We start from the raw sequence: 72,089 nt of genomic DNA, 5'->3' as shown, positions 1-72,089 counted from the left end.
ACAGTCAAATAGAGCCTTAAAGCTTACGAACCCTAACAATAAATATACCCTAGTTTTTTATCCATTACAATTATGGTGGATCCCCTGCATACACAAAAATTATACCAATTAAAATGGTCAAGATTTATAAACTTTTACGCTTATCATGTACCAATGGACACATGTTAGCAAAACCGATACTTAGTATACATTTCGACCAGTGGTGGAGTTAGAGTAAGTAAGTAGTGGACGTTAAACAAAATATCAATATTTTTTTCTCATTGAGATAGTTATGCATTAAAGTAGTTCAAAAAATTAGGTTTATTACAAAATATAGTAACTTTTTACAAGAGGAAAAATAACTTTTTATGATAGTAGCATTTATAAAGTAATTTTGTTGATATTATAAATTAAGAGTTTTTAGTATCTTTTTAGTGTTTTTAATGTAAAAAAACAATACATTATAAATTTGAAATTATGATTTAATATGACATATATATATATGTGTAAAAAAAGATATATTGTTAGGCCCTTAATCAACTGTAGAGGGGGGGGGGTGAATACAGTTAATACAATTAATTCGACAAAGCTTCAAAAGAATCAACAGTTTTTATATTAACAGATAAAAACTTATTACAAACGTACTCTCTCGAAAGAATGAACAAATATCCTTGAGAGCTGTTAGGTTATGCGAAAGATATAACAATGTCGCAATACTTATAGCATGAACCTAATCTGTGCTTTATATAGAGCATAACTACATAATATATAAGGAATCCTATTCTATCGATAATAAGGAAACCTATACAATGCTATTGAGATAAAGTCCATCACCGCATTGAGTTCCTGTTTCCTTTTCCTTATCGAAGATCAACTGATGTGACCAATACTTATTACATCATCCATTGACAACATCATCCGTCGATATCATCATCCGTTGACATCATCATCATCCATTGATACATAAGTTCTGATGTAGACTTCTGATAGTTTTTGCTTGATATCATCAATTGGTCCTAACAATCTCCCCCAACTTGTTCATTATGGAAATATAGACAAGTTCCAATTGATGATGTCAAAACTATCTAAGTGCAGGAATCACGTATGCATATTTAATCTTGCTTTAGTGAATATCAGACTTTACTCTTCCTTCTGAACTGCTTCTTTAACTTGAGCAATGTCAGCGGTTAATTTTAGTTCATCAGCCCAGTCAGCTCCATAAATCTTCCTTCTTTGGTTAGCTTGGCTGATTTCTTCTTCTTCATATTTTTTTTCAGTGTCATAAGCTTGAACTACTGTATAGATTGGACCTATCAGTATTTGAGATTTAGTTTCCTTAGATACTCTTTTCTTCTTTTCAACAGCTTTGGCTTAAGACTTTGAAATCTTCTGCCTGACTGATTTCCCTTATAACTATACCTCTGGTTGGTCTGTTAGAAGGATCATCTTCATAAAATACTTGAGAAATAATAGCAATATCAGCATTTGCTATCTTCATGGAATTCTTGAAGTCTTCCTCCATTTGCCTTAAAAGTTCAAGATCAACTCCAGGATTTTCTCTTGCAAATATTCTTTTACTCACCTCAGAGTCAAATAATTAAATCTTCGGATCCTTGTAGAACAAAGTTGTCTTTCTTCCTTTAACTTTCAGAGTTTGAAGATATTGACTTGCTTCTGCACCAACTTCTATCTTCAGAATACCCTGGTCTTCATTAACAGTTGTGACTTGTAAAGATAAATATTTGTAGTCACAGTCAAATCTTCTATTCTTCTTTCATTCCTCTTACTCTCTCCACCTTGTCTAAATTGAAATCTAGTGATTGCTTTTGATGAAACACTAACTCCAATTAGCTCTTCACCTCTTCTCCTTTTAGTATCCTTATGTCTCCCCTTATTACCTCCATAAGCATTTTCATCATCAGTATTTGTCAATGTCAGTTGTTTGCATTTAGATTTAACAATTTTCTCCCCCTTTTTGGCATCATCACCAAGCAGTAGAGAAAGAATCAGCTCCATTGAATTTTGTATTTCTGTAAGTTGATCAGACATTTGAACTTGTTTAGCTTCCAATCTAGCTTGACTGGATTCAATTGTAGTTTGTCTAAAAACCATTAGTGCAATTTGTTTTTGAATTTCCTGATGAGTAGTCAGCTTTGAAGCAATCAATGATTACTTGATCTGATTGATTTGAGTAGTAGTTGTTTCTTGAGCTGCGTGTAAGGATCTGACAACTAAAGTTGATGCTTTCAGATGATTCAGCATATCAGGATTTGTAATCTTATGTTCTGTTATTTCTAGATGTGCAGCATCTTGTATTCTGGAAATAGGTAATATATCATCTTTCCAATGAGCATTCTAGAGATTATCAAAATATCATTAGATTCTTCAATAACAAATGGATTTTGCACTAATTGCCAAACTTTATCACCAGCTTCAGCATGCAGAATAGAATTAAAAATTGGTGCAGTATGTGATCCAGTAGCTTCTAAAGCTTCCACACCTTCAGCAGTTAACTCCACATCTTCAAGTATTGTAGATAAATGAATTGGAGCTTCGAGATTAACTTCCAGGACCTCAGTTCTTGTAGAATGTTGTGTTGATTCTGAAATGAATGAAACTTTATGAATGGACTGTTGTGCTACTACATCTTCAGCAACAACAGGGATTATCTCAGGTGATGGTAAAGTAGAGTAAATGGACCATTTTTTAACAAAAACAGGGATTGTCTCATGTGGTGGAATTGTAGAATGTATGGATTGCAAAAAGTATCAGTACTTAGACTTGTAGGGAGATTAACAGCCCTTGGTACATCAGAGTTTTTTAGAGATTCAACAGACTGTTGTTCAGCATCTGTTTCGTTAGTACTCTATGCACCTGCAAACATATAACACGTAAAACTTAATCTCTCTACTCTTTTAAAGTAGTCTCACTACTCCTCACACCACACATCTCATGACTTTTAATAGTCAGAGCTTCCTCACAAGGATTACTAAATCCTATCTCTCATCTACCTCTCCTTTCTCCAAGAAGGATCCTGCCTCTCATAAATTCTATTTTTCTCTCAATCTTTTCACACAGCTCACAGAATAAGGTTTAAAAAGATTGTCCTACAGAAATAAGAAGTGACTAAATAAGGGTGATCTGTGGTCATACAACTAGAGGTGGTCCTTAAATAAGGTCGACAAGTAATCATACCAACATGATATATATCATAAAAAAATAAATGCTGAAAAGACTAAATCAGTATTTAGAATAAATGCTGATAAAGTAATAACAATATTTATACCTTGTGAATCCACAATTATGCTCACAGTTAATACTGTGGTCATGAGAGTTGTTGTTCATCAATAATGAGAACCTTCATTTGAATTGGAGAGGATTTGATCAGGTTAATGTCATGTACCATGATCTCAAATCTTGTTCTTCTTGCAAAGAACTAACACTTGAATGTGTTTATTGAAAGCTATCACAGAGTCTTCAGTTAAAACTGATGAAACCTCTATGTCTCTGTTTGTATCATTAAGATCTACCTCGGCAAGTAGTCTCTAACGAACTAAATGTTATTTCTGAGTGGTGAGCACAATTCAAGAATTATGTCACTTGATTTTTGGCAACATTTGAGAAACGGATTCAAGTGTTTCAGTTGTGATAAGAAATTTAAGATATAAGATGTGTTACTCTAAGAAATGAGTGTGAACAACTTCCTTGAATAGAAAAAGAAAGTCTCAAAAGTATGTCTTGAATAGATATTTTAGATAGTCAAGTACACTCAAAGATAATAATCCTCATTGGCTAAGAATTAAATCTTTCATAAATTTCTTGTTTAACAACAATTACCTCCTGTAGTGTGCTTAATCAGTACTGAAGTGATCACATAAACTTAAACAGAGATTAGTTTATTCACATGCACTATTAAAAACATTTGAAATTAAGCATGCAGTACTGATTTGGATATAAACAATTAAAAGCAATCAAGCACACACAAGAAAGTAAACAAATAGTCATTCACTTAAAGAATCAAAGAAGGCAAAAACATTTTCATTAATCATTAAGAAGCAGAGTACAAGATTTTATAGAATTTTAAACATAAAACCCTAATACAATCTAACTACTCAGACTTCTTCTTCTTTTCTTCTTCCAACTTCTTCATCGACCTCCGATGGAAGATACGTGGCATAGAACCAGCAAGAGAAATGATATTCTCTTGCAATGCCAACCATACGAGGCGACGTTGTTCTTCCTCGAGGCGTCATTGTGCATCCTCCTCAGCTCTTCTCATCTCTTCAAAGCGGATGTCTATTCGAAAGAGATGAAATGACTAAGTGTCATCTGAGTGAAGTCGATCAAGAATCGATTGTGGGATCTCAGAAGGAGGATAATCTGGGCCGTTGAAGACTACCCTGAACTGAAAGATGTCAAAATACAATCTTCCATATTCAGGAATTGTAACTGGACGGTAAACTCCATGTGAAAGAGAACAGAAAGTGCTAATAAATTCTGAATGAAGAAGTTGAGTATGTTTGGAGTTTGTGAGTGAAAAGACAGTGAGAAATGTTGAAAGTGGAGGGTTTGAATTTATAGTAGAGAAGTTAGAAACTGAAGGTACTATTTGATTAACCATATAATAATTAACATAATACGAATACACAATTACGCTTATCTAGGTAAACAAAAAGTAATCTCTCTCTTCAGATTCCTATTCCCAATGTAAGTACTCGAGTATTACTAGATACTTGCATCAGTAGCTAACCCATTTAAGCAATTAAAAGATATTCCACTAACTCACTGATTCATTAAAAATACTGTGTAACAAATTATTTCAAATAAATTCAAAATAATCAATGAAGTATAACAGTCAATCATGGTTTGACCATTTTCAGTATTTTAATTACGACTATTAGGATTTATTAATTACTGACAGAATCTAATAGTCAAAGCAAGTTTAACTAATAACAGAGCATGTACGCATAATCAGTAGTTTAACATGCAGTTTTCGCATAAGATCATTTAGCATAATTGCATGTTATTATGGTATCAACATTTAGCATAATAATCAGTATCTAACAAGTACTGACACATAATAAGATACCATGCTTCAAAAATATCACAGTCTTAATTATCAGAGTTTGAGAATTGTCCTGATATCATATCATTCCCAATTCATTCACCAATCTTGTGAAAGTAGCTTCACATAGAGGCTTGGTCAATATATCTGCTACTTGTTGATCTGTTGGAACAAAGACCAATTCCACTGTACCTGCTTCCACATGTTCCCTTATGAAATGGTACCTTATGCTGATGTGTTTAGTCATTGAATGTTGCACTGGATTTCCTATCATTGCAATAACACTTTGATTATCACAATATACAGGAATAGAAGAATATATTAACCCATAAACCAGTGGTTGATTCTTCATTCATAGAACTGAGCACAACAGCTTCCTGCAGCAATGTATTCTGTTTCTGCAGTTGATGTGGAAATTCACTTTTGTTTCTTTCTATACCAAGAAACCAATTTGCCACCAAGGAGTTGGCAGCTTCCATAAGTGTTTTTCCTGTGTATTTTACATCTTGCAAAATCAGCATATGAATATTCAATTAGCTTAAAATCTGAATCTCTAGGATACCATAATCCCAGATTCATGTCAATTCTGTCACGCCTACACAAAACATTGAGATACTTAAAAATTCTCTTCATAACTAATAGATGAGGTTCTCTAGGATAAGCTTGGAACCTTGCACAGAGACAGGTAGCATACATGATATCAGGTCTACTAGCAGTCAGATAAAGGAGTGAGCCAATCATACCTCTGTAGTTAGTTATATCTACTGAAGAACCAGTATTTAAATCTAACTTAGTTGTTGTAACAACCCAAATCCGGGGTCATGATTTGGTGTCACCAAATAATTTTTACATAAAATAAAAGAATATTCAATTAACCCCTTGAATCCGGATCGTTTACAGGTTATGGTATGAAACAAGAATCTAACCTTCTACAATTTATAACAACTACAGTACAAGTATAAATACCTTTATCCTAATGCTCTTGTCTTAATTTTTTCTAACATCTTTGTCCTCTCGCAGCGGAGATCTCTCTAACTTCTGCTGTCTAACGAAAGCTATTCACTTTTATCCTTATCTGCTCCTGAAAGAAATAAGAATTTACAAAGCAAGAGTGAGCCAAAAATGCCCAACAAGTATATAATTTGAGTTTCAAGCATTAATATCAAAGGGGAAATTTCCGGACAAAATCTTTAAACAATTTTAAATAATTCTATTTATTTGAGGGAGTTGAGCGAATAAACGTTGGTTGTTACCAACCTTTGATTGTAAATCCAAAAGTGACAAGCGATTTCCAGATTCATCTCCTAAATCAGGGTTTTTGTCGGGTTTTGGAATCATAAAACCTTTCGAGAGAGAATGTCGTTAATGGCGATCAACAATAAATTAGACTGGACACTAGTTCACACTCATACCCTGCTGATCAGCCAGGATACAATGCAGATCTATATCTCACTATATAGATCCAGTCGGGTACCCAGGCTCTACGGCCCATCTCAAGGATCCGGTTATATCCCGGTCCTTAGGATTAAGAACACTTAATCCCACACATCACTATCCAGCCCGTGGAGTATTTTGATGTCAAATCATTCTGATTTCAAAATATCCCAATTCAGGGTTCGTAAATAACCCGAAAGAATGGGTATTTGCTCAAGAGAACAATCGATAATATAGGAACAATATTGAAAAGAACTAGCATAATAAGAGTAATTGCAGTGAAATATAAAACAGTTAACTATTCTGAACTTAGAATAGGAATGAAGAGATAATTGTAGTATTTTACGAGAAAAATAAGGAATACTTTCCTTAATAAGCTTTAATCGCTATTACTGGTTGACTTTGGTTTGACTTGAACGTTCGGCTTTATCGTCAAACTACTATCCCATTTTGGTTACGATCCCAACACTCAGGCCCTTCGATTGAAACTTCGTTGATCTCGATGACTAATCACTAGATCATTCCTAGTCCGATATCGATAGTCGGGTTTTCCGTACAGGGTTGAAATACCCTAATTGAGATAATCGCTTAAGCTTAACATCAAATCGCTATCACTGCTACCCATACGATTTCAGAACCCGACTCGTATTTATATGTATTATTTAAGTACACATAGCAATTATGGTCCATATTTTTGAAACTCGGTTCAGTGTTCGTTTTCGGAAAAAACGTATACTTGTTGGTTTGAAACTAATAAGGTGATTATAAAATATTTTGTTACAACATATAATTGAATTCGTATAATATAATTATATACTTTCGTTCGACGTCTCCGATAATTATAGGTTACGTTCCCGTATTTTCGGAAATAATTTCCCGAAAATCGGGCAGCATCTCCTTTGTTTATCGGCCTACCCGTCGAAGCAAATCGACGTCAACAATTAATCCAACAACAATCCCAATATTCAAGAATCCCAATCACCGACAAGAATTCAATTATTAATTATTATTATTCGAATTTTTATGTTTTTATTTTTAGGACTCAGATTATATCATCACGGTCCACCGTCGGCTCGCCGAAACTCATCGCCGACGAAGATAAAATTCGCGGGTTCCCGTTTATAACGGACGTCCGACACGAATTTCACCGATTAATTATGATAACCCGCACGAATTTATTTTATCACGAAAAGTTAATCAATAATTTTCTGCAAGATTAAAAGTTTAATCAGTAAAACAACATAAACATTCGAACAAAATACAACGCAACACACGCGCTGCAGCAATGCATCAGCAAACAGAACCAGAATAAAAACATGGCCGGGAAACGACCAACCCAGGCGGCAACAATCCGGAAGAACAACCGAACACACATATACACGCGTGTACACACGCACACACACTAACGCACCCACACACATACGCACACACTCGAACACGCACACACACACAAGCATGTATATATACATATGTATATATATATACACAGTAGTAAACAAAACAGGGCCAAAAATTCACTGAAACAGGCCGGCCGGAAAAACTCACCGGAATCGGAGCAATCGGGAAGGGGTAGAAAATAAACCGAGAAACATATAAAGAGAAATAGAAGAGAAAGGAGTATTTGAGAGGGATGAGAGATGAACGAGAGAGGGAGAGTGATCGGGAGAGACGAGAGAGAGATTTGAGGAGAGAATTAGAGAGAGAGAGAGAGAGAGAAATCGAGAGAGATTTGAGAGAGATGAGAAACCGGTCAAGAAAAGAGGAACAGGGGTGTAGTGTATGTGTTGTTCTGTATATATATATATATATATATATTCTTTTCGTTGTTATCCAGATTCGAATCGCAATTAATGATCTCATCAGTAAATAATCTACGAGTAATAATAACCCGGGAATTTTATCCGAACACATTTAAAAATTCTTGAGATAATTAAAACTAATTATCATTAAAATTTTATAATTTTAAAAATTATTTTCGAAACGCGCATTCGACCCTTATTTTACAATTTTAACGAATACATTTGCAATTAAATAAAAGCTAGAATTTTTTTGAAATAATTTTAAAATTCTTGAAATATTCCAAACTTAATAAAATAAATTTTTCATAATTTTTGAAGCATTCTGGAATTAAATACTAATTTTACAATTAAATGAAATCAGAAAATTGTCTAAAGATAAATAATCAATAAAATATTGATTTCTAAATTTTATAAACTCCTAAAAATAATAAATAAAATTATAAAGCAACAAAAATAATTTTAGAAACAATTTTAGCATTTATGAGAGTAAATATTCAATAAAAATCATTTTAAAAATAAAATAATGTCATACAGTTCAATAATTAATTATACAATTAATCTTCGCACTCCACCAATCAAACATAATTAATAATGCAGCAACACAAAGCTGACAAAGCCTATGCAAATTTTATTTATTTAATAATTCAATTATTACATTTACATATTGGGTTTGAAAATAGATTACTTAGCCACTAAGTAACTATAAAGACGATACGATTTTAATATCAGATTTGGATAATTATCAAAACAGAGCTTCCTATAAAATACTTTATACTAAAATAAGGTAATAAAACCTCGCCTTTCGAGAATACGGGTTTTATCGACCTATAAAATGATTAGCGTATCAAAAATTTTACGCCGGGATTCGTACGGGTCAATCCGTACCCTGGATAGAAAAAGTCAAAATATGAAAAGTGTTCAGAATTATCAGATTCGGTTAGGAAGGAAATTTCGGAAGAGTTTCGGGTTGTAAAAACGCAAGAACGGTTGAAGTGGGACGATTTCCTATTCTGAAAAGTAATTTTATAATCACGTAAAATAATCATTATTGATTCTATAAATCCTTATAAAATCACATAACATTCCAAAAATTACCAGAAAAATACCAAAACTATCTATATTTTATCCTGGATAATTAAAGATTAAAATATCTAAATTTTATCAGAAATAAACATCCAAATATTAATATCAATCATCAAATAATTCACCATAATTCACATAAATATCACATAATAATTATTTATTGATAAAAATAATTACATAATATTTCCCGGGCGTTACAGTTGTAGTGGCCATGGGAGTTGATGCAGTTGAGAAATCTTGCATTCCAAATCTTTTGAGTAGATTCCTGGTGTATTTGGATTGATTTATGAAGATTCCTTCATCAGTCTGTTTAACTTGTAACCCCAGAAAGTAACTCGGTTCTTCCATCATACTCATTTGATACCTGGACTGCATTAGCTTTGCAAATCTGTGACAGAGTTTATCATTAGTAAATCCAAAAATGATATCATCAACATATATATGTACTAATAATAAGTCCTTACCATGGTATTTATAAAAGGGAGTTTTGTCAATTATACCTCTTGTGAAACCACTCTCTAGCAGAAATAGAGCAATTATTTCATACCAGGCTCTTGGAGCATGTTTCAGTCCATATAGTGCTTTATCCAGTAAGTAGACATGATCTGGATACTTTGGATCAATGAACCCTGGAGTCTGTTCAACATAAACTTCCTATTCGAGTTCTCCATTTAAGAATGCACTCTTCACATCCATTTGAAACACCTTAAACTTCTTGTGAGCAGCATAGGAAAGAAAGATTCTAATTGCCTCAAGCCTTGCAACTGGAGCAAATGTCTCATCATAATCAATGCCTTCTTGTTGTGAGTAACCCTTTGCAACCAGTCTTGCTTTATTCCTTGTAATAATGCCCTCACTATCAGTTTTTTCTGAACACCCATTTTGTGCCAACTACAGATCTATTCTTTGGTTTTGGCACAAAAGTCCAAACTTTGTTCCTTTCAAATTCATTGAGCTCCTCTTGCATTGCTGTGATCCAGTCAGTATCTTGCAGAGCTTCTTCAGCCTTCTTAGGTTCAATTTGAGATAGAAAAGAATGGTAGAGACATTCATTCTAAGTGGCTTTTCTTGTTCTTACACCACTGTCAGGGTTTCCAATGATTAAGTCAGATGTGTCTGACTTAGACCATTTTCTTGCAAATGGAAGTTGACTCCTAGAAGGCGAACATCCCCTTGATCCATGAACTCTATGTTATTTCTTTGATTAGTACAACTATTATTTCCTGATGCTCCCCCTGAATCAGTGTTCCCATTGTTATCAGTATTTGACTCATCAGAGCTTGAGGAAGATGAGTTTGATGATCTTTCTACTGATGTTCCTTGAGTTGAATTACTTAAAGTAGTCTCTGGATTTGAGTCATGTTGCTCCCCCTCAACATATGCTTTAGTGTTAGAAGTATTTTCACTATTCTGTAGAACCTCAAAGCTTCGAGTGATATCAGGATTTACTGTATCGGAGTCAGGATTTAAAAGTTCAGCATAAGGTACTTCATTTTCAAATCTCAATTTGTCATGGTCATCTGCATCTTCTAGACTTGTTATCTTCTTGTCATCAAAAAATACATGTATGGATTCCATGACTGTTCTTGTTCTTAGATTGTAAACTCTGAATGCTTTTGTGGATAATGGATATCCCACAAAAATTCCTTCATCGGCTTTTAGATCAAACTTTGTTAGATGCTCCGGATGAGTTTTGAGAACAAAACACTAACAACCAAAAATATGAAAGTATTTCAAATTCGGCTTCTTTCCCTTCACCATCTCAAATGGTGCTTTTTCATGCTTGTTGATCAATGTTGCATTTTGTGTATGGCAAACAGTTTGCACAGCCTCAGCCCAGAAGTAGGTTGGCAATCTTGCTTCTTCTAGCATGGTTCGTGCAACTTCTATCAGAGTTCTATCCTTTCTTTGAACAACTCCAGTTTGTTGTGGAGTTTCTGGAGCAGAAAACATCCCCTTGAGTTTGCAGAACTCATCCATAGAGCCATTCTTTATTTCAGTTCCATTATCACTTCTGATGATCTTCACTTTGTATATTGATCCTTTTTCCAGCTCCCTTACATGATCAAGAAGAATGGATGAAGATTCATCCTTGGTGTGCAGAAAATACACCCATGTGTATCTTGTATATTCATCAAAAATTACGAGTGCATACCTCTTCTTGGCAATTGACATAACATTCACTGAACCAAAGAGATCAATATGAAGTAGATGATATGGTTCAAGAATTGAGGATTCAGTTTTACTCTTTAAAGAAATTTTCCTTTGCTTGGCTTTCTGGCATGAGTCACATAAGCCATCAGGGGTAAAAACTACATTGGGCAATCCTCTCACAAGATCTTTCCTCATAAGTTCATTGATATTTTTGAAGTTGAGGTGAGAAAGTCTTTTATGCCAGTTCCAGCTGTCTTCCACAGACGCTCTACTCAGTAGACAAACTTCTGATTCATCAGTACTTATGGAGACCCTAGCTTCATATAAACTACCATGTCTTACACCAGTAAATGCAATTTTGCCGTCAGACTTACTGACAATTTCACAATGCTCTTCATAGAAGTTGACGTGGTAATCTCTGTCACAGATTTGACTCACACTGATCAGACTATGCTTGAGTCCTGCAACCAGAGCTACATTTTCAATGATGACATTTCCAATTTTGGTTTTGCCAAATCCCAAGATTTTTCCTAAGTTGCCATCTCCATAAGAAACGCTTGGGCCAACCTTCTCCTCAAATTCTGATAGCAGGGATTTATAACCAATCATATGTCCTTAGCATCCACTGTCCAATACTAGAGCATTCCTCCTATCACCCTGTAATCAGTAATTTCAATCAGTAAGTGTTTTTAAGGACCCAGACTTGCTTGGATCCTTTGGCCTTTTTAAGTTTGTTAACATATGCAGCAAAAGAATTTTTATCAGATTTTATATTAACATCCTTACTATCAGTATTTATACATGCAGAAACAAATTTTGCTTTAATTAAAGAGGGTTTCAGTTTATAATAATCATAATACAAACGGTGCTACTCTTTACATGTGTAAATAGAATGACAAACATTACCACAATGAAAACAAGGACTCTGTGGTTTATATCTAACTGTTCTATTCCTAAACTCTGATTTGGAAGGAACAACATTTATCTTTTTATTCTTCTTGTAAGAATTAGTAAGATGATTATTGCTACAACAGTTTAAACAGGTCTCTCTAGATGCATTAGGAGGGGTTACATAATTTCCATTCTTATTAACACCTACCTTTTCATTCCTATTTTTCCTAGACCTTTTCCTCTTATTTTCATGTGAAGATCCTTCAGCTTTTGCCTAAGCTATTTTTGAGTCATTGAACCAATATTTACTAATTTTGTGTGAACTTGTTCACTCTTATCAGTATTTAAGTTTGATCTAGGTGCTGAGGTTGTACCTTCCTCATGGATTGACTTAACAATATTAGCACTTAGATTAAACTTAATGGTCTTTATCTGAACCTTGTTCAGTTTGACCTTGCTATTGTTCGGGCGAAAACACGCGCTAAAATAACACGCAAGTATACGCGTTCGCAAGTAGTATAAGATATAAATCAGATTCGTACCCACATAGACTCTTTTTAGTTAACTTAAGATTATGCACCTATGCAACAATTGTATGGCTATCGCTCAATGCTAAGACAATAAAAAGTTGAGATGTTTATAACTAAGATTAAACTAACATGCAATTAACTAAGAATAAAACTGATTGAATTAACTATATAAGATAAACATGGAATTCTAACTTCATTAAATACTTCATTCAAAGTCGTTGTTCTTAACCTTAGCATGCAATGGTGATGACAACTAATCAGATAACACAGAACTAGTAAATGCCAACTTTTGTTGCACAAATACCCTACTACTAGACATCCACAAAAGAGATAGAAGCTAAGTAGACACCAATTATGTTGATACCCATGTAGCGAGCGTTAGGTTAGCAGATCCTAGACTATAAAAGCATTAGGTCACTAGGCACAAAGTCCCCTAGAACTTAATAACTTGAGTATTAAAGAGCCCGCTCGTGATCAATTATGCATAACACAATTTTTTTTTCTCATGTTATGAAAAACGAGCATTGATATCCAATGTTTTTCTCCAATTTTAAAAATCCATGTTATTTTGTCACTAAGAGAATAACATAAATCCTAGACATAAACTAGTGATTAAACCTCAACAAACAAACAAGTCATGATCATGATCTAGCACTCAAGCAACCTATATGACTTAGTGAAAATTTTCTTGTTTCTAGCATGCAAATCAATTCGTTAGGACTTAACATTCCTCTATACGACATCACTATACTCGAATCATCATCACAAATTAATCAGAAAAGCAACCTAAGGGGTCATGATATAATGTCAATACAACTATATGTAACATACTAACATGATAACAAATATGCAAAACAAAAACAAAAACAAATAACTACATGACAAATATGCAAACTATATGAACTAAACTATCATGAATATACCTATATATGGACTCACAAACAAATATTCCTTAACTATCACCCCCAAACTTAAAAATTTCACTTTCCTCAGTGAAGGTAATAGAAAGGAATCAAGGCATACCTACTCGGAAGAAGAAGGATCATCACCCTCCGCGGGTGGAGTGTCAGGAGGTGGGTACACAGAATCCTCTCCAAAAACTGGCCACTATATGTCAACCCCCGTGGCTCGAAAAGTTGTACCCAATGCCTGAGTAAGATCCCGCGCAACCCTGCTCTGCGACTCATACATCGCGTCCATCCGCCTCGTCAAAAGCCTATATTGTGTCGAGCCTAAACAAGCACTATCATCTGTCTTCTGCGGCTGCTGCTGCTGCGAAGAACTAGCCTCACCAATCTGATTTCTCCACGCTGCTCTACGTGCCTGAGTCGAACCACCAGCATACATCTGATCGGCTGGATGGCCACCCGGCAAATGATCATAGGTGTACCCAAGTCCTTTCTCGTCAGCCTTCCCACCATACCACTCTTGCATGCTTAAGATTGTAGAACTGTCGATGAGGGTGCTCGGTAACTAAAACTGCTCGTGTGTGGGCCAATGAACACCCACCGCAACATAAAGCTTGATCACAATCGAGGCATAAGAGATAAACCCCGCAGTGCCTTCACGCAAAAACTGTAAAATACCCTGATAAATAACAGAACTGAGATCCACATAATCTCCCTGCAAAGTCCCCCATAATAACTTCGCACGATCCACAGTCATATCATGCACATGAGAAGAAGGCATGATATTTGCACAAATAAAAGTATTCCAAGCACGAGCAAACATGTTCATGCATGATTGTGGTTGAGGTAGCTTAGCCACAATCAAATCCAAATGAAAGTCCTCCCCCGTCTTATTAACCCACTCCTCCAGAGTTGGCTTCCTCACAGGTTGGTTGATAACCCGACGAATAGCCTCCGGGTTGTAGTCCACTGTCAACCCACGCACCACCGAATACCCATTATTATCAGCTTTTGTGTTTGCATAGATCTCGTGAACGATACTCACAGGCACAACCTCGGGTGCCTCACAAAACGAAACCCATCCCATCTCCAAGATCATCTCGAGAAGCTAACCATCCTTACCCGAAGGTAGAAAACCCATCTCTTTCGCTATTTGCTTAGACAACAATCTTGTGTACTCCTCTTCAGCCGCCGGAGTAACAAACCATGGCCTCGTACCCCCAACACTCGAAGTATCGGTAGAGGTGGGGTTACTGTTGCTGCTTCCTTGAGTGCGGGCTCTCTTTGGTGCCATTGGAATAAATTAAGTGAGATAAGAGAGGGGTGTAGAGAGATTTAGGGTTTGAGAGAATAAAAGAAAGGTGGAGATGGATGTATATAGGTGTATGCATATATAGAGAATTAGAATTAGGGTTATACTAGAAGTGGGATATGATTTTGGGTTTAGTGGGGATAATGGGGGTGTTTTTATGACTAAAAATCGGGTACAAAGAGATTGTATAACTGCTGTGTGTAACTCTTTTTTTTTTTTAGATTTTCGGTTTGTATAATTTTTTTTTCACTGGGCACCAGCGCGGCCGCCCCGCATAGGAGCGCGGCCGCGCTTACTTTTTGCTGTTTCAGCGCGCCGTGCTCTTGGAAAAATTGCCCTATTTTTCTGATTTTCTTCCTTCTTTCTTCTTTTCTCAACTACTAATGTACAACAAACATGGGTTGCCTCCCAAGAAGCGGTTGGTTTATAGCGCTAGTTTACCGTAGAATTCCGAGATCAAGTTAATAATAAAACGACACTTACCACCTCACGATTTGCCGTATCTCCATAGTAATGCTTCAAACGCTGTCCATTCACCTTGAATGCCTATCCTGGATCGTTCTCAAAAATTTCCAGCGCTCCATGTGTAAACACGGTTTTGACAACAAACGACCCTAACCATCCCGACTTCAATTTTCCAGGAAAAAGACGCAGACGAGAGTTGAACAAAAGAACTTGTTGCCCCGACACAAATGATTTGAGCACTAGACCCCTATCGTGCTATCTCTTGACTTTCTCCTTTTATATTTTGTTGTTCTCATACGCTTGAAGTCGAAACTCATCGAGTTCATTCAATTGAAGCATCCTTTTCTTACCAGCTGCAGTTAGATCAAGGTTCAGTTTCTTTAAAGCCTAATATGCCTTGTGCTCTAGCTCCGCAGGAAAATGACATGCTTTACCATAAACCAATTGAAACGGTGACATGCCTAGTGGAGTCTTGAATGCTGTTCGATATGCCCAAACAGCTTCATCTAGCTTCAAAGACCAATCCTTTCTCGATGGACATACAACTTTCTCCAGAATTTGCTTGATCTCTCTGTTAGACACCTCAGCTTGACCATTAGTCTGAGGATGGTAGGCTGTAGCAATGCGATGATTCACATTATATCTCTGCATCATAGCAGTGAATTTATGATTGCAGAAATGCGATCCCTCGTCACTGATTATGACTCTTGGAGTTTCGAATCTTGTAAATATCTACTTGTGAAGAAAATTGAGCACAACTTTTGCATCATTTGTCGGCAAAGCTTCCACCCATTTTGAGACATAATTTACTGCCAACAAGATATACTGATTATTGCACGACGAGACAAACGGCCCCATGAAGTCAATTCCCCAAACATCAAAGACCTCAACCTCGAGAAGCACATTAAGAGGCATCTTATCCTTCTTTGACATATTACCCACACGCTGGCAGCGATAACACTTCAAAATGAACTGATGCGCATCCTTAAATAATGTAGGCCAAAAGAATCCTGCTTGAAGGATACGAGCTGCTGTCTTTTCTCCACCATAGTGGCCTCCATAAATAGTTGAATGACAGTCTCGCATGATACCCTCCGTCTCACTGTACGGAATAAATCTCCCGATGATTTGGTCAGCTCCTTACCGAAACAAAAACGGTTCATCCCACATGTGCCACTTTACTTCGTGAAGAAACTTCTTCCTTTGAGCATAAGTTAAGTCCGGGGGCATAAAGTTGCTCACAAGGTAGTTCACACTGTCTGCGAACCACAATTCTTCTACTTGCACCCCAAACAACTGCTCATCAAGAAAAGACTCATTTATCAATGTCTTGTCATATGAAATTGTACCTGGATCTTCTAAACGGGAGAGATGATCAGCTACCTGATTCTCAGTACCTTTTCTATCCTTGATCTCTAGTTCAAACTCTTGTAGTAAAAGAACCCATCTAATCAATCTAGCCTTCGAGTCATTCTTCGAGACGAGATAGCGAATAGCAGCGTGATCAGTGAAGACTGTCACCTTCGTCCCAAACAAATAAGATCTAAACTTCTCAAAACCATAGACAATGACCAATAGCTCTTTCTCAATCGTGGTGTAGTTCAGTTGAGCACCATTGAGGGTCTTACTAGCATAATAGACCACATAAAATACATTGTTTTTCCTTTGCCCAAGAACCTCTCCAACTGCGTAGTCACTCGCATCGCTCATCATTTCAAAAGGCTCATTCCAATCAGGTGCAATTATGACAGGTGCCTTGATCAAGCTCTTCTTTAAGCTCTCAAAAGCAGCTAGACACTCATCATCAAACTTGAAAGGGACATCTTTCTCTAATTGATTGCACAATAGTTTAGAGATTTTAGAGAAATCCTTAATGAACCGTCGATAGAAACCCGCATGACCAAGAAAACTGCGGATTCCCTTAACAGAAATTGGTGGAGGAAGGTTTTCAATGACCCTTGCCTTGGCATTGTCCATCTCAAGACCTTTACTAGAGACCTTGTGCCCAAGAATGATGCCCTGTTGCACCATAGAGTGACATTTCTCCCAGTTGAGAACCAGATTGGTCTCAACACACCTTTTAAGAACTGCGCCAAGATTTTGCAAGCACTCGTCGAAAGAATCCCCGAACACAGAAAAATCATCCATGAACACCTCCATATGACCAATCATTTTAGAGAAGATGGCCCTCATGCATCTCTGAAATGTGGCAGGTGCACCACATAACCCAAAAGAAACTCTTCTGAAGGCAAAAATACCAAACGGACAAGTGAAGATAGTCTTTTCTTGATCTTCTGGAGCAATGCAGATCTGATTATAGCCCGAATAGTCATCCAGAAGACAATAGTATTCGTGCCCAACCAACCTGTCGAGCATCTGCTCAATGAAAGGAAGTGGAAAGTGATCCTTCCTTGTGGCTTTATTCAGCTTTTGATAATCCATCCACACTCTCCACCCCGTGACTGTTCGAGTCGGGATGAGCTCATTCTTTTCATTAGCAACCACTGTGATGCCTCCTTTCTTCGGCACACACTGAACTGGGCTCACCCAAGAACTGTCAAAAATAGAATAAATGATGCCTACGTCTAGCCACTTAAGAATTTCCTTCTTCACGACCTCCTTCATGATAGGATTTAACCTCCTCTGTTGCTCAACAGTCGGCTTACTTCCTTCCTCTAACAGAATTGTATGCATGCAATAAGAAGGGCCGATTCCCTTAATATCTGCTATAGTCCATCCAATTGCCGACTTGAACTCTCTCAGAATTCTCAAGAGCTTTTCCTCATCACTACTTGAAAGGTCAGATGCAATAATAACAGGAAAAGTAGATGCATCACCTAAAAACGTATACCTCAAGTGTTCAGACAAAGGTTATAGCTCGAGTGTAGGAGTTTCCTCAATAGATGGCTTGAGACGCCCCTTAGCATTTTTGAGTTCTGATAATCCAAGAGATTCAAAAGGCATATCCAGCCTTCGCTTCCAAGGAGAAGCATTCAAATACTGTAACTGCTCATCACCTTCATCATCTTCACTATCTGAATCCCCAATCAAGGCTTTCTCTATGGCATCAGACCTTAGAATTTGATCAACATCTGAAGTAACCATGGAATCGACCAATTCCACTTTTAAGCACTCATCTTAATCAGTAGGGAATTTCATGGAATTGATAACACTAAAGGTCACATCATGATCCTGTACTCGCATAGTGAGCTCACCCTTCTGTACATCAATCAAGGTTTGGCCAGTAGCCAAGAATGGTCTTCCCAAGATTATGGGAATCTTTTTATCCTCCTCGAAATCAAGAATTACAAAGTCAGCAGGAAATATGAGTTTGTCCACCTTGACCAAGACATCCTTCACAATGCCTTGTGGATATGTAATAGAACGATCGGCCAACTTCAAGGACATATATGTAGGTTTTGGATCAGGTAAACCCAACTTCTTGAAGATAGACAAAGGCATCATATTGATGCTAGCTCCAAAATCACATAAATACTTGTCGAACGACAAGTTTCCGATGGTGCAAGGAATAGTGAAGCTTCCAGGATCTTTAAGCTTCGGAGGCAACTTCTATTGCAGCACAACACTTTCCGAGAGAGAATACCTTTCATAAACTTCGCATAGCTAGGCATCTGTTCAAGAGCTTCGGCGAAAGGTATGTTGATGTGAAGTTTCTTGAAAACTTCCAAGAACTTAGCAAATTGCTTATCCAACTTCTGCTTCTGCAACCTTTTAGGAAAAGGAGGTGGAGGATAGACCTGTTTTTCCCCTGCATTACCCTCAGGAGGAGTATTGATAACAGTTTTCTTCCTTGGTTCCACATCGGCATCCTTCAACACCTCTTCTTCAGCCACAATTTCATTTTCCAAAACTTGAGATTTTTCAGGGCTTGCAACCTTGCCAGACCTCAATGTAATTGCCTTAACCTGCTCTTTTGCTTCCCTCTTGCCTGGAACTTCTGTGTCACTAGAAAGTGTACCAGGTTATCGATTCAACAAAGCATTGGCAATCTGGCCAATTTGATTCTCCAGAGTCTTGATAGAAATTGCTTGGCTCTTACACATGAGCCTCAACTCCTCCAATTCAGATTTTTCATTAGATTGACTTGTACTTCTATGCGGTAGTTGTTGAAGTTGGAGTTGTTGTCTTGGTGCATATTGTGGTTGTTGAAAATAGGAGGGTTGAATTGCTTTGCTCCATACTGATGATAAGCTTGTTGCACCGTATTCTGATTATTTCTCCAGCTGAATTTAGGATGATTGTGGTTGTTAGGATGATAAGTGGCTGGAACTGGTTGCTGCGACGTCCGAAAGTTGCTTACAAACTGAGTTGATTCACCAGAAATAGCATACTACTCAGTTTTATGCGCACCGGCACAAAGCTCACAAACACTTGTGATCTGATTAACTCCATAATTAGCCAAAGAATCCACCTTCATCGTTAAAGCCTTAAGCTAAGCAGCTATAGCAGTAGCTATATCCACCTTCAGAATTCCTGCTACCTTTCTTTGAGGGAGTCTCTGAGTTGGGTTCTGGTATTCATTAGCAGCCATCAGTTCAATCAACTTATATGCTTCATCGTAGCTCTTATCCCATAAGTCTCCACTTGATACTGCATCGAGCATGGGTCTTGACTGTGCTCCTAAACCATTATAAAAGTAATTGATGATCATCCAATCAGGCATTCCATGATGAGGACACTTCCTAAGATTTTCCTTTTAGCACTCCCAAGCCTCACACAAAGATTCTCCCGATTATTGCGCAAATTGAGTGAATGCATTTATGATTTCAGCTGTCTTCGCCATAGGGAAGAATTTAGTTAGAAACTTCTGAGCAAGATCCTCCCAGGTGGTGATAGAACCTGCTGGTAGAGAATGTAACCAACACTTAGCTTTATCCCTCTGAGAGAATGGGAAAAGCCTCATCTTTATAGCATCTTCAAAAACATTGTTGAACTTGGAAGTGTCGCAGATCTCGAAGAAATCTCTAATGTGCATGTTGGGATCTTCCGTTGGAGAACCCCCAAATTGGACTGAATTCTGCACCATCTGAATCGTGCTAGACTTGATTTGAAGGTGTTAGCCGCAATGTCTGGTCTGATAATGCTAGACTGAATGTCATTGATCTTTGGTTGAGAGTAATCCATCAAAGCCTTCAGATTCGCTGCTTGATCTCTCATTGTAATGATCGCTTCTTCTTCAACTTTCTCAACTTTTTAACTACTTCAACTTCTTCCAGTGCTTCTTTACGAGATTGAGAACGTGTTCGCATACACGCCCTCTAGAGTACCTGAAACACCAACAAAGTAGACAATTAAGTAAAATATCTGAGTTAGTGAACTTTAACGACCACAGATGTCAAGAACATAAACTAAATTAAACACTGAGTCCCCGGCAGCGGCGCCAAAAACTTGTTAGGGCGAAAACACGCGCTAAAATTACACGCAAGTATACGCGTTTGCAAGTAGTATAAGATATAAATCAGATTCGTTCCCACAGAGACTCTTTTTAGTTAACCTAAGATTATGCACCTATGCAATAATGGTATGGCTATCGCTCAATGCTAAGACAATAATAAGTTGAGATGTTTATAACTAAGATTAAACAGAGCCGTGCTTGAGGGTGTGCGAAGTGATCGACGGAACAGGGCCCAAAAAATTGAGGGCCACATTTTTTAAATATCATATATAATATATATACCTTGGTTGGAAAAAAAAATAAGTATAAGTGTGCAAATGGATAAAAGTTGAAAAAATGTTAAATAATTATACATTATTATCTTGAGCAAAATAAAAAAAATTATAAATCCAAAAATTTAAATAAGTCACAAAAATTATATAAAAAAATTAATTATAAGTAAAATATGTAAAAAATGTATTTATTTTTATAAATATTTTAGACTACAAGTTTTAATGATTACTCGGTTTTATGAAGACAACTTACACTCTATCATTTTTTCATATTTAATTTTTATGCGATTAATTTATTCTAAATTACAATTATATTAAATATTTACATATTTAAAGGAAAAAGTTAATTTTATAAATAAATAAAATTAAAAAATTAATATTTACACACAATTTTAAATTCGTTAATATATAAAAATTAGGTTTTTATGTGATTATTTTTTGTTTATAAGTAGTTTATTATATTTTATTAATTATGTACTTGTGATAATTTTCAGAATTTTTAAATTTATTTTAATTTTATTATAAATTACAAATTTTAGTTAATTTTTATTATTTTTAAATACTTTGTTATTTTTAATTATAAGGGCATTTTTTTAAAATTTTGCACAGGGCATTTCAAATCCTAGGACCGACTCTGAGATTAAACTAACATGCAATTAAGTAAGAATAAAAGTGATTGAATTAACTATATGAGACAAACATGAGATTTTAACTTTATTAAATACTTCATTCAAAGTCATTGTTCTTAACCTTAGCATGCAATGGTGATAACAACTAATCAAATAACACAGAACTAGTAAACGCCAACTTTCGTTGCACGAATACCCTACTACTAGACATCCACAAAAGAGATAGAAGCTAAGTAGACACCAATTATGTTGAGACCCTATATGTCTATAGAATTTGACAACATAAAGGTTTAATGAACAAGTTATCTATTGTGATTACATAGGGCAAGTAAGATTGTTAAAATTACCTACGAATCATGCATAATAAATACATGAACCTATGATAACATGACAAGTTCTAAATCTTTATATTCACTGTCGCTTTAATAGAGATTAAAAAACTATCTTATATGTTCACGACACACATAAGACGAATACGCACAACCAATACTAGGATATCATACAATCACCACACACTTAGGTATCAAAACAATTAACTATAGAATTCCATAAGTAATTCCGTTAGAATCCCATGACAACGATTAGTTCATAACCGAACTCTTCGTCACCATGGGTTCCAATGAAAGCATGGTAAATAACTAAGATAAACCAGGTCTGAAATAACTGAATAATATAAATAAAGTATGTTAACAAGAGTATTAGGTTCAAACAACAAAGAAAACAAGCATCCAAGATTACAAATTAAGCAAAGAATAACAAGTGAAAACAAGATCTTCTTCTCCTTCGTTGTATTGTGCTATTAGGTCTTCTTGCTGCTATCTCCTTCTTCTCGTCGTTATTTAAAACGTCTTCTAAAGGCTTATATATATAAGCCCAATAGATCAGGGGTCCAGAAAAAATTAATCTTATAATACAATCAAGATTCCTGAAATTCGATATAGTGCGGCCGCCCTCAAATCCAGCGCGGCCGTCCTGAGTTTCTGACAAATGGGCGCGACCGCTCCCAAGACTAGTGCGGCTGCCCTGACCTTCTGGAAATTCTAATTTTTCTTGTTTCCTTGACTTCAATTATTGGTTTCTTTCGTGTTAACTCCCGAGGCTCCTTCCTAACACCCTTTTAGCATAGAAACAATGTAAAATATATATCTTCCAAATATACCCTGAAATGCAAAATACTACAAAAACACATCAAAAACACATCAAAAACACAAATAACTTGAGTATAAATCACTAATTCGAGCCTTTACGAAGCGTTCTAAGTAGATATAAATTCCACTTATCAGCTATCAGTTTTTATTGGTTCAGTTTTCTCAATTTCTTTTCCACTTTTCTTATCAGAATTAGATCTAGTAGAATATCCTGATCCCCAACAGTCATTCTCTAAAATTTCCTGAGTTGTCTTTCCTGAGTTAGTCCAAAGTCTAATAACTTCTCTTTCTTTAACTAACTCCTTCTCTAGATAAGCATGCTTTTCTAACAATTTTTCTTTAACATAAATAACATTATCTTTTTCTTTTTAAATTTCCAGCATGGAAAGCAACTCAATTTCTAGGTGATCATTCCTTTTTTTTAACACAGAATTTTCACTCTTAATTCTATTATTCTCTAAGGTTTGATCCCTATAACTAACATGCATAGTCTTAAGAAATAATCATAATTCATAGATATCATTAGTATCAAAAGAAAGAATAGTCTGAGGTACCTTTAATTCAGCATTGTCAGCCTCAACATCAGCTTTTGCCATGAGAGCATAATTGGCTCCATTATCTGAATCTAATGAATCATCTCAGTTTCTCTTCTTTGAGATCAAAGCTTGTTTCTTCTCAGCTCTGGGTTTTCTGTAGTCAGCTGCAAAGTGTACAATTTCATTACCAGAAGATTTGAAATATCTCTCTTTTGACTTGTCAAGTTTTCCAGATCTCGATTCATTCCAATCGGTATTTCTTCTGTTGTTCATTTTATCAGAGTTTGAGGAACTGGAAACTTTTCTGAAAAATCTTCTCCCTTTCTTGAAGTTCTTGTAGACCATCTTCTTGAAACTTTTAACCAGTAGGGCAACCATTCGATCCATGTCTTCATTGTTGTTATGATCACTATCAGTATCTGATTCAATATCAGTATTTGAGTCATCATCAGAATTTGATGATTCAGTATATGATTTTGCAATCATGGCTTTCCCTTTAGAGTAGTTGTTTCTCCTAACTTTCTCCTTTGGGTTCTCTTCAACCTTGAGTGCAACTGGTCTAGATTTAGATCATTTCCTCTTACTTCTTTGCTCCATCTCTAGTTCATGAGTTTTCAGAATTTTATAGATCTCATCTAGAGGTGTGTCATCAAGTTCATAGTTATCCCTTATTGATGTGACTTTATAGTCCCACTTTTCAGGGAGAGCAAGTAGGAACTTCAAGTTTGAATCCTCCAAATCATATTCTTTGTCGACAAGGGATAAGTCATTCAACAACTTCTAAAATCTGTCATAGATCTCAGTGAAGGACTCATTGTCTCTTGAGTCAAAGTGCTCATATTCTTGAGTAAGTAGTGTACTCCTATTCTTCTTGATTGCGATTGTATCTTGATACTTTACTTCTAAAGCATCCCATATCTCTTTTGTTGTCTTACATCCAATAACTCTATTGGACATAACACTATCAAGACTAGTATGCAGGATGTGTCTGACCTTAGCATCCTTCATGATAGATGAGAGATCTTCAGGAGTATATTCCTTCCTGTCTTTGTCTATCATCTTTTCTGGTTCTCCTGCAAGAGAAACAACTACCTTCATTGGTTTATGAGGACCATCATAGAACCTGTTTAGATATTCAGGATCCGTGGCTTCCAAGCACATGGCCATCATGACTTTCCATATTGGATATTCATGTATCTTCAGGATAGACACCTTGATTGCTTCATACCTACTCATGTTGCTGCTTATCTGTGATGTGGCTGGGGTTGGTGGATTCGGATTCTGTGTTTCTTCTTCTTTGTCTCCCATTGTAGATTGATTTTCAGATCTCAAACTGTTTGTACGTTAACAGCAAGCTCTGATACCAAATTTTAGGCCCTTAATCAACTGTAGGGGGGGGTGAATACAGTTAATACAATTAATTCGACAAAGTTTCAACAGAATCAACAGTTTTTATATTAATATATAAAAACTGATTATAAACGTACTCTCTCGAAAGAATGAACAAATATCCTTGAGAGCTGCTAGGTTATACGAAAGATATAACAATGTCGCAATGCTTATAACATGAACCTAATCTTTGCTTTATATAAAGCACAACTACACAATGTATAAGGAATCCTATTCTATCAACAACAATGAAACCTATACAATTTTTCTTAGATAAAGTCCTTCACCGCCTTGAGTTCATGTTTCCTTTTCATTATCGAAGATCATGTGACAAGTACTGATTACATTATCCGTTGACATCATTATCATCTGTTGATACATAAGTTCTGATGTGAACTTCTGATAGTTTCTGCTTGATATCATCAATTGCTCCTAACATATAAATATACGATATATAATTTCTAATTTTATTTTAATGATTAGATTTTAAATATGGGACTAAAGTAAATTGTAATTTTCTTAAAAGTTTGTACAAATTATATGCACATAAAAAGATAGATAATTAGGAAATCTATACTATTATATAATATGCGAAACATTAAAATTTTGGTTAGTACGGTCCTTCCTTCAATTACATAATTGTCATTCTTTAAAAATTTCAATATTTTACTCAATTGCCCTTACTTAATTAATATATAACCCATTAACTTTATAAGTAAAATATGTTACCTCTTTTATTTTCACCAACTAAAAAAACTCTTTCTCTACAAGAATCTTCGACAATTCTTTTTAATCTATACCATTTTTTAAGTAAAACATGTTGCATTTTTTATTTTCTCCAAATAAAACACATCTTTCTCTAAAAATATTATGGACAATTCTTTTTAATATATACTGATTATCAACCTGTCAATTTATACTATATTATAATAGACAAAACATTACGAATTTGATATTCGGTCGGTACTCGCTGAAATTACATAATTGCCCAACTTAATTAATTTATTATTTTAACATAATTATCTTCTAGAATATGACAAAAGAATGGATGGGAAAAATAAAGTTTTATCGTGAATTAGAAAAGATTATTGTTCATGACTCTAAAACTAATGTTGATAAACTAAATCAACAACGAAGTTTGAAATAAACATATTTTGCCAATGAATAGTTCTCCAACATCGTAATGTCATACTAGCTAATGTGTGAAGTTATTATGCTACTATGATGTCATGTTGCTTATGTGTCAATCTCTTATCTAATTTCATTTTTTATATTGTTTTAAAATTTTCTCTTTCATATTCTTTACTTCTCTCTTTTCATTAATTTTCATCCTCCATTTCTCACTTATTAATTTTCACTAATTCTCTCTCCTCCCCATTTTTCATCCTCTCTCATTCTAATTACTCACTCGTTTTTATATTTTTGACTGATTCACAATATTATAAAATTTTAAGTAGAATTTATAAAATGAAATTTTTTCTATGACCTTTATATAATATACACAAGAAATTATTTTTACAATATTATAAAAATGTTACTAAATAACTTTTTCTTTAATATATATACTTTAAATAATTTTTAACTAAACTAATATGTTCATTTCAAACAAACTAAATATTAATCGAGCCTAGGGGACTAATCTAGTGTTAAATAAGAGCATATACAATGAAATTACAAATATAATATATCTGCATACGTTACGGGAGATTCAACATAGAAGCACTTTGAGATTCAACGTAGAACAGAGGCACACTTCGTTTCTTCTGTGGTCCCCGTATCAAAATAAATCTCGTTTTGTACCCTACGTCCCTACTCAAATTATCTCATTAAACAGTGGTCAATCACTCAATCTTATGTTTTTAATTTGTATCCTGTACAAACAAAATTTACGTGCTTGGGGCGAGATGGTGCTTGAAATTTATATATCCTATTAAAGGGCAGGTTTTTGGGTTGTGTAATTCAGAGCGTGACTGCGGGTTACGTAAAAATGAGTTCTCATCCGATCATATTTATAGTATATTTCTACGTATATACAACTATACAAGTTAAGATACTGGTTTCATTCCGCTCATTTATTAACATTTGATTTCGGCACATTAATTATTAACCGAATTCTCCCAAGTTAAAATTTAGTTTATGTTTAATTGATAATGAGTAATTTTTTTTTTATCGTAGATAACCCGCAGCCGCTAACCTTCGGGTCCGTACTGGATAAACCCTACGGGCTCACGCAATAGCCTACAAACCACGTGAAGATTCGAACCTATGACCAAGAGGATAATTTTCCCATCTTTAACCAACTGAGCCAACCCTTACGGGCGATAATGAGTAAATTTATATTAAGTTTAACTGAAATCGACCTATTGAATTTAAGATTTTTAAAATAATTAACTTTCAAGTTGAATTTACCGTCAAATTTCACTATAATTTGATTGATTTTTTTTTGAGATTGGAATATATACCGGTAAACAAAAAACGACACCAACCGCGAAAATTTTCCGTGACCCGTGGTTTAGAGGTATTTTCATAATTTTCCCGGATCGCTGAAATTTTCGCGGTCCACTTTATGTTGTTTCAATTACTAGCCGTTAGATCCATCATCTAACGGTGGAGAAAACATTTGTTGTAGATCAGTCCATAATTTGATTCATTTTTTTTTTAATTTGAGATTTGGAATATATATACCGGTACAAATCAATCACTGTTTTAAATAGCCTTGTAAATGGAGAAAGGAGAAAATGCAAGGCTGAAAGTAGTTGAGGTTGACATGCATGTGAAATAAGAGTAAAGTTGATAACATATGAACAAGAATATCTACCATGCTTTCTTTCTTTCATAAAATTTGATATCATGACCGGGTCCTAAACTACCCTAGGCCCCCCTAGCGTGCATCATCGTTACACTCGACAGGCTCAGCATTAGGGTGTGCTACTCTCAACCGAATAGAACTATTTAATGTGTTAGGGCACATTTTTTAGATGGATGTCTATATTATATATTTTATTTGTAAAAAAATTATAATACCTATTTTAATGAAAAAAATGTATAAATAGAAGGTAAATTATAGTGAATTATTAGTAATGCCAAGTGATTATAGGTATTTATCTTGAACTAAAGTAAAATGGTTATATTAATTTTAACAATTTAAGTAAGTTATTAAATTTAAGAAAAAAATTACTAAACAAAGTATTTAATAAAATTATTAATTGTTTTGATAACTAGTTTAAACTACTACTAATATTAACTATAAAATACTCTGAATATTAATTATTTTTTTGACAACTTGGGCAATTTATTAATTTTTAAAAATTCATTGTCTAGGTTATCAATTTATTTCAAATTATATTTATATTTAATATTTACATATTCAATGAAAAGAGTTATTTAATATTTTATTAATATATATATATATATATATATATAAATTTAAATAAATTTACATATAAGTTAGGTTATATATGATTATTTTTTTTATAATAATTATATCTTATTATTTATGTATTTGTAAGATTTTTTTTCCCAACTCTAATTTATTATAATATTTTATAAATATAATTTATTATTATTAATATTAATTTATTATTATTTAATAATATACTTAATTTTCTTGGTCTTCGGGGCACAATTTTGTGATTTGACACAGGGCACAAAAAATCTCGGGCACGCCTCTGCCCCGACACCTTTCTAATTTTTTTGAATACGATTATAATCAAATTTTTTAATATTATAGTAGTATACATTGTTGTTATTCATAAAAAAATTTGAAAATCATTATTTTAACAATCCGGTTAAAAAATTTAAAATTTGTGCAAAAAAAATCAAACAACGCCTAAAAAAGCGAATAATATATGGGTTTGGACTTTCTAAAACCGACGATGGAAAACCTTATTAGTGCGGCCTAAAATCACTTGAGTTTTTACAGATATAAAAATTAAGTCAAAATATAATTGTAGAAAAAATTTCATGTGAATCCATGCGATATGAATAGTATTGATTTTATAATAATCCTATTTTATTACGTATTAACGGTAGGAATTGAACGGGTTTTTTTTGTTAGAAAGTGACTGATCCATATAAAAGTTCAATTAAAATTTTGCATAATTACTAATTTTTATATAATATTTATATTTATATAGTTAAATTTTTAATTTAATATTTAAATATTATAAATTTGGGCACACTATTAATTTTTTTAATTATGACCCTTTAATTTATTTTTCCCTAATATATAAATATTTACTTATCCGAATTTCAGCTTTCCTTTTCAAATAGTTACCTACTATTAAATATTTCTGTTATCCATGTGAGTCTGTGACCATCATTTCGATTTTCAAATAATGGGCCAGCTGAATACGTAAATTGTATATAATAATATACTAGCATCTGACCCGTGCGATATACTGTTGTTTTTAAAAAATGACTTAAGAATACCCAAATATATTTTTATTAAAATAGCTATTTATGATCGGTTGGCATGTGGAAATATGTAAATAGTTTTTTAAAACAATTATAGTTATTAAATTAGGTTTTAAAATATATAGGTTTAGAACTTGGTCCAACTAAATAGTTTCCGAAAATATAAACCACGTCGATGTCAATAGGTCATGTTTTAATTAGAATACTTTAATTGAGAATTATTTAGGTTGGTGGGATTTTATTTTAATAAAAAATTATGGATATTAAAGGAATAGGAAAACCCGTTATATCAACCAACTCCAAGTAATTATATTTAGTTTATTTTAAATTTAATTTTTGCTCCGGTGGAACATTATTTTGTTTTGATAGTTGTATATATTATTTTGTGTAATTTGAGTGTCATTATATTGACTAACAAATTATCTTTCATATTTTAACTTTGTTTTAACCTGGTTCAATAGTATAAATTTTTTAAAACCGCATTAGTATTATATATTATTCCGCGTGAAAAATGCCCAAAATACACTATTTCAAGTTTTAAGTGTTCAAAATGTCCATTGGCAGTACGCCCAAAATGCCCACTGATTACGCATGTGTAGCATGTGTATTCTATTTTTTTTGTAAAGAATACGTATTTTAGACATTCGTATTCACTTTATACACTAACACGAATACACATGTTGAAAATGCGTATTTCGTTACTGTAGACGGAGATGCGTATTCTTTACAAAATATGAATATCAATTAAATTTTCAATATTTTATCTTTAATATAACAGTATAGCATAAAACCCGTGTGATGCACATTTGTATATAATTTTATATATTTTTGTAAAAAATTAATATGGATTGAATTCTTAATTTGTTCATTTAAAATTTTTAAATAATATGATTTAATGATAAATATAAAAATATATATATATATATGTTCATGAATTTTTTAAATAGAGGGACTCAAAAAAGATAACATCAGATTAAATGTAATTAAATTAATATTTATATGAGTATTTACAAAAGATATTATAATTTAAGTAAAAGTTTTATTTCAGATCGATAGTCTACAAATTATGCCTAATCTCATATAAATTTTATTTTATCTTCGATCAAAAGTTTACATTATTGTGCCCCGTATCAATGATTTATATTATTTTGTTTTAAGCGAAGACCCATATGAATAATATACATTATTATGTTTTAACTTAGGCCCGTTACACGAACCAAATTAAGCTAAGCATTTTTAGTTTGATTGTATTATTTTTAGCCTGGATTATTATTATAATTTTGTTTTAACCCAGATAAATTAATAGTATATATAATTTTGTTTAAGTTGGTCGAATTATACTTTAATTTTGATTTTACTTTAGATAACAAAACAGTTAGAAAAACTATTTTGTTTCTAATTTTTAGCATGATAAATAGGTTATGTTATTTTAGTTTAACGCGACTCAAAAATATATATTTTTCAGCCATTATTATTGAACAAATATAATTAATTATATTTTTTTGCTTTAAATTTTATTATACCCCTGATCAATAGTATAATTGTTTTAGCCTGAACGAAAAGCGTAGATTATTTTATTTTATCTCGAGGCCATTAAACCGAGTAGTAAATTATTTTCTGATTGTATGAATATATATACATATAATATCTTTATATATAATAGATTATTATAATATATATTATACATTTTAATTAAATATTAAATAAATTGGTTATTATAATAGCGATTGTTTTAGAATTTTAATTAAATAAAAATAAATTAACAAAATAAGTTGACTTCAATATAAATTATAGTAATATAGAACTACATATGAATTAAAATTCAAACTTGTTTGACTTTAATATTAGTTAGAATAATATAGAATTCACTATGAATTAGAATTTAAATTGCTAAACTAAGTTGATTTGGGAATCAATTAGAATTAGAATTGACCAACGAACCAACCCGACAACCAAACTTTTAATATTTCATCTTTAACATGATAATATAGATTATTCCATGTACAATGTACGATTTACTTTTAATATTTATTATGCATAGGGACTCCTTACAACCAACAAATCAGGACTGTTGAAGCGGTAAACGGAAGGCTGGGATCCACTACTGCCGCTATGTTTCATTGCGGCAGTGGCACACATACTCCATTTCCCTTTTTCTATATTAATTCATTTATCAATGCTTTTTTATCTACATAAATATTAAGATATTATTCTTAATATTTCAAATTAAAGATTGTATATTAAAAAATACTATAAAATATTTTTATAATATTATTAAATATTATATTTAATATTTTAAAAGTATCGAAACATTAAAATGAAATTAATATATTCAAATATTTAATAATAAATATTAAAATAATAAATGAAAATATTTTGATATTTAAATATTTTAATTATTCAATATTTTTAATAATAAATGAAAATATTTGAATATTTGAAAATATTAATAATGTTAAATATTATATCGAATATCAAATAAACATGAATCTACTACCGCAATGTTTCATTGCGGCAGCCGCAATGAAGCATTGCGGTAGTCGTTTTTCTTTACACACAGATACACGCAGAAACTAACCTAAAACTAAAAAACACACATAACAGAGGCGATTTTTGGCGATTCTTAGCGATTGAACACTCTCCTATATATATACACTCTGCTCCGTCCTATATATACACACGCTCCTATTCTCTCTAATCTGAATTACAAAACAGGTAATTTTACTTCTTCTTTTTTATATTTTAGTCTTCTCAATTGCTTATGAATTATCAAATGAAATTGCTCCTGTTCTTGTACATTACCTTAATGAAAATGTATGCCATGAACGGAATTTGGGCTTCTCGGTGTAGAAATTACTTTAATTTTTTATTGCAGTTATGAATGTGTATTAAAAATTTAGAAAACATGTGTTGTAATCACTTGATTGTGTTGAGATGATATTTTCACGCATTTGTTTATTTTCTTTTTCTTAATTACTGTTTGTTTGGAGTTGTACTGATGTGCTTTTTGGTTTAAAATATTGCAGATACTATGGACATGGAGTGTGGACCTCTTGATCGATCCTTGCTGACTATGCGATACCGCCATATTAGCAGTCTGATCTGGGAGGGCGGAGACAGGAATACCGTAGATGTTAGACAGCTGACAGCGATGATGAGTGAGTGGCATATACTTCCAGATCAGCAGGCTCTGTTGGATGCATATGGTTTTGGGGCGTTCGGCAACCCCCAGGTGGTTCGGCAGAATGACATCAGACTCATTACGGCCTTGATTGAGAGGTGGATGCCAGAGACTAACACATTCCATCTGTCGTGTGGGGAGATGACTATTACTTTGGAGGATGTTTATATGATTCTGAGATTACCGGTTACTGGCCGTCCTCTCACCCACAGCGAGCTTGAGCACCCGAAGGAGTGGTTCATGAAGAACTGAGAGGATCCGTCTATATTAGAGCTGGAGCGCAGGGACTTCTATAAGGATGGGCTGTATTTTAACCAGTTGAGGAATCGGTACGGGGCGAGAGCTGATACCAGAGATATGGATGCTGCTCAGATTGAGGTGCAGTGCAGAGTGCATACACGGGGTTATATATTATTTATTATTGGAGGCGTGCTTTTCCCTTCATCTTTGCGGGACGTGGTGCATCCCTGGTATATGCAGCTGCTCATGGAGGAGTTGGAGATTCGTGATTATGTATGGGGTGCAGCTGTTTTGGCACAATTGTACAGATCACTAGCTTTGACGGCTGATAGGTCTGTTAGCACCTTTAACGGGTATAGTCTGCTATTGATGTTGTGGGCTTACGAGAGATTGACACCCGGGAGGCTGGAGATTGCGCCTTAGCAGGAGATTCGGTGGCCGAGCCAGTGAAGGTTAGTAGAGTAAACCCCCACCACCACACACGTAACTACCAGGGTGATTTGGATAGTTTACAGCTACACTGGGTGACATGGCAGCCGTATGTCAGAATTTACGAGAGAGAGGCTGATCGTGATGATGTTGATGCTACTTATTTCCCGGTGTGCCGTCATATGGCTCTTGATCGTTTCCCGCTGGTGGCATTTGAGATAATTGAGTACCAGTATTCGGATAGGGTCCTGAGACAGTTTGGGATGTGCCAGCATATACTGGATGATCCGTTTGACCACGCTGTTTTGAGGTTGGAGAGACAGTCTTCTTTTCAGCGGCCTCACCGTCTTGCTATGTATCAGCAGTATGTTGCCGAGTGGGAGAGTTATGTGGCTACGGGCGGGCCGGAGATTGTTGAGGGAGGTTTGTATCTCTCGGCGAGTATATGCAGTGGTATAGACGGGTGAGTAAGATGAGGATCGCTCGTTGTGTACCCCCTGAGGGCGATATCATACAACCCCGTGACTGGTACCCTCAGCAGATGATGGGTGATGCGGTATGGTATTCTTTACTTGTTTCCAATTACAGTCTTTACCTGTTTTTCTATAACTACTTGTAAAATGGATTAAAAATGAAAATAATGAATTATTTAGGTTAATTTCCTGTGAATTATCATTAATTTCCTATAACTACTTGTAAAATGGATTAAAAATGAAAATAAGGACTTATTTAAGTTAATTTCCCGTTAAATATCATCAATTCCCTACAAGTAGTTATAAATGGATTAAAAATGAAAATAAGGACTTATTTAGGTTAATTTCCCATAAATTATCATTAATTCCCTATAACTACTTGTAAATGGATTAAAAATGAAAATAAGGACTTATTTAGGTTAATTTCCCGTGAATTATCATTAATTCCCTATAAATACTTGTAAAATGGATTAAATATGAAAATAAGGACTTATTTAGGTTAATTTCCCGTGAATTATCATTAATTCCCAATAACTACTTGTAAAATGGATTAAAATGAAAATAAGGACTTATTTAGGTTAATTTTCCGTGAAATATCATCAATTCCCTACAACTAGTTATAAATGGATTAAAAATGAAAATAAGGACTTATTTAGGTTAATTTCCCGTGAATTATCATTAATTCCCTATAACTACTTGTAAATGGATTAAAAATGAAAATAAGGACTTATTTAGGTTAATTTCCCGTGAATTATCATTAATTCCCTATAACTACTTGTAAAATGGATTAAAAATGAAAATAAGGACTTATTTAGATTAATTTCCCGTGAATGATCATTAATTCCCTATAACTACTTGTAAAATTGATTAAAAATGAAAATAAGGACTTATTTACAGTTTTTACTTGTTTATTTATTTGTAGTTAGAGAGTGCTATGAAGATGACATACATGATCCACATGCGCGGCCCTCCTAGCTGGTTCTATGATGTCATTCCCGATTTTCTCGCACATTATGATCGGGTAATGACCGAGTGGAAGGGTCTTGGATACAATAGGCCCGCTTTCGTCAGACCGAAAGATATTCAGCAGCCTCCTGTTGAGCGTCAGCCTCCTGTTAGAGATGCATGTGAGGTAGACATTCATGATACAGCTCCTAGTACCTCGCAACAGACAATGCCCCCTATCTCTCAAAAGCGTCCTCGTGAGGTACTAATGACTATCATTCACGAACTTGTGATCTTTTAAATTTCATCTATTGAATATGTAAATGACTTTTGTGTCTTTAATTTACATTAATGGCAGGATGAGACTGGTGGTCCTGAGGAGGATACCGCAGTACTAGTCCCCCCTAAACGTCCACGTGAGGTATAAATTTCTAACAAAATCTTTCATTTGATGCATCGTAGAACTTCAATTAATATGTCTGTGTTGACTGTAATTGCAGGAGGTTCAGTCTACTGGTGATGTTCCAGCCACCCATGCTCCTACACATGTATCTATTCCCCCTCAGGTACAAATATTTTATAAATATTGTCCTCCTATGCACTTACACATTTTCAGCTTCCTGTGTTGAAAAATGTTTATGTATTGGCTTGTAATTGCAGGTTGAGGTTCAGTCTACTGGTGATGTTCCACCCGCCACTGCTCCTACACCTGTATCCATTCCCTCTCAGGTACAAATCTTTGACAAATATTGTCCTCCTATACACTTACACATTTTCAGCTTCCTGTGTTGAATATGTTTATGTATCGGCTTCTAATTGCAGGTTGAGGTTCAGTCTCCTGCTGATGTTCTAGCCACCACTGCTCCAACACCTGTATCAATTCCCTCTCAGGTACAAATCTTTGACAAATATTGCCATTCTATGCACCTACACATTTTCAGCTTCCTGTGTTGAATATGTTTATGTATCGGCTTCTAATTGCAGGTTGAGGTTCAGTCTGTTGATGCTGTTCCAGCCACCCCTGCTCCCACAACTGTATCCATTCCCCCTCAGGTACAAATCTTTAACAAATATTGCCATTCTATGCACCTACATATTTTCAGCTTCGTGTGTTAAATATGTTTATGTATCGGCTTCTAATTGCAGGTTGATTATACTACTCCAGTACCGTTCCACAGATCTATGACATTTCAACCTATTCCACTAAAGGTATTATTTGTTCTCTACTATGTCAACTAAATGGGATTAAAATGGATTAATTCCCTACAACTAGTTATAAATGGATTAAAAGTAAAAATAATGACATTTGTAGGTTAATTTCCCGTGAAATAACATCAATTCCCTATAACTAGTTATAAATGGATTAAAAGTGAATATATTGACATTTTTAGGTTAATTTCCTGTGAAATATCATCAATTTCATACAACTAGTTTTAAAATGGACTAATAATGAAAATAATGACTTTTTTAGGTACATTTCCCGTGAATTATCATATAATTCCCTACAACTAGTTATAAATGGATTAAAAGTAAAAATAATGACATTTTTAGGTTAATTTCCTGTGAAATATCATCAATTCCCTACAACTAGTTATAAATGGATTAAAAATGAAAATAATGACATTTTTAGGTTAATTTCCCGTGAAATATCATCAATTTCATACAACTAGTTTTAAAATGGACTAATAATGAAAATAATGACTTTTTAGGTTCATTTCCCGTGAATTATCATATAATTCCCTACAACTAGTTATAAATGGATTAAAAGTGAAAATAATGACATTTTTAGGTTAATTTCCCGTGAATTATCATATAATTCCCTACAACTAGTTATAAATGGATTAAACTAGGTGTTAAATGTATACTTAATTTATTATTTAATTGCAGATGCCTATTACTTCAGAATCTTTAGAGACCTCTTCCTCCCTTGTCACTCCATTTGTACATTTGGGCATTGGCGAGTCTTCTGTTCCTAGTGAGCTACGGGAAATATTTGATGTAATAACTCTTAACTCTTTTTTTAAAATAAATAGCCTTAGATTAACTAGTTCCAAATGTGTTAATTGTGTTTTTGTTTATTTTGTAGATGGACTCAGTTGAAGATTTGGTGGAGGATGCGGCGAAACGAGGTGGTCCTGAGCGGCGTGGTGATATGACAAGGCCACTAAAAAATCGGAAAGTGAGGTGGTTGTATCGGCATTTCTGGAGTTTAGAGGTTGATTACATTTGGCATGATCACAGGGAGCGGGGCGTTACTTATCCTCTTACACATAGCCAAGTAAAAACTTTGCGACCATTGGGTGGAGGATGATGTTCTCAATGCCTATGGTGAGCTCTTGAGACTTAAAGAGGATAAACTCTGGGAAAAATGGGAAAAAATTCCTAGAACTGAAAGGTTCAAGCCCAGGCGGTATTACATTGCTCCTAGCTTTTTCATGGCGATGGCACTTGAGTATTGTCCTAACTTGAAGGTACTCTATAAACAAATACCAATGCTCCTACCTGCTTTTCTATAAACAAATATCAATTCTGCTGTATAAATGTTAACCTATTTTTTGACTTGTAATTGTAGGCTTCTCCGAGTACCCTAGAAGGTGATGCCAAGAAGTCAATGGAGAAGTTCTTTAGAGATTATGCTGACAAGGGGGGTAGCTTGCCTCTTCAGTTTTGTGACTTTGCATTTTTCCCCACGTGTGATAACTCTCATTGGTTCTTGTTTCTTGTTAATCTCAACAAAATGAGAGTGCTAAACATTGATCCTATTAGGGACGGCAAAGACACACCAGGGAACATCGCTCACCCCAGCCATTATTACATTATGGTAACTATATCATTCTTTAATTCCCTACCACTAGTTCTAAATAGATTAATAATGAAATAATGACTTGCTAGGTTTATTTCCCGTGAAATATCATTCTTTAATTCCCTACCACTAGTTTTAAATAGATTAATAATGAAATAATGACTTGTTAGGTTCATTTCCCGTGAAATATCATTCTTTAATTCCCTACCACTAGTTTTAAATAGATTAATAATGAAATAATGACTTGCTAGGTTCATTTCCCGTGAGATATCATTCATTAATTCCCTACCACTAGTTTTAAATAGATTAATAATGAAATAATGACTTGTTAGGTTCATTTCCCGTGAAATATCATTCTTTAATTCCCTACCACTATTATTAAATAGATTAATAATGAAATAATGACTTGTTAGGTTCATTTCCCGTGAAATATCATTCTTTAATTCCCTACCACTAGTTTTAAATAGATTAATAATGAAATAATGACTTGTTAGGTTCATTTCCCGTGAAATATCATTCTTTAATTCCCTACCACTAGTTTTAAATAGATTAATAATGAAATAATGACTTGTTAGGTTCATTTCCCGTGAAATATCATTCTTTAATTCCCTACCACTAGTTTTAAAATAGATTAATAATGAAATAATGACTTGTTAGGTTCATTTCCCGTGAAATATCATTCTTTAATTCCCTACCACTAGTTTAAATAGATTAATAATGAAATAATGACTTGTTAGGTTCATTTCCCGTTATTTTTATCTAAATATGTGTAAAATTTTGCAGGAAAAGTTGATCCTATATATGCTCAATTATTTGCATCCATCTCGATTTCCATTGAATTATATGGGGGTTCATGGTCTTGATTGTGGTATATATGTCTACAAGTACATGGACGCTATGCTCAACGGGATCTCTTTGCCATCAGCTGTGTGGAACGCTAAAGTTGATGTACAGACTTTTCGCTATCGGATGGCGTACGAGTTATCAAAAGGGGTTGCTAGACACTTTTCTGAGTGGGGCATTCGATAAAGAGAGGCGTGACACTAGTTTGTTGTTTGATTAATGACTTGTAGTTACTTTAGTTAGTTGTACATATTTTGCTCGGTTGTATTTTATTCAGATTGGTTGTATTTATTTTGGTTGGTTAGATGCTTGTAGTTGGCATGTCAAGGCCATTTTTTGATTCACTCCCCATTCTATCTGAAAGAAATAAAGCTCGCCCTCGAGCCCTGGGCCGGTCGGCCGGGCCTTTCCCTGTTGTTCTGTTCCCGCCATGAGAAAGACGCACGGAAAGAGGTATGCCCAGCGCGCGGAGGATCCGTTGAGAGTTTGTCTCGGTAAGGAACTGTACGATCTTTTTTTAAGTTTATTTTAGTTTGTTTTGGTTTTAGTTGGCATGTCAAGGCCTTTAATTTTTAAGTTTAGTTTGGTTTGGTTTTAGTTGGCATGTCAAGGCCATTTATTTTTAAGTGTAGTTTGGTTTGGTTTTAGTTGGCATGTCAAGGCCATTTTTTTTTAAGTTTAATTTGGTTTTGTTTGTTTTTAGTTGGCATGTCAAGGCCATTCATTTTAAGTTTAGTTTGGTTTGGTTTGAAATTTTACAGGTTTTTGGTTGGCTTAAAAACCAATAGGTCATGCCGATATTTTTATTTTACAGGTTAAGTTTAACTTAAAAACAAAGAGGTCATGCCCATTTTTTTCAAAAAAACTGTCGAAATCTAGAAAATATGTAATAAAAACTATCATTTATTCGGTTTGTTTTTCTTAGCATTATTGGAATTTGTTAATATGTACTTTGAAATATTAATGAATTTTAATTAAATATTTTCAATGTTGTTAATGTTAGTACTTGTTAGCATTATTAATAATCCCAAAAAAAGAAGTGACTCCAAAAAAAAATTTGAAAAAAAGTTATTTTTGAAGATTTTTTTTTTCAAAGTTTGGCAGAAAGTTTTCTGTAAAACAGAAAAAGTATTATATAAAAAATAAAATATTTTCAAGTACAGTGACCAATCTGCAAAACTCTGGAAATGTGCCTTACCCCCGCAATGCTTCATTGCGGCCCCCGCAATGCTTCATTGCGGCTGCCGCAATGAAATATTGCGGGGGTAATTCCAGTTTTTCAGAATTTTGCAGATTGGTCACTGCACTTGCAAATGTTTTATTTTTATATAATACTTATTCAGTTTTACAGAAAACTTTCTGCTCAACTTTGAAAAAAAAATCTTCAAAAATAACTTTTTTCAATTTTTTTTTGGAGTCACTTCTTTTTTTGGGATTATTAATAATGCTTACAAGTACTAACATTAACAACATTGAAGATATTTAATTAAAATTCATTAATATTTCAAATTACATGATAAGAAATTACAATCATTTTTTTCCTTTTTTTCCTAATAATCTCAAGAGACAATTTCTTCTATCATGGCCTTCTTCCCTATCCCCACAAAAACTGCACTTTCAAAATTATTTATTTGAACTTCACGTCTCGATACCACTTTTGAATCTACCCGCTTTTGGACGTCCTTTTTTTTGTGACCTTGGGGGATCTAATAACGGATCATCTTCATCATCACTTTCATAGTCCTCATTTATTTATTTCTCTCTCTCTTCTCCCTGAAAAGACTTAGTCACATACTCCTTTTCTCTCTCGATCACGCTCATCAAGTAATTGTACCGCGGAACGGAGCAACTACCAACAACAGACAAACCTTGGAAAGCTTTACACAATCTACTATATCTTGCCGTTTGAGATTCTACAACATTACCAAGCATCCGAGGGGTACACGGTAGAGGTCCCGCAACTTTGTTTCCGTTTATTACCCACCTCATTGTGACAAGATCTGGCGGTATCATCGTCTTTTGTTTCTTGTTAAGGTAACGGATCATGTGTCTACAAATCATCCCGGAATATTCAAATTTTTTACATGTACAAGAATAACTCCCGTCGATGGAAACCGTCAAGAAAAAATTCCTTCTATAAATCTCCGGCAAGGTGGACTTTTCTACCAAATACATCTTTGAAAGATAATCTCCACAACCTTTCATGCTATTCACAATAAAAGATTTACTTTTTTGAAGCTCTTTTTGAAATCGTTTAAACATCTCTTTTGTGTATACCTTGGAGGCATGTATCTCCATTGACGAGTTAGAGAATAGTCTCCTCCAAAGCTTTTTATGAATTCTCAATGAATTCTTTCAAACCGGTCGACGCTTTCACATACTCATCAAAAAATGAATTCATAGACTCGCTCCTTGAGGTGGTAGTCATACCGGCGACAAAATGTTGTTTCGTGAAAGCAAAAACCCATTATCGTCTAATTGCATACATATCATTTAGCCAATTGTGATTTTCAAGATCATATTTCTCTTTCAAATCCTCCCACCTACCTTCAAATTCCTTTGGTGAAAATAACTTGTAGATACATGCATTAAAATCCGTCTTGAACTCCAAGTATTGAGTATACAAAGTAGATAGTTTTTCGGAAAACTTGCTACTAATATGGCACGTACAATATGTATGGTTGGTGTTAGGCATAACCTCGGCAATGGAATTACTTAAAGCGATGTCTTGATCCGTAATAATGGTAATAGGTGGCTTGTTATCAACCGCTTCCAACCAAGTGTTCAAAACCCATCTATAAGAAGTCTCTTTCTCGTCCCTTACAAGTGCAAATCCAAAAAAAATATTTTGGTAGTGGTGATTCACTCCCGTAATTGGAATAAAAGGCATGTCATACCTATTAGTTCGATATGTCGAGTCGAAAGTTACCACTTCTCCAAAATTCTTGTACGCGTTAAGCGAACGAGGATCAACCCACACCAAACCCCTAACCCGATTCTCCTCATCCACATCCACTCGGTAGAAAAAATTTCCATCACTTTGTTTTTGCAAGTCTCGTAACAAAACCAATCCACACTCCGCATCACCGGAATCAAAAACCCGTCTTTGAATGTCACGTATTACATTTCGTACGTATTGAGCGGAAAAACCAACTTTTTCAATACCACCACACGTCTCACTAAGTAAATTCATCACTTTCGGGGTCTCGATACCCGATTTGTTTAATAACTCAATCAAAGATCGGGTAAACGGATCTATGTTGCGTGATCTTTGCATGAATTGTACCCTATCCGATGTAACCATAGCATGATTGTAGTCTAGGTTAACCTTGGTTACTTCCCATTTGTTTGAGCTTACTTTGTGAGCAACACACATACGAGCACGACAACAAGTTCGAGGAATGACATCTCGAGGTTGTTTCCCTTTAACCCTATCTTCAACTTCCAAGGTTTTTGGGCCCGATCTTCCACCCTTTCGACATATATACAAACGTGACGATATACCACCATTTCTTGAATGCCTATGACTACTTCGAATAATTATCTCGAACCCTATACTTTGACCCTAACCTCGATAAAAACTTTTCACTTCATCCAACGAATCAAATATCATACCAACACAAGGAACTACATAATTCATATTTCCAATAAAATTTTCATCATTAATTTTATCATCATCATTGCCATTAAAAGAATCATTACTATCATCGGAATCACCGTGAACATTGTGATTCTTCCAACCGAAACCAACATCATCATCACTATCTATTAAAACATGCGTTGTTCCCTTCCCCGGATCATTAACTTTATCTTCAATACTATCAACATCTATTACTTCATCATCATTAAATTTTTTACGATAAACCCTTTTTTGTGGGGGGGGGGGGGGTAACATAATTAAAATCGTTATGATCACTAGATGAACTTGAATAATCAAATAAATAAGAAGCCATGAATTTTGAATACTAACCTTGATTTTCAGAAGAACAAATTTGAGCAGAATGTTAAGCAACAGTAAAAACAGCAGTATAAGATCAAAAATACAGACAAATTAAGGTAGGTGTGTGCATTTACTGCACTACAACATTGTTTCATTGCGGGGGCCGCAATGAAACATTGCGGCAGTGCATACACTGTACACGCCCCCCAAGCCAACAGCTGTAAGTATTTACAGTTTTAAAAAAAAAATATACAACACACCCCCGTAATGTTTCATTGCGGTGGGTTTTTTTTTGTTTATTTTTGTTTTTTCTTTAAAATTAGAAAATTAATCAAAAAAATATTAAAAAATAGTTTCTAGACTTATTATATTTCATTTAATATGTTAAATTTTAATTTCAAAATATAAATGTTTATAAGAGTAACTTAATTATAATATGCAACTATTTTACATAGTTTTATGAATATTTGGCACAATAGTTGTGTCAGATGATATTTCTTGACATAAAAGTTATAAAATATTAATTTTAAATATCCAATTATACTGATGTTAAAATATAATTATTCTAATCATATCAAAATTTTAACATCCGTATAGTTGGATCGTCAAAATTTATATTTTATAACTTACATTTTAAGAAATATCATCTGACTCAACTATTGTGCCAAATATTCACAAGATTATGTAAAATAGTTACAATTTTTAAGTAAATTACTCTTTTGAACATTTAAATTTTGAAATTAAAATTTCACATATTAAATGAAATATAAAAAGTCTTGAAACTATTTTTTAATATTTTTTTTGGATAAATTTTCTGATTTTAAAGAAAAAACAAATACGTTTTCCATCATTAATATAATGGATGAAATTTAAAAATATTGTAATTTTTTGATATGTTAATTTTAATTTTAATTAAGAGAAGTAAAAAAAGTAACGTGTTATATTTGAAAACGATTTTGATTTCGTTTCCTATTATAATTCGATTACTAAGGTTAATAAAACTTTTAAATTAAATAAGGGTAATTCAATATTTCAATATTTATATAATAATAATAATAATAATAGATTCTAATTAATATATTCATCCATAGTTGCTAGTGCTACCATGTGTAATAATTTACTCCAACGTAAGGATCGTTGTAATATGTTTATATTTACATTCAGTGTCAAATGAATTTGAGAAACTTTTATCACTATAACTTTCAAAAATTAACAGGAATAATCTTTTTCAATCCTTTTATGGAGTTAGACAAAATCAATAAAATATTATCTTAAGTTCAAATAATTACAGGAATACATGAACACACGATATCTATCTATACTATTATATTAAAGACGAAACATTAAAAGTTTGGTTGTTGGTCCTTGATCACTCAATGTATAGCCGTCTGATCAAATTGATGAGAACCGTTAGATATAATTTTAAAAATTATTATTTAAATGATATAAAATCGAATCTTACGAGTAACATATTATTAAAATTATAATTTATAATCTATAATGATAAAAACGTATTATATTAAAGACGAAACATAAAAAATTTAGTTGTTGGTCCTTGGTCACTCAGTGTATAGCCGTCAGATTGATAAAAACCGTTAGATATAATTTAAAAAATTACTATTCAAATGACATAAAGATCGAATCCTACAAGTAATATATTACTAAAATTAAATTTATAATATATAATGTTAAAAATGATCGTGCATCATGAGTTATTTATATTTAACACCCAACATGTTTATAATTTAATTTATATAAAAAAAATAAATGGATCAAATAAATTGATAAATCTATATGTAGAATTATATACACAAAATTATTAATTAAATTATTTTGTCATAAGAATTTGTTTGTAACTTTTTTACAAGTATGTAAAACTAGTAATGCATATACGTATTCAAGAGTAAAATCAAAGAGCTTGTTCACGAATATTACTAAAGGACATTATAATCGAACATGTTCAGGACCTTTCTAGCAGAACTTTATTGTGATCAAATTAATCTCATTTACAAATCGAACTTCAAAAATATGTTTATGTTTGACTTGTTTATAAATCGAACCTAACTCGAGCCCAACTTTTTGTTAGGGATTCAAGTAATAAAATGCAACATAAAACAAAAAAATTTGAATCCCTACCGCATGATCTATTTATAATTACTGGATAATTATGGACAATAAGATCATGTACCTTAAATAAAGCTTTCCTTTTGATTGTAATAGAACTTCTGATCTTGATGAACCACATCAGCCCTCCTTGCGAAGATCTGCTCTCCAAGGTATCCACACGAACGTCCGATCGTCCAACGATCACCGGAGCCGGTACTAGCCAATTGGTTGCCTCTTCCTCTCTCTCTTTCTCTCTAGCATCTCTAAGATGTAGAGCTGCTAGGATTTTCTCAAAAAAGTAATATGACTAGTGGTTCTAAAAATATACATGTTAATGTATATATAGGGGTTAGAGTATTAAGGCCTAACCCTGAACCTAATGGGCTTCTAAAAAAGAGCCATTCTGATTTCGGGTTTATATTATTATTACATTCAAATTCTAATATATATACAATTAATCAAGTCTCACTTAATTATTTTAATAATTAAATTTGAATTAATAATAATAAAATATTTAAATTCATAATTTAAATACCACTCCGTTTTAAACGTTGTTTGTGTGTGACCCTTTAGGTTATTATTACGTTGCAATAATTTTTTTCTTCTAATAATAAAATTATAAACAATGAGTGGCATCTAGTAATACATCATTGCTCCCCAAGTAATAATAATAATTGGTGATTTAATTAAACTTTTCGTGAATAATGTACAATGTAATATAATCCCTTTAGCCTTATATTATAGATCAAACTCGAGGCATGCATTGTATCATCCTCTGTTAACGTTTAATCCTTGTTTCCTTGATCAATGAGTAAACTATTAAACAAATCAGTATTTGAGCACGACAATGCATTTTATACTCTTACTCAATCAAGCGGCCAATAATATCACTTCTTTAATATAGGAGGGTTAAATCCCATCTAGATCATTCATATTTCTCATACGATTCATAATATACCCAATGTTTACTTTTATTATTACCAGATCAAAGGTAACTTTCAACAGTATCAAAGTATAATAATTCTCGTATAGAAATATAATGATTTCAGGTCTAAGGACCAATATATCATTATCACTGTGAGATTCACTTATGACACTTTAAACATGTAGTATCTCACAACAGGTCAATCCAGCACCATGAATCTAATACATGTGCATGTGTTTTGACTTTAGTATCACCATACCTATGATCAATGAGATGTGATCATCAGTAAACAAACACACTAGTCTCAATGTATTTATTATCATCCCTTAACAATAATACTTGACTGGGGACCTTTAGTAATATCAATACTCTTCTCATAATCTCATTTATAAGTCACGTACTTAGAGATATAGATTTACATATCATATTCCAATGACATTTATTAATCTAACATTTTATCGCAGAAAATAAAGATATATTAAATTACTAAAGAGTAATCCATGGAATCATAATTAATAATCCAAATGTCTCATAACATAAAAATAATAGTGTTGTCTCTTGTCTCTAGGGCACACACACTAACAATCTCCCACTTGCACTAGAGCCAATCACCCATGTATTTAATACCCAAGGAACTAGTATGACCTTCGTGCTTTTGCTGTGACAAAGCCTTAGTCAGTGGGTCTGCAACATTATCATCAGTATGCACTTTACATATATATATATATATATCATCTTTCATTAATCTCTCGAAGAAGGTGATATCTCTTAAGTTTATGCTTTGCCCGGGAATGGGACCTTGGTTCTTTAGCCCGCGTGATGGCTCTATTATTATCACAGTAAAGATCAACTGGATTTGTGATCGATGGAACCACACCAAGTCCCGTTATGAATTTTCGTATCTAAAAAGCCTCCTTGGCTGCTTCACTGGCAGCAATATACTCAGCTTCCATTATAGAATCAGCTACTGTCTCTCGCTTTGAACTCTTCCAGCTTATAGCACCTCCATTAAGGCAAAACACAAAACCTGACTGAGATACTAAATCGTCTTTGTCTGTCTGGAAGCTAGCATCAGTGTAACCCTTTACAACCAGCTTCTTATCTCCTCCATACACCAAGAATGAATATTTAGTCATCTTTAAGTACTTAAGAATATTCTTGATAGTTGTCTAGTGACCCTCACCTGAATTAGACTGGTATCTGCTCGTCATGCTCAAGGTATATGAAACATCAGGACGAGTACATATCATCGCATACATTATAGATTCAATTGCCGAAATATATGGAACTTTGCTCATACGGCCCTTATCATCTAATGACTTGGGGCAGTTGTCTTTTGAGATCAATATCCCATGAGATATTGGGACATATCCTTTTTTTGCCTCTTGCATCCCAAAATGATGCAATACTTTGTCAATGTATGTACTCTGGCTTAGGCCGATTAATTTCCTTGATCTATCTTTATAGATCTTGATCCCTAATATATAGGTAGCATCGCCTAAGTCCTTCATCGATAAACTATTTCCTAACCAAGTCTTAACAACCTGTAAAAAAGGTATGTCATTCCCTATTAGTAATATGTCATCTACATATAGTACTAGGAATGCCACATGGCTCCCACTAACCTTCTTGTAAACACAGGGTTCATCTTTGTTTTGAATAAAGCCAAATTCTTTGACTGTTTCATCAAAACAACGATTCCATCTCCTTGAGACTTGCTTCAATCCATAAATAGATCAAAGCAATTTATAGACCATCTTAGCAAACTTGGGATCGACAAAACCCTCAGGTTGTATCATGTATACATCCTCTTCAAGGCTCCCATTTAATAAAACGGTTTTGACATCCATTTGCCAAATCTCCTAGTCGTAGTAAGAAGCTATTGCTAGCAAAATCCTGATGGACTTGACCATAGCAATAGGTGAAATAGTCTCATCATAGTTTATACCATGAATTTGTTTTAAACCTTTTGCCACTAGTCGTGCTTTATAGGTCTGTACTTTACCATCTATGTCATTTTTCATCTTGAAAACTCACTTGCACCCTATAGGTTTTACCCCTTCAGGTGGATTAATTAAAGTCCATACTTTATTTTGATACATGAATTCTATTTCGGATTTCATGGCCTCTAGCCATCTCTCGGAGTCTGGACTGTTCAAAGTTTCTTGGTAGGTAAGAGGCTCATCATTGTCTATGAGCATTACATCATCATCTTGAGTCAAGAGAAATCCATAATATCTCTCTGGCTCATGACGAGCCCTACTAGATCTACGAACAACCTGTGTTTCCAGAGCAGGAACATCTTGATGTACTTCCTGCCCACTTTCCAACTCTGGTTCGATGTTATTTTGTACAACTCGACCTTCATCGAGATCTATAGTCCTCCCACTAATTTTCTTGGAAAGTAACTCTCTTTCAAGAAATACAGCAGTTCGAGCAACAAACACTTTGTTCTCGGTAGGATTATAGAAACTATACCCTTTAGTTTCCTCAGGATATCCCATAAAATAACATTTATCCGATTTTGGTTCCATCTTTTCAGTCACAAAGCATTTCATAAATACTTCGTATCCCCATACTTTCATAAACGACGTGATGTGATGTTTCTCAGTCCATATCTCTTATGGAGTCTTTTGAACCGATTTAGTTGGAACTCGGTTTAGTGTATATTCAATCGTTTCTACAGCATAATCCCAGAAACTTATTGGAAGATCTGCTAGACTCATCATCAATCACACCGTGTCCAACAAGGTACGATTTCTCCTCTCAGAAACTCCATTTCATTAAGGCGTTCCAGGAGGAGTAAGCTGTGATATGATACCACACTCCTTCAAGAAACCTTTAAACTCGAGGCTTAAGTATTCTCCTCCATGATCTGATCGTAGAACTTTTATACTTTCCCCTGTTTGCTTTTCCACTTCGGCCTTGTATTCTTTGAACTTTTCAAAAGAATTGGATTTGTTCTTCAAAAGATACTCATATCTATATCTACTGAAATCGTCAGTAAATGTAATGAAGTAGTAAAAACCAACTCTTGCCATCGTACGCATTGGACCACATACATCACTATGTATAAGTCTTAATCGTTCGGTGGCCCTTTCACCTTGTCCGGTAAAAGGAGCTTTGGCCATTTTTCCAATGAGACAAGATTTGCATTCTTCGTATGATTCAAAATCAAACATATCCAAGTAACCATCTTGATGTAATTTGGAAATGCGTTTCTCATTATGTGACCTAAATGACAAAGCCAAAGGTATGTTTGATTTGAGTCTTTCATCTTAATACGTTTATTATCATTATTTATGTTATAGACAGAAGTATCTAAATCAAGAACATATAAACCATTAAACAAACGTGCAACCCCATGGATAACATTATTCAATGAAAAAGAACAACTATTGTTCTGAATCAAAAATGAAAAACATTTCCTGTCCAAACAAGAAACCGAAATAATGTTTCTACAAATCGCAGGCACCTAAAAACAATTATCTAGTTCTAAAACAAGCCCAGTCAGCAACGATTAAAGATAAGTCCCTATAGCTAAAGCAACAACCTTTGCTCCATTGCCAACTCATAGGTCGACTTCTCCCTTCGCCAATGTCCTACTTCCCTGCAGTTCCTGCACATTTATACAAATGTGAGAACCACATCCAGTATCTAATACCCAAGATGTAGAAGTAGACAAATTGACTTTTATAACATAAAAACCTGAATCAGAAGTAGCAACAACAACCTTCTTCTTCTTCAGATCCTCCAAATAAGCATGACAGTTCCTCTTCCAATGACCTGATTTCTTGTAATAGTGAAAATCACCAACCTTTGGAGCACCACCTTTAGGCTTCAAAGCCTTGGTCAGATCAGGTTTCAGATTGGCATTAGATTTAGATCCCATCTTCCTCTTGCCTTTCCATTTACCCTTTCCTTTGGCCTTCCCCTTATTCACCATCAACATGGGAGCATGTGACGCATTTTGAATGTTGGTATCAGCAGTTTTCAACATAGCCAATATTTCGGTGGGGGTTCTTATCTATCTCATTCATATTGTAATTCATCACAAATTGAGAATATATATTGTTTAAAGATTGCAAAATTAGATCAATCTGGTTCTCCATAGCAATCGGGGCACCCAATTTGGCAAGGTACTTGTTAGGTCCCAATGTGTTTGTAGAAGGGGGGTTGAATACAAACTATACCGTTTAATCAAATTTAGTGCGGAATAAGAATTGAAACAAAATTCAAGTTAAATAAAAATATTATTAAACTTGAAAGGTGTTACAACAACGGTATCGATTACAAGGGATTAATCTCAAATTAATTATCACAAATCTAGAATAAATTCGATATGAACTTTTTCTATTTTTGCAATAAAAAGAATCAAATGCTAAACGCAATTTGAGATTAAGTTCTAGGGATTTTGATCCGCTAGATAGTTACACAAGAACAAGAGAATGATTTCTAGTGGTTTGGATTTAACTTTAATTGCTAGAAAATCAATGATCTTGAATTGCAGTTGAGAGAGATGAAATATTTGTGCGGCTGCTGCTCTATCCGTTCTTGAGTAGATTGAATGTTGTAGTCTATTGTAATTGTCTAAATTGGTTGTCTTTATATTCAATCACCATAAATCAACTGAACACCAACCGTTCATATCGAATTAATATTACTCTTGAACACCAACCGTTCTTCTGAAAATTTTCTGAAAATCACTGTCAATTATGAATCAATTCCGCCACTTCAATGTTGACACTCGATGTACTGTCTGGTTCATGAGTGACTAACTTCTGTGACGTTTCTTCATGTCTTGACTTTGATAACTTGATTTTCTTCAGATTAAATCCCTGTGATTATTTGATACCCTGACAAGATCTTTGTCACTTGATTAAATCCACAATCTTGATTTATATCACTGAGGCTTGATCAATTTCTTGAACTTCTTCCAGTGAAGTAATTCCTCAAGTCTGTAGATGAACCTTGTTTCTGAATCTTTTGACAGATGTTACTTTGTGAGATCTCTTTGACGGTAGATCCACTATTTACTTGTTACATTCTTATTTGAGTTGAGTTAAATCCTCGAATAAACAAATAGGCTATGACATATCTCCCCCTATTTGTTTGTTAGACAATAACAACAAATACCTAGAGGATAACTCAACTAAAAAATAAGAAAAAGATGTAAACAGAAATGCAAAGTAAATAGCAGAAAAGTTCTGGATTAAATTTAACATTTTCCAGATTCCAAATAGATGTTCCTCTAGACTGAACATATCTTCAAGTAGTTTCATCTTATTTTGTACAACCACATTTCCTGTTGAGAAGCGCATATCTCATATGTGCTTCTCCCCCTATGAGAATCAACTGCTTAAAGGAGATCACCTTCGTTTACCACCTCTCCCGTACAATAGGATCCGCAGATTAAAACCAATGGTACTCCCCTTTTGGAAAACAGCTTATTCCCTTACTAGGAAATCACCTTGTGTTTACCACCTCTCCCGTACAATAGGATCCGTAGTTACAAACAACAATGGTGTAGTGTAGTGTACATGTGCTTTACCTTTTTCTTCCTCCCTGCTATTTCTCCCCGTTAGTTGAGAAATCCTCCAAACTATTACTTAAGCTTTTATCTCCCCCTTAGAGAAGGAATGTATGCCGTTGTCTGAAGGATTTATCATATTCCACTTGGTTGGAAAAGAAATAACAAGTAGTTTCTTTTTCTTCCTCACTGTGAGTGTGTGATTCTGTTTAGTGTACCTCACATGTATTTCACTCTTCTCTCCACTCGTGTTTACACTCATTCTCACAAGTGTTTCACTCCTCTCATAGCTCCAAAATTCAGCTGTACCTGCAAGGAAAACCACCTTAGCCATCCTTAGGGAGGTCACAGGTGGTGCAATGGGAGTTTGCAAATCCCTATCCTTGTTAAACTCGTCAGATGAATCTGAGTCATAATCTACAAGTTGCTAGTTTCCCTTTTAGGGTTCCAGATTTGAATTCTGGGAAGGTAAACAATGATCTAACGAATTTAGCATAAAGATCAAAGTTCCCTTCTAATGTCTGTGAAGACATTTCCTTGTGACTCATCAGGTAATATCTGAATCATTGTCAACAAGTTGCCGATCTGCACCTATGTCAGATCCACTATCCGCAGATGCATCCAGGGGATTTAAGCCCGGGGAGGTAGACACTGACCACTGACATATGGCTTTTAGATTAGTATCCTCTCCTAACACATGTAAAGGCAATTGGTCCATTAAAGAACCTTGAACAATCGAATCTGACCTTAAAATGGTCGAAACTTTTGTTTCTGTCAATTCCTCCTTTGTATGTGTAACCTTTCCTTGTGCATCAAGAATTGTTTATGTTTGAGGTGGTGACACTACATCGGATGCCTTGGCCGACATGCAAATTTCAATAGACGCACCCTGTTGAGAGAATGAATCTTGTAACTGTTTTTATGCCTTTTTCAGCCATTACATCTTTTTGAGAAGATGTATGGGGGCTAGCAGTTGTCTCGGTTTAAATACTACTCATCTATGTAGGAGACAGAGCTGCTGGGTTGACTTCAGAACCTTCCTTATGTGGTGCACTAATGCACTATCTCCCTCACACTCATTCATACTTCATTTTAGTGGTAAGAGAGTGTTGGTTGGTTCTGTTTCTGTGTTTATCTTAACAGTTTGGAATAGATGTTGTGGGTTTTCAACCTCATGACTCTCAATGAAAGAAAGCCATTGTAGACTGAACCTGTATCACAGAACATATGGCAATATAGAGATAAAATGTACTTGAGATCTATAAGGAATAAAAATTATACATTTTAATTTTTTGAGAGTAATGATGTACTATAACATTATCATTATATCACTTCACATATAAAACAATATGTTTGTGCTTAGTGATAAGAGAGTTATTAATATGACGACTCTACTAGTTCATATTAAACTGTAACTTCAGTTAGAGTGCCATACCATGTCCTTGACGATTGCTTGAGTAGTACACTAGTTCATACCAACCTGAAGTGAGATTGTGAAGAAGAGATTGCATAGTCCAATAGATCTGCAACTGCAAAGTCCATGAACTGTGGTGCATTGACTTCCTCTTTTGACTCACCAACCAGGAGTACACTTGTACACATCTACTAGAGTCCAATTCCAAGTGTAATGTGCATCAGGTGCCTGATATGTCGTAATATCCTCAAGTCTCGTCACTGGTGCTATATGATAGATACTGCTTCCTGATAATAACCTAGCACAATATACACATTTACAATGATAACATTTCCAGCTTGCAAACAGCCATATCCCTCAGTTAAACCTTTGCTGTTATCTCCAAAGGTAACCACTGGGCCAACTTTTTCAACCACATTTGATAGCAGGGCTCTATCTCCGGTCATATGTCTTGACGATCCACTGTCAAGAATCCACACTACCGGTTCCACCTATTTAATGCCCTGCACTACAAATGGATTAGACCTTCTTCGGAACCCAAGCTTGGTTGGGTCCGGCATACTTGTAGAATTGGCCTTTGTCAGGCAAAACAACATTCTTAATTTTCATGTTCTCAACTTTCTCAATGACTGGACATTTGACCTTGTAAACAGCCTTACCAAATTTCTGTTTAGGCTTAGGCACAAATGTCTCCTTTCTAACCTTAGAAGGACTAGCAGTCTTAGACCTATCATACTTCCTATTATTCACATGCTGACGAGGAGTAGTCTTATCACTAGAAACATGCTTACCATTAAAATAAGCATACATCAAATTAAAAGCAGAAGACATACAATTAGAAACACCACATACTTTATGAGAGGGATTAACAACAGGCAAATTATGCATGGTAGACATGGCATTTTTGTTATCCAACTCATATATGTCTGAGTTAGTCTCAGTTGCTTTCACAAAGACTGGAACTTTCGACACACTTGGCTTGGAAACAACCTTCTCATTAGCACGATCTTCAGCACGTATTTCTTCTTGAATAATAAAGGAGGTCTCATCAAATGGTTCAGCAATTGATCCTTTATAGAGGGGTTTATCAACACCCTTAAGCACATGTGGTACTTCCCTACCTTTAGCACAGACATGAGGAGGGGAGTTTATGCCTAATTCTCCAATAGCAGCATTGTAATCAAAACCTATTCCAGGTGTTTGATTAACAGCTTGCTTACTGTAGAACTCTTTAGCCTTCGAACAAGAATTAAAGTAAGCTTTAACCTTAGTCTCAAGACCGGTGATCTTGTCTTTGAGAATAGTTTCGAGTTGTCTATAACAGTTAACTCTATTCTCTAGAAAAGATACTTGTTCTTTTAATTTGTCTTGATTAATGTGCATAAGTCTTAATTCATTGACCTCTTTCTCAAGGTCTTTGATCTGCTGACTTAACAGTTCATTATCACGACGAGCACAATCTAACCTCCTAGATGGTAAACTAATTCAGCATCAGTAAATTTTACCTCTTTTCTTGACGATGAAGTATTTCCATCAATAGCCATAAGAGAAAGATTCCCATCTTCTTCATCTTCACTATCAGTATCATCCTAGCTTCTTCCCTTTGCCAAATAAGCCCTTTCAGAGTTACTCTTCTGATTTGAATCATAAGGGTTCTTCCTTACTTGCTTTGGCTTCCTGCATTCTGTGGCAAAGTGTCCCAACTAATTGCAGTTAAAGCATCGAATGGTGCTCCGATCAACCATCCCGGTTTTGTATCCACCACTGCTGGTGTTAGAGGATGAAGATCCATCTTTCTGGAATATGTTGTAGTTGGACTTGTACTTCAACTTGGGATTTCTCTTGAATCTGACATTGGAGAATCTCTTGACAATCTGGGCCATTGACTCATCTTCCAATTGCTCCAGCTCTTCCAAGGAGTAAAAATCATCACTGGATTGATTTGTAGTAGGAGGATCATATTATGCTACTAACACATTTTCCTCAGCCTTGGAATATTGTACCATTCTCTCTGACTGTTGAGATTATTATTGTTGTTGTTGTTGTTGACCTTCAGATACTAGAGCAGTAGATGTGCTGACTAATCTATCTTTCCCGTAGACTTCCTTCTGCTGAATCTGCTCCAACTCATAGGTTTTTAACACACCATAGAGTCTATCCAAAGAAATCTCACTCAGATCTCTAGCTTCTCTTATGGTTGTGATTCTATGTTCAAGATGAGTTGGTAGTGTTAAAAGGAATTTTTTGTTGATCTCCCTGATTGAATAATATTTTCCATTTATGTTCAGGTTGTTGATCAATGCATTGTACTTCTCGAACACTTCGGTTGTTCCTTTTCCTGGATTGGATTTAAAATGTTCATACTCAGAGGTTAGGATCCCTAACTTATTCTCCCTAACTTCCTCTGTACCTTCATTAATCACCTCAATAGTTTCCCAGATGTGTTTGGAATTTTTATAGTTCATCACATGTCTGTTCATCAAGGAATCAAGGGAATCAACTAAAATTAATTGAAGGCTGGCATCCAAGGAGGCTTCTTCTTTTTCAGCAGGAGTAAAATCTTCAGGCTCTTTTGCATAGGTTCTAGCTTTGGAAATTACAACATCATCTTCTATCACCTCTGGTTCAATAACCATAGAAATTTTTGGACCCTTCTTTATCAAGTTCAGATATTTGGGATTTGCAACTTGTAAAAACAAGAGCATCTTCTTCATCCACATAATGTAATTTTCTTTGTCAAATAGTGGAATTTTAACGGTTCCAACTTTTTGTGAAGTCATTATGAATTTTTCAATAAATAAAAATTCAAGGAGTTGAAAAATCACAAAAGTCTAGGATTTTGATTTGTTCGTTAATCAGAAGGTTCTGATACCAATTGTTAGGTCCCAATGTGTTTGTAGAAGGGGGGGTTGAATACAAACTATACAGTTTAATCGAATTTAGTGCGGAATAAAAATTGAAACAAAATTCCAGTTAAATAAAAATATTATTAAACTTGAAAGGTGTTACAACAACGGTATCGATTACAAGGGATTAATCTCAAATTAATTATCAAAAATCTAGAATAAATTCGACATGAACTTTTTCTATTTTTGCAATAAAAAGAATCAAATGCTAAACGCAATTTGAGATTAAGTTTTAGGGATTTTGATCCGCTAGATAGTTACACAAGAACAAGAGAATGATTTCTAGTGGTTTGGATTTAACTTTAATTGCTAGAAATCAATGATCTTGAATTGCAGTTGAGAGAGATGAAATTTTTGTGCGGCTGCTCCTCTATCTGTTCTTGAGTAGATTGAATGTTGTAGTTTGTTGTAATTGTCTGAATTGGTTGTCTTTATATTCAATTACCATAAATAAACTGAACTGGCGAGACAATCGGTTGAGCTAGTAAGACAATTTGTTGAACCACCATGACTTTCGGTGAAACAATTGAATGAACTAGCAAGACTATCAAAATGAACTGGCAAGACAATTCTCCTTCCAGTAGAACTTTCGGTGAGACAATCAGGAATGGGCTGGCATGACAATCGGTATGACAATCCAGATTGTCATGCCAGTTCAATCTCAATTGTCTTACTGAATTAAAACTGATTTTAATTCAATTATAATTCAGAAAATTCTTAATATTAATTCAGAATTAATTAATCAATTAATTCAATTAATCAATAAATTAATCTTTGCAGATATAATTTATTTTCTTAATTAAACTATATGACTTAATTAATTAATAAAGAATTAATACTACTCTTGAACACCAACCATTCTTCTGAAAATCTTCTGAAAATCACTGTCAATTATGAATCAATTCCACCACTTCAATGTTGACACTCGATGTACTGTCTGGTTCATGAGTGACTAACTTCTGTGACGTTTCTTCAAGTCTTGACTTTGATAACTTGATTTTCTTCAGATTAAATCCTGTAATTATTTGATACCCTGACAAGATCTCTGTCACTTGATTAAATCCACAATCTTGATTTATATCACTGATGCTTGATCAATTTCTTGAACTTCTTCCAGTGAAGTAATTCCTCAAGTCTGTAGGTGAACCTTGTTTCTGAATCTTTTGACAGATGTTACTTTGTGAGATCTCTTTGACGGTAGATCCACTATTTACTTGTTACATTCTTATTTGAGTTGAGTTAAATTCTCGAATAAATAAATAGGCTATGACATATGCCTTTCAGTACTCAATATACCCTATCATCCTTAGAACATGCGGTCCAACCGGATCACGTTCTCCCTGCTTACATGCGTTCAACGACTTGAAAGTACCAAACCTCTCTTGACGAGCCTGTCCTTCAAACATACGTTTAAGGTGCTCAATCATATCATAAAAATTCATATTCTCATGTTATTTCTGAAGTTCAACACTCATGGTCGCTAACATGAGACATTGAACATCCGTGTCATCATCAATATGTTTTTGATAAACAGTATGTTGAGCACATGATGCTCCTTCAGGGAGAGGTGCAGGATGAGGAATACCTATTATATAGAACTTGCGCTCTTGTTTGAGGACAATCCTCAAGTTCCTCTGACAGTCAAGGAAGTTTGTTCCTGTCAGCTTGTCCTTCTCAAGGACTGATCGCACAGAGAAGTTATTTGAATTATTTGCCATTAGACATCTACAATGTTTAAAAATGCATAAGATAAATTAGTCTACAGATGATTATTAAATTATGTTCAAGTGATTATTCATATATATTCAAAATATATATCTTCCACTATTTTTATCAAATTAATAGCCCTAACTATTAATTCGAAAAAAATATCTTCTATATACTTTCTAGTGAGCCAAGCTCCATATTTCATCATATCTTAAGTCAGCTTTGGCTTTTCTCCCAAAATAAGATTATTTAGGTAGACAACATTTGTCAGTTATATCAACTATATAACTCTTGGATAGTTTAGTGGAACAACATTTATTCGTATTTATTCAATAAATCTCCCCAAAATCTATGGCTCTAAGTTGACAATCCTATTGTGGTAACTTAGTTAAGTCAAACCCAAAGGTCTAAAAAGTATCATATACTTCAACACGCCGTCCACGATAGATGAGAGTACTTCAACGGATAAATTCATTAACGGATAAATCCATCAACGGATACTCAGTTCTGTGTATCAACGGAAGACCAGTCTTGTATAAAAATCTCAATTTCAAAACTACAGATCATATCTGAACCGGTCTCTGCCACTGCTGCATCATATGCAGTTTCAGAAGCATGTATCATATACATACTAATCATTCCCCGTTTAATAGATCATGTCAATACACCATCTGTCCAACAGTTTAGATCACTATCTATAAACCAGACATCAAGCATAACATACAAATCGCATACTGATCAGTCATGGAAAAATATTATGTGCTAGTATCATCATATACATATACATCACGTGAATAAACAAAAAACTCTATATAACAGTTTGATCATTAATTAACATAACAGCATGCATATTAAATCTCACACATAAACGGTATCAGTATACATACATGGCAGATCTGATTCATGCTTAATATATTGAAAATCTGTCAAACACGTAACCAAATCATCCCATCATACACATAGCTCTGATACCATTGTTAGGGATTAAAACAATAAAATGCCACGGAAAACAAAAAAATTTGAATCCCTACCACATGATCTATGTATAATGACTGGATAATTATGGAGAATAGGATCATGTACCTTAAATAAAGCTTTCCTTCTGATTGTAATAGAAGTTCCGATCTTGATGAACCACAACAGCCCTTCTTGCGAAGATCTGTTCTCCAAGGTATCCACACGAACGTCCGATCGTCCAACGATCACTGGAGTCGGTGCTAGCCAATTGGTTGCCTCTTCCTCTCTCTCTTTCTCTCTACCTCTCTAAGATGTAAAGTTGCTAGGGATTTTCTCAAAAACATAATATGACTAGTGCTTCTAAAATATACATCTTAATGTATATATAGGGGAGAGAGTATTAAGGCCTAACCCTGAATCTAATGGGCTTCTGAAAAAGACCCATTCTGATTTCGGATTTATATTATTATTACATTCAAATTCTAATATATATACAATTAATCCAGCTCACTTAATTAATTTAATAATTAAATTCAAATTAATAATAATAAAATATTTAAATTCATAATTTAAATAACACTCCGTTTTAAACGTTCTTTGTGTATGACCCTTTAGGTTATTATTACGTTAGCAATAATTTTATTTTCTAATAATAAAATTATAAATAATGAGTGGCATCTAGTAATACATCATTGCTCCCCAAGTAATAATAATAATTGGTGATTCAATTAAACCTTTTGTGAATAATGTACAATGTAATATAATACATTTAGCCTTATACTATAGATCAAACTCGAGGCATTCGTTGTGTCATCCCCTGTTAACATTTAATCCTTGTTTTTGTTAACGATTAATCCTTGTTTCCTTGATCAATGAGTAAACTATTAAACAAATCAGTATTTGAGCACGACCATGCATTTTATAGTCTTACTCAATCAAGAGGCCAATAATATCACTTCTTTAATATAGGAGGGCTAAATCTCATCTAGATCATTCATATTTCTCATATGATCCAATATAAACCCAATGTCTATTTTTATTATTACCCGGTCAGGAATAATTTTCAATAGTATCAAAGTATATTAATTCTCGTATAGAAATATAATGATTTCAGGTCTAAGGACCAATACATCATTATCACTGTGAGATTAACTTATGACACTTTAAACATGTAGTATCTCACAACGGGTCAATCCAGCACCATGTATTTAATACATGTGCATGTGTTTTGACTTTAGTATCACCATACTATGATCAATGAGATGTGATCATTAGTTAACAAACACACTAGTCTCAACTTATTTGTTATCGTTCCTTAACAATAATACTTGACTGGAGACCTTTAGGAATATCAATACTATTCTCATAATCTCATTTCTAAGTCAAGTACTTAGAGATATAGATTTACATATCATATTCCAAGTAAATCTATTAATCTAACATTTTATCGCAGAAAATAAAGTTATAATAAATTACTAAAAAATAATTCATAGAATCATAATTAATAATCCAAATGTCTTATAACATAAACATAACACTTTTTACCAACAGAACACTAAATTATTAGTAAGTGCATCTACTTGTTTACCTAGGGTGGTAGACTTTATAAAAAGAGAGGCTCTTCTTTAAAATTTTACTAAAGAGCCTGTCAAAGAAGTTGTTGGAGAAGTGGAGGAATATCTTTATATAGAATTGAACGTTTGCTGAAACTCTAAAGCTAATTAGATAAATCGCTACAAGTGGTATATGTATCTTATTATTTAGTTTTGATTACATCTTCACTTAGGGCAAAATCAGATATTTTCTTGATAATGATTATTAGTATGGACATAGCTAGGGATGACAAAATAATCTGATCCGACGGATACCCGATCCGAAACCTGAAATTTTGGATTTACCGAACCTGATTTTTTGGATTTGGATTTGGATATGAATTTAATTTTTAAACCAAAAAATTTTTGAATTTGGATTTGGATATTAGGTATACCGATCCGAAATCCGAAACTCTATCTGAACCCGAAATCCGAAAAAATCCGAATTATTATATATATATATAATATTAGAATTTTATACACATTATAATATTATAATATAAATATACATTAATAATATACATTAATAATATACATTATACATATTATTATATAATTTTTAGAACATATATTTTTATATTTATGTTAAAAATTAACTAATTATAAAGTTTATTTAAATATTATTATTCATTTATTTAAACGGGTGATAAAATTTATAAGGTTAACAAAACATCTTTTAGTAATAAATCTAAAAAACTGGATATCAATTAAGTTGATTTTTTAAATATTAACTATACATAGAATAACACAATTAATGATGTGGTGTAGTGGTTGAAGATAACACGTTAAAACTCTTTCTCTATAAGTCGCGTGTTCGATCCCAATCACTTGAAATATTAATAATTATACAAATTTTCATATTTCGGATTCGGGTTCGGATATGAATATCCAATTTAAAAAATTTCGAGTTTCGGGTATACCCGAATTCGATCCGAAATCCGATGGATCGGGTTCGGGTATTCATTTTCAGGTATTTTTCGGGTTCGGGTCGGGTTCAGGTATGGATAAAATTTTCGGGTTTGGATATGAATTCTGCAATACCCGATCCGATCCGACCCGATTGCCATCCCTAGACATAGCTAGTACCAAGTTTACATTTTATATGATACTCCCTCCGTCCTTTTCATGTCCCATTCATTTCTTTACATTTCAAAACTTACCAAAAACAGTCAATGGGTCCCACCATTTTCCCACTTCTCCTCTTTTTTCACACTACTTTTACCCAAAAATCAATGGGTCTCACCACTTCACACATTTTTCTTTCTGTTTTTCACTACTTTATACATATTTTTTAAACTCCGTGTCCAATACTTTTGATAAGAAATCAAAAGGACGGAGGTAGTAGTTGCTGAGTAAGCCATGCCAGATGTGAATACAAACATACAGAAACAAATACACTGCACTCACACATGCAAAGATGTACACTGCACATACACATGCATAGAAACACATAACAGTAACAGTCTATAGAGAAAATATAAACACAGAGAAACTAAGCCATCTTTCAGTAACATTAAGTTCCACTCACAGGGCATATCAAATTAACACCTCTATATATGAGGAAAATACAATGCTTAACTTCTTTACAAGCTAATCTAACCCTGAAAAAATCTATGGGTCTTCTTGGGTTAGAGTTATCGAACAGAGATATTCATAACTAAAAAAAAATTAAATGATCGATAGCTTCTAGATCAAACCAAAACGAAGAAAGATGTTAAAAAAAGAGAAGCAACAGAGAATTAGCATATATGGTAATGCTGCAGCTGCTTCGTCTTGACCATCTTTCTCGTTCAACAAACGGTAACCATGAGCATCCTTAAATTTGCACGCGATAAAAAAATTAAAATATTCAGAGTTTAACATCTGAGCATGGAAGTCAAGGACTGGAAAACTACTTCTTCACAAGGAATGGTGAGTCCCATATCATGTACAAACCCAAACTCCTCTTCAGCTTGTTGAAGTAGACATTGAAACTCGGGATGTGTCAAAAATGATATTGGCACAATGTATCTACTTCTGTTTTCTCCAACATAAACTGCAAAGTGGCCTTTTGGTACGTCGACCGGAAGGCCACATACATCTTCACAGCCATGTTTCTTTCCTAAGCTAGAACATCTCTTGAGGATTTGTTTGAGAACGGCTGTTTGTGTCATTTTGTTTGATTTTCTAACAGCCATTTTTGTTTATATGTTTGAAATGAAAATAGTATGAGAAGTTTGTAAATGTTTGAGTGGAAATGGTGAAGAGAATAGAGGGCTGTGATGGGTATTTATGAAGACTTGGTTACACTGAGATAAGAGAGATTAAGAGGGGGGGGGGGGTCAGCATGTGGGGTTGTGGGGAGGGAGCAAAGCCCAAGGACAGACCATGGGTGTTTTTAGTTTTATGTACTAATTTGTGAAGATTGTATGTGTATATGTATATCTAGAGGGACACTCTGGGACCAAAAATTTAATAGGTTTTTCTTAGTTGTTGCCCCTACACAGGCATTTTGGACCCTCCCCACATTTCTATCTGTGACAATTGACAAATGCAACGTCTTTATCTTAATTTAGCTGTATGAATAAGTCTATACGTATTATTAGTTGATAATGAAATTTAGAAAGTTGTTTAATTGCCTGAGAAAAAGGTCGGGACCTAGGTGATGGGAAGGACTCTTAAGAGACTATTCTGTATCATGGGCAACTCACATATTACCTATGTACTTGGAAAATTCTAACTTATTTCTGCAATACACCAAATATGTTGTCTATAACTCTATATTCATTAACTAACAATACATGCTTAGGAGGGGTGTTTTACCGGTTAAACAATAAGCTATTGAAGTACGAAGACAAATTCTTAAGACACTACTAATACTAGCAATTAGCTATGTTCTCCTCAATCCAACGAGTTTGAATTGATAGATTAGTAGTATACTTGATCAGTGTACAAACTACTATCTTGCACTATAAACCAAAATGACTTGTTCCAATCAGTGATTTCTACTTGCACTAACTAATTACTGTATAAGACTAAATATGAAACATAAGTAGTGTTGCTAATATTTTTAAAAATCAACCTGATTTGTACATGATGATACTTAGGTAAATTACATAAATTGTAGTTAACACTTAACAGATTTAAAACATTTCTCCTGATATAGTAGTTGGCAGTTGACACTATAAATTTCAACTTTCAACATCAATATTTCCTGCAGAAGTAATGAAGTTATATATTTCCAACATTGTGTCTTCATTTCATAGAATTATTGTAGTACTAATATATATACTGGAGTATATCATTTCCAAAGAAAGCATCTAAACATGTATAGTGTGTGGCTAACACTGACCAGTCAAAAGTTTACCTATATAGTCTGTGACGTTTGCCATTACTATCTACAATTTACAAATATAGTGAAATTATATGTCCATTCTCCATCTCTGTCCTTACTCTGCATTTTACATGCATACATTGTTACACACTTGTGACTTGTATCCATACTCACTCCCAACTGATTTCACCTTGATGACTAATCTTGTGCAAATTTGATCACATTGAAAATATATTTACCAAAGTACTTGTAACTTACAGCATGACTATTTTAGATATTGATTTTATCTCGAACTTATAGTTACAGTGATAATGTCGATCATCATGTTATAAGTGTTGATATATCATTACTTATTTGCTCCATCTTACTTCACGAATTATATTGCGTCTGCGTCTTTATATATGTAGGAAGAGAGGGGAGACACACATTGCAAGCACATATATGTAGCTAATTAGTTTATATCTTATCTTAAGCTGATCTTGCATTAAATATGATACATGGGTTCAGACTCTCAAGCTTCTTATTTTCATGTTAGAGATGAAATTGATTTTCCAAGTTCACTATTATCCCAACACGTATCGATTAAGTTTTACGCGTGCTTAGCTTAGTTAGAGAAGATCAAATTCTAAAATTGCCTGAAACTTTAACACGTATATTCCTTTCAAGTACTACTACAAAAATCTTAAAAAGAGTTCCAGTAAGCAAAAAAATTGTTGCAAGTAAATTACCAAGTAGATACTTCTTAAAACACATCTTAAATGTAATCGGCCATTGAGTTTCTGATGGAATCTTGTCAAAATAATGGAGCTTTCAAGGTGGTCCTCCTAATGAATAACGAAACAACCACCGTAGTTACATATCTAATACATTGATATATATATATATATACTACAATTTGAAAATGAACTCACTTCCAAGGAGCACCACTTATGCCAACCTAGCTATTTGCAAGAAAAAGTAATATCTGCATGTTCTAAGGCTCAGAGAAGTGATCTGCAAATGCTCAAAAACTGTTAATTGCATGAAACGGAGCTGTCCTGCATTTCTGTCTTCTCTTTTTGTTAACTACTGAAGCGCCCCCCCCCCCCCAAAAAAAAGTCCTTTCAAGTACAAACACCCCATAATCTTTACATAAACCATACATAAATTGTGGTATCGACATGAAGATATTGTGAAGTGTGTGTGTCCTATCCGCTCCCCCATTTTTTCACTTAGAGATTTTTTTTGCTGTTGCGACTTTTTCACACTGATTTTTTTATTTCATTTATCAAATAGTTCCATATATATCTTCCTATCCTTGGCCTAAGCTCCAACCAAGTTACTACAAGATTGTGGCCGGATGAGTACCTCTCACCTAACAATATATAAAAGGGCCATTGTTCGACCTTTGGTGGTGTGTGTGTGTAAAAACTATTTTCAGGTAATTGGCCATAATCCAAAGAACCGAACTTTTAGTAGCCACAAAGAACCTAAGGTTATGCGTCTGGGTAGAAAGGACTCCTTGGTCTTATTGACAGGGCAATGCTGTGTGAGAGTTCAAAGATAAAAAATCTGCTTACTCAATATTAAATACATAAAAGCAAATATATATCAATGAGAATCTATCGGAGTTCTCTTTCTGGACAGATTGTGTGCTTGTGTGTTTCAAGATTCCAATTTAATTTAGCAACACACTAACAAATTTTTGATGATATTTCAAAGGCTTTAGATCTCGGTTAAGATCTTTTCTAATTTCTAAACACTAGCCCCACAGACCACGAAAATCAGAACTTGAATATAGATAATGTTCAGCATAAAGTACTAGTAGTGTAAACTTGATGGCCATTGTTACAAGTACTCTTACTTCACGGCCTGAGCGATTGACATTGCTACATTTTACGTTTTACTTACTCAAGTCAATCTACATTAATTATTAGTGAAGCGGGAACATACTCTGCAAATTTCAGGCACCTGCAATATCGTTCACCAAAGGCATGTATAAACTTATGACGGGAGGACATGGGGAAGAATGCAGCTAGCGAAAAATCATCGTTCACTATTTACAAACAGAATTCACAAAATTCCAATGCTACTTACATTTATTTTTTATGTTGTTCAATAGAAACTATAGGTTAATCCATCTGAGATGATTGACAAGGATATAATATAAGTGACAAAAAAGGAAGAAACAATAACATTATTTCAGGAGATATTTCTTAAGATTATGCTTTAAAGATTATGGGAGCTTAAATGTACGTTTACATAACAGATATAGATTTCAACTGTTATTTTGGCCCGTCTATAAACTCAACTATCTCCCAACTCTTGCAATACGGGCTTACAACTATAACAAACAATCATAATGTCAATGGATTACAAGGATTTAACATTAACAGAAAGAAGGAAAAGAAATTGTACTACTCAACAAAAACACTTAACAAAGTAGACTGTAACATTATGGATGGTAAATTAAAGAATCAACCTCAAAAGCTTCATTTTGCTTTCAATGTACAATACCCTACATGATGCTAAGGCCTTGATATATAAACGAACAAGTAAATAAGTGGGGAACAAAAGAAGTAGTGATAGTAAGCCAATACAAGGTGTACCTAGCATGAAGTTTCACCATCCATGGGGTTATTTACTTCCTGTCTCTCCTTATTCCTGTTCTTGACTTCTGCATCATTTTGAGCCAAGTTTATATTCACCCGATATAAAGTTATTCACCTAGTACAGATAATAAAATTCATCATGTTTATCCTTGTCCCTGAAATCTATGTAAGTAAGACCTAGAAAGTAACATATACCATGTTCTGTTACTATCCATTCTGCACACCACAAAGAGAGCACTAGACAATAGGCAATATGATGACCAGTTGATGTTTGTGTTTACAATTTACATTTAACTGTAGTACATATATACCACATCTTTCTCAAACAAACAATAATTCTTTTTATTGGTGGTTGACATTATTTTAAGTATATTCCATTTTAAGAATAAGGGGAGTAAGCCATGAAAATCAATCTATAGACCTCTTCTTGCACTACGAGTCCAGGACCACCTTTGCCACCTCTGGGGCACACCTTTAATTTCTAAAATTTGATAGCCAGTCCTCTCGAATATAGAACTGAAATTTAATCCATGCAGCCCCAAGATGACAAACAAGATACAGGTTAAAATTTTGATCCGGAGGATCTTGAACATGCAAGTCCTACAGAGAGGGCCATTTAGCTTGCTGGTTCGCTGTGAAAAGTTTCAAAGATATGTTCATCTGATAACATTTTTACAATAATCCATGATGGACTTTGAGAGGGAAGATTCACCTTTCTCTTGGTCCAAGTGAAACAGACGGCAAACATAGATAATACTACTGCTAACAAAACTTAACATTTTACTTAAATAACCAATCTGAGTAAAAGAAACTTCTAAGCACACCTAGAGCAAATAGGAATGCTAAATAAATGCCTCCAAAGTATGCATGGCACTTACGTACAGTGAAGAGAGGTGCAGTTTGGTCTCCTTATCTACTTCATCTACTACAAGAGTTAATGTGTTGTCTAGATCCTGTGAAAGTAAGCTGCTTTCCACCAATCATTTTGGTTAAAAATCTAGCATTCTCTAAGACAATCTAAGGACGTCGTTGTATACTAATGTAAAGGTAGGTTGGGACAAGGGGTTAACAGAACTACATGACCTTCTGAATGAATGCGTTTTGCTTATTTAAAATCTTCAATTGTTACCCTTGAACATGACTAAGATTGCCCATTTAGCAGAATAATAGCTGCTAAGAAAAACATTAGAGTAACAAAAATAACATGAAAAACATGAAACTAGTATGATCTGTAATCATTAACGCTGCTCAAAATTTGTGCTGACCTCCTGACGTGCTGCAGAAAGCTTCAAAAGTTCATTTGGCGCTTAAAAATTCCTAAACCACTGCATGGTATAATTATCTTTTGCCTGTCATAACTTGCCTTTTTCTGCACATCCTCTACCGGTACTTAAGAGTGACGAACCGTTGATAAGCATTTGACTTATCAGCTAATATATTTTTCACAAGAGAATTAAACTTTTTCCGTGACAGGTAAAGATGGACTGGCAGAGTATACCTGGAGGAGGCAAAAAAAGCAGCGGGAAGTCTAGGCACAACGGCAGCCAGATGTTTCTGCAGACGAGAAATGATACCCGTGGAATGCTTGGTAAAGACCTCTTAGTGGACATGGAACCAGATTCATCTTCAGGATATTACTTCCAAAAAATAATACTCGTGCATAAGAGGCCAAATCGTGCATACACTAGAAGATTCCAGTTTGATACATTTAGACTAATTTATCATGATTTCGAATGTCAAAATTAAACCAAATCCAAATTAAATAAAAACAATATTAAATGAATCTCGCAGGTGCAATGACTGGGAGCAAGTCCAATACAAAGCTATTGGTGGCCACATTTCTTTATTCTAGCATCAAATGCAAAAAAAACTTAACTCCAAAAAATGTTATACTTACATACAAATATACATACATGCTTCCTTTTATATATGAAATTATATCATTACCAAATCATCTATTATTACAAATATTATTACAAATATGAGGAAACAGTTTAAAATAATTATATTGTACATTACAAAGTATCAAAACTATATCAATTAGGTAAAAATTAAAAAAATTTATGTAAATTTGAAATTATTTATGAAACTAATATTAGAGTGCAAATTTTATTTTAGAATAAAAAAACATATTTTGATGCTATATTATAATAATAACTATAGTTATTTTATATTTAGTAGTATACTTCTTACTCTTATTAGTTACCTCCTCTATCCCATATAATTATATACAGTTTTTTCAATACTCGACACGCATTTTAAGGCGAATAAAATAAAATATACTTTCATAATTTATTTTTGAATTGTTCCTTTTTTGTGTTAAATTTTAGACAACAAATTTTTTCAGAAGAATTTTTTTTTTTTAAAACTATTTACGAAATTATATTTAAAGGAGTTTTAAAATGCGTTTCGAGTCCCGTCCTCCATTATATACTACCCAGAACAGAGGGAGAGGGAGTATCACTTACTTCCGCCGCCGTCCCGTTAAATTGTATACGTTTGGTTTGACACGGAGATTAAAAAAAGTGGAATGTTGTAAGAAAAAATAAGAAAAATGGATAAAGTGGTGAGGTCAATCAATATTAAGTGTATAAAGTTACTGTAGTGGAAGAAATTAGTGGATGTAAGTGGGTGTAGTTAATTTTTATATTCTAAAACTTTTACAATTTTTGATAAATTTTGAAATGTATAAAATTGAATGGGACATCCATAAAGAAAGTGTACATAAATGAATAGAAAGAAATGAATGAATATAATGAGTATGGTTATAACAGATTTACCGCATACAGATTCTGACAATGTAATGAAAAGAGAAATTACAACCCTTATGGCATTATTACAACCTGAGTGTACCTCAAGGACAACACGCTTTGCCACTACAATCATATCTGTTAGGAATATGATGTGAACTTGATGATAAGTTAAACAAAACACCTTAGTAAATTTAACTTAGTAAAATTTGTAGCTCTCGACGGATAATCTAATATAGTCCCGACGGATGATCTAATATAGTCCCGACGGATGAACCTTATAGTCCCGACGAATGACAATTTGACATCCATCGAGAGTTGTTAGGCATAAAGCATGCGCTAAATAATTCACGCAAGTATACGCGTTCGCAAGTAATATAAAATGATTTCTAGTTCGTTTCCACAGAGACTCTGATTAATTATATCTAATTAACACTTACTCACCAATGTATGATTATTCTTCAATGTCAAGACAATAACAATTAAGGTTGATTAACTAATATTAACTACGAGAATTAAACACTTAAATTAATAATATTAAACACACATGAGATCCTAACTTCATTACTACTTTATTCAATAGTTATTGTCATTACCCTTAACATGTAATGGTGATGATATTAATCGAATAACACGAAAATGATAAACCCCAACTTTCGTTGTACGAATACCATTCTACCAAGCATCCACAATTAAGATAGAAGTTGAATAGGCATCAATTATGTTGAGACCCAATATGTCTACAGAATTTGACAACATATCGATTTAAGCGCAGGTTATTCATTATGATTACACAGGACAAGTAAAACGGTTAGAGTTACCTACTAATCATGCATACAATACACGAACCTATGCTAGCATGACAAGTTCTAAATCTCAAGATTCACTATCGCTTCACAAGAGATTAACAGACTATCTTACATGTTCGCGACGCACATAAGACGAATAAGGACAACCTATGCTAGATATCATACAATCACCACATACCAAGGTATTAAACAATTAACTAAAGAAATTCATAGTAAATCCGTTAGAATTCCATGATCACGATTAGCCCATAATAGAACTCATCGTCACCATAGGTTCATATGAAAGCATGATCATAACACAACGATATAAACTAATAAAACTACTTAATAAATAATGAAGTACGTCACAAGAGTATTAAGGTTCAAAGCATAAAGAAAACTAGCATCCACTGTTACAACGAATTAAAAGAATTACAAGATAAACGTATGCTTCCTCTTCTTCATTGTTGCGTGCTAAAACGGTCTTTTCGATCTTCTTTCCTTCGCTCTCGATAAAGAAAACGTCTTCCCATAAGGTTTATATAATAACCCAAAAGAACCAGCGCTAATAAAAGCCCAATTGTAATAGAATTATAAAATCCAGATTCTGAAATCCGCACCCAGGCGGCCGCCTGCATCCTCCACGCGGGCGCCTGCTAGCAGGCGGTCGTCTGCTCCCATCAGGCGGGCGCCTGCAACCTTTCTGGAAAAATCCTTGGTTTGCTTCTGTTTTTGCTGATTTCTTCGCTCATCATCCCTAGACTGATCCCAACCACTTCCTTAACCTTATTTTGATGAAATCCACCTATCTAAGCAAGTTATACCCTGAAATGCAAAAACACCCGAAAACACGTCAAATACACAAAATACTCAAGTTCAAGACACCAATTTAAGCCGTTATGAGACGCTCTAAGTGGTATAAAATGTCACTTATCAAGAGTGTAGCTTATGTAACAAATAAGTACTGTAACATATTTCTGCAAACAACATGCTTTATTCTAGTAGATTGTGTAGGGTTCTCTAAGTCATGTTGACTACTAGATTGATATGAATAATAGGTTGACTAATTGTAAATATGAGATGTCTTGTAATTCTGTATAAGTGAAATAAAGTCAAGTGGCAGATAGACTCCCGACTGATGATCAACAAGACTCCCGACAAATGATCAACAAAGTTCCCGACGGATAATCAAATTCAAAATAGCTGTTGATAGTGACAACACAGTCACATGCGTTGGGTATTTGCAAAAGGAATGTGGCTGCCTGTTAATCAGGATTTTGAGAACAAAGATGTATTACCATTTAGCGAGCGTTAGGTTAGCGGATCCCAGACTATAAAAGCCTTAGGTCACTAGGCACAAAGTCCCCTAAGAACTTAATAACTTGAATACCAAAGAGCCCACTCGTGATCAATTGTGCATTAAACCATATTTTTTTCTTTTCTTTTTTTTTTCTCTTTTTTTTCTTTTTTTTTCAATTTCCGAACAAGTGCGTTTCGCTCCATCTTGCTCAACCTTAGACTACTCGTATACAATACGAGCCGGTTGCTAGCCATTTGACGCCTAGCCAACTAGCAATGAATTCCAATTTTTTCCAATTTTTATCTTTTCATGTCTTTTATCATTAAGAGCCTATCATGCATTCTAAGCATAAGCAATAGATTAACCTCAAAAACCATCAAACCATGATACTCTAAGACTTAGTAAAATTATAAGTGTTTCTAGCATGCATGTCAACCTAATAAGATTCAACATCACCTACACTCGCACAATATCACATATTAATCGGTAAAGCAACACAAAAGGATCATGGTATATGCATGAGCTATATGACATGATAATTAAAGCTATAAAATAAAATAAATAAATAAAACTCTATATAAAAAAACTATATGGCAAAATTATGCAACTATATGAACTAAACTAATCATGAAAATGTAACTACATGACACACACACAAATACGTTCCTTAACTACCACCCCCAAACATAAAATCTTCAATGTCCCCAGTGAAGGTAATATAAAGGAACACAGGGTATACCTATTCAGACGAATCATCATCATCACCCTCAGAGGGTGGGGTGTCAGGAAGTGGATAAGCAGAATCCTCACCATAAACGGGCCACTGGATGTTAGCTCCAAGGCCTTTAAATGCAGTCCCAAGTGCTTGGGTGAGCTCCTGCGCAAACCGACTCTACGACTCATACATCGCATCCATCCACTTGGAAAGCCTCATGTACTGGACATCAGCCAATCCTGAACCATCTCCTCCCTGGGCTCTCGAAGAACCTGTCTCTCCCTGAGCCTGACTTGGCCTAGCCATGGTAGCACCAGCTGCTGGAACTCCTCCCGGAAGGTGATACCCTAAACCATGTGACTCGGGCTCTCCACCCATCCACTCCTGCATCGCATTCAACGTCGATGAATCAATAGGAGCGGCTGACATCTGCAGCTGCTCATAAAAAGGCCATTGAACTCCACATGCCTTGTAAAGCTTTGTGACAATAAAGACATACGGGATAGAATACTGCGATTTCCCCCTCAAAAATTTCAAAATCCCTTGGTAGATGTACTCACCAAGGTCCACATAATATTCATCATTCAGAATTCCCCATAACAACCTTGCCATCTCCACTGTAACCTCATGTGCATGCACAGAAGGAAGAATATTAGCACACATAAATGCATTCCAAGCACGAGCATACCTGTTCATCGTGACAGCAAGGAAATTACGATACTCGTTGGTTCCCCTTTTGAATTTCCACACTGTGCCCGGCCGACAGAGAGTAGCAATAATCAAGTCCATATCAAATTCTTCAGGGGACTTTTCATTCCAATGCTCCTCTTGTGTTTTTCTTTATCGTTGTCCAATTACCCGGCGAATCGCCTCGGGCTGATAATCAACAGTAAGCCCATGAACAACAGAAAACCCATTCTTGTCGGCCTTGGCGTTCGTATAGAACTCGCGAACGATACTTATCGGAACCGCCTCAGGTGACTCGCAGAATATAATCCATCCTTTCTCAGCAATCATCGGTAGCAAATCACCATCCCTCCCTGATGGCAAGAACCCCCTCTCCCTCATAATAGGCTTAGTCAGAAGCTTGGTGTACTCTTCTTCAGCAGCCCCATCCAACAATTAGGGCCTCACAGCAGTATTCCTTGAAGAATCAGTAGTAGTCGGGTTGGTGCTGCTGCTACCCACAGTTTATGATCTCTTTGGGGCCATAAA

The 72,089-nt window shown here is 34.3% G+C and overlaps 2 protein-coding genes, 1 long non-coding RNA gene and 1 other non-coding gene across 4 annotated transcripts; 2 read left to right on the top strand and 2 right to left on the bottom strand.

Moving 5' to 3' along the window:
- The first annotated feature begins 20,302 nt into the window (after positions 1–20,302).
- LOC141670140 (small nucleolar RNA R71) lies at positions 20,303–20,409 on the top strand. The gene has a single exon (XR_012554383.1). It is a non-coding gene; the product is annotated as a small nucleolar RNA R71 (small nucleolar RNA).
- A 14,645-nt stretch (positions 20,410–35,054) lies between these two features.
- Positions 35,055–35,425, top strand: LOC141667082 (uncharacterized). The gene is made up of 3 exons (XR_012552507.1): positions 35,055–35,115; positions 35,195–35,260; positions 35,355–35,425. It is a non-coding gene; the product is annotated as an uncharacterized LOC141667082 (long non-coding RNA).
- Positions 35,426–40,807: 5,382 nt separating this feature from the next.
- Positions 40,808–42,235, bottom strand: LOC141665963 (protein FAR1-RELATED SEQUENCE 5-like). Its single transcript, XM_074471952.1, has 2 exons — positions 41,930–42,235; positions 40,808–41,812 (listed from the first exon to the last, which is right to left on the bottom strand). The coding sequence occupies exons 1-2, from the start codon at positions 42,233–42,235 to the stop codon at positions 40,808–40,810; spliced, it is 1,311 nt and encodes a 436-aa protein (XP_074328053.1).
- An 18,684-nt stretch (positions 42,236–60,919) lies between these two features.
- Positions 60,920–61,691, bottom strand: LOC141668213 (protein SMALL AUXIN UP-REGULATED RNA 12-like). Its single transcript, XM_074474989.1, has one exon. The coding sequence runs from the start codon at positions 61,592–61,594 to the stop codon at positions 61,274–61,276; it is 321 nt and encodes a 106-aa protein (XP_074331090.1). The 5' UTR covers positions 61,595–61,691; the 3' UTR covers positions 60,920–61,273.
- Between the last annotated feature and the right edge of the window lie 10,398 nt (positions 61,692–72,089).

This window comes from Apium graveolens, chromosome 6 (genome assembly GCF_009905375.1).
Source record: "Apium graveolens cultivar Ventura chromosome 6, ASM990537v1, whole genome shotgun sequence".
In the NCBI taxonomy this organism is placed as follows: Eukaryota; Viridiplantae; Streptophyta; class Magnoliopsida; order Apiales; family Apiaceae; genus Apium; species Apium graveolens.
The sequence above is the reverse complement of the archived record's forward strand: the minus strand, read 5'-3'. Positions and strand labels throughout refer to the sequence as shown.

Bases quoted from the DNA above. Each gene is read 5' to 3' on its own strand.
- LOC141665963 (XM_074471952.1), bottom strand. From the start codon at position 42,235: ATGTTACCCCCCCCCCCCCCACAAAAAAGGGTTTATCGTAAAAAATTT. The intron at 41,813-41,929 runs GTGAAAAGTTTT...ATATGTCGAAAG, and splicing joins TATTTGATTCGTTGGATGAA to GGTGGAAGATCGGGCCCAAA.
- LOC141668213 (XM_074474989.1), bottom strand. From the start codon at position 61,594: ATGGCTGTTAGAAAATCAAACAAAATGACACAAACAGCCGTTCTCAAA.